Source organism: Oreochromis niloticus, linkage group LG16 (genome assembly GCF_001858045.2).
Source record: "Oreochromis niloticus isolate F11D_XX linkage group LG16, O_niloticus_UMD_NMBU, whole genome shotgun sequence".
NCBI classification, from domain to species: domain Eukaryota; kingdom Metazoa; phylum Chordata; class Actinopteri; order Cichliformes; family Cichlidae; genus Oreochromis; species Oreochromis niloticus.
The window spans coordinates 35,512,703-35,584,359 of NC_031987.2; the positions used below are offsets into that span (position 1 = coordinate 35,512,703).

The window sequence follows — 71,657 nt, forward strand, 5'->3', positions numbered from 1 at the left end:
TTTTTTTTTTTCCCCCTTGGAATCCATACCAGCAATGGTAAGAGAACAGACATTTCAGAGCACACTAACACCATCATTGATTATACTGTGACCAGACCAACTGTTTGTAGAGAAATTTAAATCTATGAATATTTTTGCATTGTTTCAGTTGTAAACTCAGACTGTTCCAGATTTTCACACCACATACAGACACACAAAAACCTTTACGGGTTGTTCGAGTTCTGGGTAATTTGAATTGTCCAAAGCCTCTCACATTATAAGCCCTTTCTCGAATTTCAAATATAGATTGTAAATTTGCAGGTAGAAGTTTATTAAAGGCTTTGTATAAGATTATGGATGTATTGTAATTAACCAGATCCTGGAATTTAAGTAACTTTGCCTGAAGAAAGAGTTTGTGAGTATGATCTAGATAACCAGCCTTGTGAATAATACGCAGTGCTCGTTTCTGTACTGTGACTAATGGATTAGTTGTGTTTTTATATGTGTTTCCCCACACTTCCACACAATATGTAAAATATGGAAGAACCAGAGTACAGTACAGAGTACGAAGTGCATCTTTATCAAGGTATGGTTTCACTTTATTCAAAACTGCGAGGCTTCTGGAAATTTTGGTTTTTATGTGTCTGACGTGGGGTTTCCATGAAATTTTGTTATCAATTATGACTCCCAAAAATTTGTTTTCACTCACATTATCAATGGGTACACCTTCTATAGTAATTGGTAATTCTATATTATATTTTAAATTACCAAAAAACATTGCCTTAGTTTTATTTATATTTAATGATAATTTATTTATATCCATCCATTTTTTAATTAATTTTAGCTCCCTGTTTACGGTCATTACAAGATCGGTATAATCATCGCTACTGAAAAATATGTTAGTATTATCTGCGAACAGTATGAGTTTAAGTACTTGAGAAACATCAAAAATATCATTTATGTAAACATTGAAAAGTTTTGGTCCGAACACTGACCCTTGGGGAACACCACATGTAATACCAAGTTTCTCTGAATGGTAATGCCCTATACTAACATATTGTTCCCGACCCGTTAGGTAACTTTTTAACCAGTTTCCAGCTTTCCCTCGAACACCATATCTTTCCAATTTATCCAATAAAATTGAGTGATTGATTGTGTCGAAGGCCTTCTTGAGATCAACAAAAATACCGACTGCATATTTATTTTTATCCAGTGCATTGGTAATTTCTTCTACTGCCTCAATTATCGCCATAGAAGTGGTTCTTTGCGTTCTGAAACCATACTGACCAACATTTATTATTTTATGTTTTTCAAGGAATTTTTCTAATCTTGAATTAAAAAGTTTTTCTAAAATTTTTGAGAATTGAGGCAGTAGTGAAATAGGCCTATAATTGGTAAAACTGTGTTTGTCATTACTTTTGTATAGTGGTATTACTTTTGCAATTTTCATTTTTTTCGGAAAACAACCAGACTGAAATGATAAATTACAAATATATGTTAAGGGACTAGCAATGTTCAGAATAACCTGTTTAACTACAGACATATTTATGTCATGATAATCCATTGAAGACTTACTTTTACATTTTAATGTGACCTTGATCACATGATTTCCTGTGTTGCCATTTTCGTTCCTGTTCATACAATGCCATGTGCCATAGAAACTAATGTTCCCGAAGTCGAATTGCTAGGAGTTAAAAGCAAGTCTGCTGCAGTTGTTTTTGGTTGTTCAGAGTTTCACCCGGTCAACGGTGAGTACGAAAAGTGGGGAAAACCTAATTTATTAAGGATAAAAGGGCAGACTTAACAGGACGGAAAGTCCGCTAGCCGCTAAGCTAACAGCTAGCGCTTGCGCTAGCAGAATTGAATGTGTTTCTGTGTGTGAAATGGCTAGCGACTGCGACCGTATTACGTTTATGAAAAAAAAAGAAAAGAAATGAAAACAAAAGAAATGGTCTTAATCAGTTTTATGTGTAACAATTTAATTCAATTGTAAGCTGATTCTTGTATTTTCAGTTGTGTTCTTTGAGTTGTTTATAATGTACAAGTCTGGTGAGCTACTGTGAGTTGCTGACTGCAGCTACAGTGTTAACTCTAGCAGCGGTGTTTTTGTGAACATTGTCAACCCTTCAGGTTGATAAAATTATAGCTCACCTAAGAGGATATGATGCTGCAGTGATATAATTTTGTTGTACAACAGAGCTAGCTGAATTAAGATATAGAGTTACACTGATTCTTATTGTTCATGCTGAATGTTCTAAGTAAGTGTGGCTGTTTCACAACGGTGTATGTGACTATATGGACCTGTGACCTGTTTATAGGTCAGGTTTTTTTGTTATCTGGTAAAAGGATAACTCGACAGACGGACCCAGTCTGAAGCAAGCCTCATTGAGGAGCAGCGATTCCACAGTTCCAGTTAACTGGATGGCGAGTCAACCCAAAAGTGAACAGGATTTGCAGAGGTTTTATTGAAGCCAAAGTTTCATTCCCATTGAAGCTTCCGATACCTGCAGGACTACGAACTTTCTTCCTTCATCGGAGTGTGGTAGGACAAATGTTAAACAAACTGAACGGGCCCCAACGATCCAACAGTTACCAGACATTATTCACTCATACAATTGACTCAGAGGAAGCTGTAAGTGCGCACTTTTATTTAGTTTGTTATTTTGGGGGAAATATTTTGTATTTTTTTTCTATTGCTTTCATTACATTGTTTGCAGCTGCTGTGTGTCAAATATAACAAAATTGTTAACAGTTTACTGTGGTGTGGCCCCTCCTTATTGATGTTTATATCTTGGGCTCCTGCCGATCCTGGATTTTCTGATACTGGCTAGTGGAGTTCAGTCATTCATAATAATAATTTGTAAGTTGGGTTACAATTAGGCTTCAAACTTTCCTTTTTGCTAAAGCATATAGTTAGGGCTGGACCAGGTGACCCTGAATCCTCCCTTAGTTATGCTGTAATAGACGTAGGCTGCCGGGGATTCCCATGATGCATTGAGTTTTTCCTTTCCACTCACCTTTCTCACTCACTATGTGTTAATAGACCTCTCTGCATTGAATCATATCTGTTATTAATCTCCGTTTCTCTTCCACAGCATGTCTTTATCCTGTCTTCCTTCTCTCACCCCAACCGGTCGCAGCAGATGGCCCCGCCCCTCCGTGAGCCTGGTTCTGCCGGAGGTTTCTTCCTGTTAAAAGGGAGTATTGACTTCCAACTGTTGCCAAAGTGCTTGCTCACAGGGGGTCATATGATTGTAGGGTTTTTCTATGTACCTATGAAGCGCCTTGAGGCAACTTTTGTTGTGATTTGGCGCTATATAAATAAAATTGAATTGAATTGAATTGAATTATATTCATGTAGTTGGAAAAAGCTTGATAATACAGGGTGGGCCATTTATATAGATACACCGTAATAACATGGGAATGGTTGGTGATATTAAAATCCTGTTTGTGGCACATTAGTACATGTGAGGGGGCAAACTCCTCAAGAGGGGTGGTGACCATGATGGCTATTTAGAAGTCGGCCTTCTTGGATACAACTTTTGTTTTTTCAATAGGAAGAGGGCCAAGAGGGATGTGACACATCAAACTTACTGGTAATGTCACAAGAAAAACAATGGTGTGCTTGGTTTCAACGTAACTTTATATACTTTATAGTGACATATCAATGGCCCACCCTGTATATTAAGTAATCCAAAGTATTCAGAATACGTTACTCTCACTGAGTATCGGAACGGAATACATTACGAAATACATTTTGGGGCATGTATTCTGTAATCTGTAGTGGAATACTATGATCGAATACCTTCCCAACACTGTGCATGAGTGGTTCTTTCTTTTGCCCCAGTCTTGTTTGCTCCTCGTGTAGTTCCTCCACATTAGCAGGGCTTTCTGTAATGTATCTAACTTTGCTTTTCAGTGTCATAAAGCTGTTGAATTTTACTTGAAATACAGCACGGCAGTTGGAAAGTTGGATCACCTGATTCTAACTTGCACATTTTCTAACCCCCTATCTTCTACCACTGATAGTGGTCTACAGTGCAGAGCAATCCATTTTGGGAGAGAATTTGTGAGTTTGTCTGATGTTGACTTACTAATTTTGATCCTGAAATCAGTCATTTCCTCAAGTTTGGGCTGCCAAACTGGGACTGCTAGCTCTAACAGCTCCCACAGTTTGCTGTGCTCGCTGCAACATGTTTTGCATTTAGATGGTACCGTAAGGTTGAACTGCTTCAGTGGTATGCAAACTCCTTTTTGCACAGTTTGCACAAAACCATGCTTTTATCAAGGCTTCCGTCGGGTTGTCTTTTAAAATAAAATTTTCCTCAAATCAGTCCTAGCAACGTGCTGTCATCTGATTCTTCTAGCTCTATACTTCAAAAACTCAATAACGTCTGGTGCCCCTTGTGTGTAGCAGCCGGTTACAGCAGCTCTGCTCATTTCTGAGCTTCTTCCTTATTATCCTCTTTACTTCTCTTAACCTTTAGTTTAGTATTAGCAATTAGATTCTGCCATCATGCACTACCGTTTCATGCTAGTTCTGGTCATTTTCTCTTTATCTTTTTCCCCTTTTTTCACCGCTTTTGGAAACCCGGCGCACAGCTCCTTTGTTTATGTTAGGGATCTGCTGTTAGCGCTGTGCCCTGCAGCTGCAGCTGTGCTAACGGCAGACAGACCCGACATATTCAGTGAGCTGAGGTGGATGAGACGGGGGAGTCGTGCTGAGAGGGAGCATTGTCGCCCAAGAAGGAGACGCTACAAACCATCTCTCCCTTCTGTGATCATGGGAAATGTGAGATCGTTAGGTAATAAGATGGAAGAGCTATCGATGCTAACCCAGTCACAGATGCTACACTGCCAGGAGTACCGGCAGTGTAGCATCATGATGCTAACAGAGTCCTGGCTAACACTGCTAACTGCGGAGACGAGTGTGGAGCTCCAGCTGCTGCAGGCGGACAAGACAAGAGAGAGTGGTAAGAGGAAAGGAGGGGGACTGGCAGTGTTTGTGAATGGCAGATGGTGTAACTCTGGGCACATCACTGTGAAAGGACAAGTCTGCAGCACAGACATTGAGCTGTTAGTTGTAGCATGCACCCATAAACCTGCCCAGGGAAATCTAGCATGTTATCGCAGTCAGCAGACTGCAAATGCCATCTCTGAGAGCCCATTTTTAAATATCAGGGGACTATAATCATGTATCACTGGACTCCGCACTGCCCACCTTCACCCAGAATGTGCCATGCCCCACCAGAGACAGTGAAACATTGCACTTACTGTATGAGAATGCAAAAGAGACATACAGTTCATCACCTCTCCCGCCCCTGGGAAGATATGATCACAACTTGGTGCACCTTGTTCCTGAGCCATTAGTGCACAGGGAGGCACCAATCACATGAGGTGGTCGGAGGAGAGCTCTTAAGTACTGTTTTGAGTCTGCTGTGTGGGAGGTGCTTTGTGACGACCAAAGAGAGGACATCGACAGCCTTTTGACCTGCGTCATGGGCTACATCAACTTCTGTGTGGATAACACCGTACCCACCAGGACCGTGCAGTGTTTCTCCAACAACAAACCTTGGATTGCCCCAGAAATTAAAGCTCTCCTCAAGTAGAAGAGGAGGGCCTTCAAAGCTGGAGATAAGGAGGAGCTGAAAAGGGTTCAGAGAGAGCTGAAAGCTCAAATCAGGAACGGGAAGCTACAGGGACAGCTACAGGCAGAAAATGGAAAACCAGCTTCAGCAGAATAATGTTAAGTCTGGAGAGGCTTAGAACCATCTCAAGCCACAAAGATCAGAACTCTCTGCCCAGGGGGATGTGAGGTGGGCAAATAAACTGAATCACTTCTTTAACAGGTTTGACTCATTCAGGATGCAGTCTTCAATATCGGTTGCAGACACATCCACCCCCACTGCTGCTTTTCCACCTCTGACACCTCAGATACTTTACACCTCCTCCACTCATTTTGCTCACTACTCCCCACCCCCAGTCACAGCATCCAGTACACATCCGACACATGGCTCCAGCCTGTCTTTCTCAACCATCCAGGTTAGGAGGGAACGGAGGACAATTAAAGAAGGAAGCGGGTCCTAATGGCATCAGCTCAAGGGTTGTCAGGTCCTCTGCAGATCAACTGTGTGGGGTGATGGAGTGCATCTTTAGCCTGAGCCTGAGGCTGGGGAGAGTCCCACAGCTCTCAAAAAACTCTTGTGTGCTACCAGTGCCAAAGATTCCACGTCCCAAGGACCTCAACAGCTACAGGCCGGTGGCTCTGCCATCCCACCTGATGAAGACCCTGGAGCGGTTGGTCCTGGTTCAGCTTCGGCCCCCGGTGAGCTCATCACTGGACCCACTTCCTACCAGCCTGCAATTGGAGTGGATAATGCCGTCATTCACCTCGTGCATCGTTCCCTCTCTCACCTGGAGACCGCCGGGAGCACTGTGAGAATCATGTTTTTTGATTTCTCCAGTGCCTTTAACACTATTCTTCCCACAGTCCTGAAGGACAAGCTGGAGAACTCAGGAGTGGACCATCACCTCACAGCATGGATACTGGACCACCTCAACAACCAACCACAGTATGTGAGAACTCAGGGCTGTGTGTCACACAGGGTCGTCTGCAGTACAGGGGCCTCACAGGGAACGGTTCTGGCTCCATTCCTTTTCACCATCTATACTGCAGACTTCTCCCACAATTCCACCCAGTGCTTCCTGCAGAAGTTCTCTGACGACTCTGCAATAGTCGGCTTCATCATTGATGGGGACGATCAGGAGTATCAGGATAATTTTTGAGCTATCACTGTCTTTTGATGCTCATGTCAAGTCAGTGACCCGCTCCGGCTTTTTTCCTCTAAGAAACATTACCAAGCTCAGTACTATTGTATCCACAGGTGTAATGGAGATGCTTGTCCATGCCTTTATCTCCTCTCGTTTAGATTACTGTAACGCACTCTTTTCTTTTCTGTCTAAGGCTTCCCTAAATCGCCTCGAAGCGATCCACAATGCCGCAGCAAAGGTTTTATCCCACAGTCATAAATTCTCTCACCCCTGTGTTAAAATCCTTGCACTGGCTTCTGGTTGAGTATAGATATCAGTTTAAAATCCTCACTTTTACATTCATGTCCCTACAAGGTCTCAAATCTGGTTCTTTTATTCTTTTACTGGACAGAGAAAACACGACTCAGTTGGGCAAAATATTTATAATTATTTTATTTAAGCATTACTTTCCAGAAAGGGATGTGCAGAAGGCTAAACCCTCCACAGATCTGAATCATTACAAGCCGAATGCATATGATATAGTTCTGTTATACGTCACACACAGTTTTGATAAAAACAACTCCTGCGCTTCACCCTGCCAAGTTTCACTTCCTGTCTACATCCTGTACTCTGCAGCTCTCAACAAAACGTCTCATTCTGAACAGTTTCCTGTGTTGCTCAGTGATCTATGACCTCTCACCCACCTTATGACTTTTCTAATATACTGACCTAACTAAAACAATATAAACAGCAAATAAGCACTGAGAATATATATATATTTATTCTTTAACAAAGGTGAGGCCCCCACTTATATCACTGAGCTTCTTCTACCCTACTCTCCAAACCAGATCATTAGACACACTGATAGTGGTCTTCTAACCATTCCACAGACCCGTTTGAAAATTGAGGGATCGCGCTTTTCAAACCTTGGCTCCAATATTGTGGAACAGTTTACCTCCACCACTACTTACCATCAACTCTGTAGCTTCTTTAAAAACCCCCAGCTCAAAACACATCTGTTTAGACAGGCATTTAGGTAATATTCATGTGTAGTGTACTGTTTTATTGGATATGCTATTATACCCTCTTTATAGTGTTTTATTGTTTTGATAGATATGCTTTTATTCCCATGTGAAGCACTTTAAAAAGTGCTATATAAATACATTGTACTTACTATTTCTTTTTTTAAATATTACTGTCAGAGTTTTACCCCTGATACTGCTGGATAAAAAGAAGCTCACTCAGGAACGAGGTCACACAGAACTCAAGTTTTCACTCGCGAGAGGGAAGCAGTTGTCTCCAACCCACTTCAACTTGCTTTCCCCCTGCAGGTTGTTTTTATTGGTTACACACATGAATATTCATAAAGCTTGTCGCTGTATTACCTATGAGAAATTACTATAACTGGTTACAAAGTGTGATTGTGCTGTGCAAGTGTGACTGTGCTGTGCAAGCGTGATTATACATTGTGTGTGGTTATATGATGGGAGTGCAGCTCTCCCAGATTGTTGTTGGTAGAATCTGTTCTTCTCAAGGCTGCTTGTTCCCCTTATCAATGTCATGCACGTAGCCATATGCCTAGGTTACCTATATAGCAAACAGAAGCATTCTAGCTTTCTAAATGGCATTGTGTAGCTTTTTAAATGGCAACCTACAACCCCTACATTAAACCTAACAATTACCAAGTGCAATTTTTTTCCTGCTATAACAGAGCATTTTATTCTATTTTTGTATAACACTTTATTCTATTGTATATAGTATTTTATTCTTGTTGTATAGTGTGCTGCCACACAGCAAGAAGGTCCTGAGTTCAATTTCACCATCAGGCCGGGGTCTTTCTGTGTGGAGTTTGCATGTTCTCCCCGTGTTTGTGTGGGTTCTCCCCAGGTACTTTGGTTTCCTCCCACCGTCCAAAGACATCCAATTAGTGGAGATATGGAGTGAATGTGAGCGCGAATGGTTGTCCGTCTCTGTGTGTTAGCCCTGCGACAGACTGACGACCTGTCCAGGTTGTACCCCGCGTCTCACCCTATGACAGCTGGGATATTCTCCAGCGCCCCCCGCAACCCTGAAAAGGATGGATGGATGACTGTATAGTATGTTACTCTATTTGATCCCATTCTACTGTGTTTTTCTTAACTTTTACTGCTCTTAAGTCTTAGGTCTCAGTTGCAGCACCCCATCCATGTCTGATCTTGCTCCGGAACATTCAGCAAAAACTACCACGGTCTTCCACTCTAAGAAATGACACACTGATGTTGTTAGCATTATGTAAATGTTTTATGTTAAAACTAATGCCACCAATTGATTTTTAACTTTAAACACAAGTATGTTGTTTTGAATTTAATTAACAACACAATATTTCAATACAACAAAATTCAGTAAATTAAATCCAACGTAAAAAGTTCATTTAAAATGAAGAGCACTTTAATTTAAAGAGGATTGTCCTAATAGGCTCTCCGTACTTCTGAGTTTGCACATGTGCAGTGTGGAAGTTTGATCATCCGCCATTTTCAACTGAGACTTGCATGTGCTTAGTATCCTGGATAGAATCCATCACCATCTGAGGATTATTTGGTAAGTACAACAATTTAAGGATGACAAATTTGTTTAATGTATACTAACTGATAAACATCTGACAATTTCGGAAATACTTTTGCATTTTCTTTTTTTAAACAAATGATGCCTGGTAAATTTTTTAACACTCTAGCTTAGCGGTCCCCAACCCCCGTGCCTCGGACCGGTACCGGTCCGTGAGTCGTTTGGTACCGGACCGTTAGAGTTGAGGCTCAGGTGTGAAATGTATGGTTTTCAGGGTTTTTATCGGTTTTCAGTGTTATTTTGTTATCGTTTTTATCGTTAACTTGGTTTTCCTGGGTCTTTTCACGTGTGTTATGAATAAATCTTCTTTTTTCGGTACCGGTACTAGTTTTATTTTGTTGTATTTATCCGCGACACCTTAAAGGCCGGTCCGTGAAAATATTGTCAGCAATAAACCGGTCCGAAAATTATAGCAATATCCTCATTCAAGAAAAAAAATAGGAATAGGAAATTAGAGGACCTAAAAAACAAACTAAAGGAACTAGAAAGAAAACATAAAATAGATTCTACACAGGATACATTAAGAGAAATTAAAAATATTAGGAATGAAATTAATAATCTAGCCACACAAGAAATTAAGAAAAATTTAATGTTTCTGAAACAGAGATACTATGAAAGCGGCTCTAAATCTACGAAAATACTGGCGTGGAAACTGAAAAAAAAGATAGCGGAAAATACAATTCATAAAATTAGGGACCCAAGAACAAAAGTGATAAAAAATAAATTAAATGAAATTCAGGAAGCTTTTGAAATATTCTATACAACCCTATATTCTGAAGTCCCCGGTGGGACGGTAACTCAGATTGACAGCTTCCTGAACTCTCTAGATCTACCCACTCTTGATGAAGAACAAAATCAAACCATGACAGCGGACATAACTGAAGAAGAATTAAAAGCTGCAATCAGTAGGCTTAAATTAAGCAAGTCACCAGGATCTGATGGTTACACCGCAGAGTGGTATAAAGAATTTAAAAAAGAATTAATACCTGTTTTACTTCCCACATTGAACTGGGCTTTGAAAAAGGCACAAACGCCACCCAGTTGGAAGGAGGCAATAATTTCAGCCATACCAAAAGAAGGCAAGGATAAAATGGAATGTGGATCTTATAGGCCAATTTCCGTTCTTAACGTGGACTATAAACTCTATACGTCTATTATGGCCAAACGATTAGAAGAGTTTCTACCAACATTGATACACAACGACCAGACAGGTTTCATACATCAACGCCAAACACAAGACAATATACGAAAGACACTACATATTATGGACCATATACAAAAAAACAAAATTAAAGCAATTGTGATAAGCGTAGACGCTGAAAAAGCCTTTGATTCCGTTAATTGGAATTTTCTCTACAGGGTGTTATATAAATTTGGCTTCCATGATACAACTATAAAAACTATACAGGCACTATATGACAACCCTACCGCTAGGATTAAAATCAATGGATATTTATCTAACAGCTTTACCCTAGAAAGAGGCACCAGACAGGGTTGTGCATGGTCACCACTACTCTTCGCATTATATTTAGAACCACTAGCTCAATTCATTAGACAAAACGAAGACATCAAGGGAATCATTATTAAAGGGACGGAATATAAATTGGCCTGTTACGCGGATGATATTCTGGTCTATCTTGGACACCCAACGTACTCTTTACCTAAACTGATGCACTCATTTGAACAATATGGCCAATTATCTGGGTACAAAATCAATATAGGTAAAACCCAGCTACTCTCATATAATTATAGCCCATCAGACGAAATAAGAAGTAGTTACCCCTTGGCATGGCAAACAGAGTCGTTTAAATACCTAGGCATCAACCTATCAAAAGATCTTACAAAATTATTTGAACAGAATTATTTACCGATACATAAAAAAATAAAGGACGACATAGCAAGATGGAATTTAATTCCTTTCTTTAACCTTAGCTCAAGAATTGACTCTATTAAAATGAATATATTGCCAAGATTCTTATATTTATTTCAAACCCTACCAATAGAGATTAACCAAAATCAGGTTAACGAGTGGGACAAAATGTTATCTAGGTATATATGGCAAGGTAAAAGACCAAGGGTTCGCCTCAAAACTTTACAGCTGGCTAAGCAAAAGGGAGGATGGGGCTTGCCTTATTTCAGATATTACTATTTTGCAGTGCAGATGAGAGCAGTGATATGCTGGTGTAACCCGTCATACACTGCCCAATGGAAAAACCTTGAGGAAAAAATGCTGCCCATTCCCATCCAGGCAATTCTAGCTGATAATAATTTACAAACTTACATAAATAACATGGATAACCCATGGGTGAAACGGACCCTTAAAACATGGAAAACTGTTATAAAGGAACATAAACTAGAAGCCAACATTATAGCTCTTAAATGGTGTGCTTATGACTCAGAGTTCATACCTAATAAATTGGACTCTAGATTCAAGGATTGGATAGCTAAGGGTATAACAGACCTATGTAGTATAATGAAAGATGGAAAATTGCTCAGTTTTGAAACGCTTAAAAGGACATATTTATTAGAAAAACAAGATTTCTACCGATATTTGCAGCTACGGCATTATGTTGATACGAAGACGAAAAATGCGACAAAGACAGGCACACGTTTGATCGATTTGTTTATAAAAAGCTATAATTCAGAAACTATTGATAGAATTGTTTCATGTCTGTATAAGGGTCTTTTGGACTTGACATCACATCCAACTTCATATATTAAAATAAAATGGGAGAAGGAAGGAGGGATAAGTATATCTGAGGAAGAATGGACGGCAATATGGAGGTATCAATGGATGTGTACAAGCTCCCAAAAATGGAGGGAATTCGGCTGGAAGAGCCTAATTAGGTACTTTATAACACCCTCCCAGAAGTCTCACTATGATAATAATTCCCCTTTCTGCTGGAGAAACTGTGGAAACCAAAGTGCAAACCACTACCATATTTTCTGGGATTGCTCTGTTTTGAGGGACTATTGGAGAGAAATACACAACGCTCTACAGTATATCTTCAAATGTGAAATACCCTTTGAGAGTAAGACTATGTTTTTTGGACATGTACCTCAGGAATGGCCGAAAAGTGATAAACATTTAGTAAATATTTTGCTGATGGCCGGTAAAAAGGGTATTACCAGAAAATGGTTATCACCGGAGAGCCCAACTATAAATATATGGATGGACATCACAATGGACATCTATAAAATGGAAAAGATAACAGCTTTTGTTAATCACAAATTGGATAAATTTACATCATATTGGGAAAACTGGGTCAAATATGTCACGCCTCATAGGCCAGATTTTATTTTCACAAACTAGTAGTTATGATGTATGAGAGTATGCAAGAGTAAGATCACTCCCTATCAGTACATAGTTTTTTTGTTTTTTTTTTGTTTTGTCTTTTTTGTTTGTTTTTTTTTTTTTTTGTTCTTTTGTTTTCTTTTCTTTTTTGCCTGTTTATTTCAATTGTTGCTATGGCTGTAAGTTTTTCTCTCTTCTTATAACCTGGATATAAATTAAAATACTATTTTGGCAACAAGGGCAGACAACAAATGCAAGAAGTATTCTCATGTGATGTAAATGCTGTGAATGTCCGTTTCTGAATGTCAATGGAAAAATGAAAAATTATAAAAAAAAAAATTAAAAAAAATAAACCGGTCCGTGGCGCAAAAAAAGTTGGGGACCACTGCTCTAGCTTGTATACCTCTCTCACATGTTAGAAGTATGAAGACATTTAACAAATATTGCTGAACCCGCTTTGGTGTAATTTTCCAAAATCTTTTGCGATTCCTGTTAAGGTGAGACTTGCCTACTACGACTGATAGTTTTAAAATTACTCCCAACATCTACCGCACCTGCTGCCTGACATCAGTAATGACCGCCGGGAGCGCCAGCGATCCTGTAGTTTGAAGAATGAAATGTATGTATAGTGTGTTTTAGAAACATGGATCAATTAAGTTGCTACATTGTTTGAAAGAATTCGACTCCATGTTGATTTCTGGTTTAGTGTCAAACTCAGGGATTTAAGCGATTAATACTTTGATTTGTAAAGTATAAGACATGCGTTCATCTGTTGTCATTGAAGTGTAGAATAATGTGTAATACTGTTATATATAATGCATTTAACTCCTTGTATCAGTTTCCATTGCTCATCAAAGTAACAATTTGTGTGTTCCCTTTTCATTTTAGGTTGGTTAGCTAGTTCTGTCTCTCAATAGATGCAACAAAAGTGGCTCAGATGTGGTTCTAAGTATTTGAGGTATCAATGGAACATGTACAAAATAGATAAACAAATCTATGCTCTTTAAAAAAAATCAGTTATTGATGATGACTAACAAACTTCATTTTTTTCATTTTTTTCTAGGTTTTAAATGTGGAAGTGCAGACAGTGTGCTGAAAGTGTTTTGACAAGGTACCAATTACTAAAGCATTACAGATTAAAGCATGGCCATTATGGTCAAAGACACTCATATCCATGCACATACTATGAATGCCCTTGTTCATTTAAAACATGGAATGCTCTCAAAACACATTTGAGTCGATGTCATATTGATTCTTCAAGTAGATCAGGAGAAACAGTTATCTTTACATGCTCCTTGTGTCCTGGAAGCGAACTGATATCAGTTAAAGAGTATTTCTCCCATATAAACAACCATCTTAAGTGTTTTGAGACAGTCACTTGTATCTTTCAAAACTGTTCATTTCAAACTAATATATATGGTACTTTCAAATCGCATAAGAATAGAAAACATGGAAATTGCACAGAAAAAGACTTTAAACCTGAAGTTTTGAAAGGGTTTGTAAATGAAGATCAGCTATCTGAGGAACACTTAACAGATGATAGAGAAAATCACTCTAACTCCAGTGGTCCTAGTTTTGTTGAAGCTGAAAATGAGAACTTGCAGGAAACCATAATTAGGAAATTTGCTGCAGTCTTGCTCAAATTAGAGATTTTTTCACATGTACCCAGCTCTGCCATTGATGAATTGTTGGAAGAATTACACTTCATTTTTACTTCCGCTGTAGTGCCCATTTCAAACACAACCGCTGTTGAGGTATTCAGGAGGCACGAAGTTCAGGCTGACTTTCAAATAATTAATGAAGTTAACCTTGCCATTAATGCAAATAATCCTGTGGTGAAAGCTATAGCGAAGGGTGGTCCGCTTTCCACCTCATTTAAACGTAAACAATATTATAAAGAATATTTTGAAGTTGTGGAACCTGTTGAGTATAAACTTGAAGCATATTCCAATAAGACTTTTCAGTATGTTCCCCTGCTGAAGTGTTTACATCAGTTACTTTGCCGTAAAGATATAATTGATAAGCTTGTTGACAACTACACAACCTGCCTTGAAAGTAATAACCAATACACTTGTTTTCAAGATGGTGAATATTACAAAATAAATCCTTTTTTTTTTCTAGTGAAGTTTTGCGGATCTCTCTGTGTTTATATGTAGATGATTTTGAAGTTTGCAATCCATTGGGAACATCACGCAAGAAACACAATCTTTGTGCTGTATACTGGACTTTTGGTAACTTGCCCCCTGGTAGCAGCTCAGCCCTTTCATCAATCTATTTAGCACTGCTGTGCAAAGTGGATTTTGTCAAAGAATACGGCTATCAAAAACTTTTTGAGCCACTGTTGCATGACCTAGTAACTTTAGAGCAGGAAGGTGTTTTTATTCCACAGCTTGGGTCATTCATTAAAGGGACAGTTCAGTGCGTTATAGCTGATAATCTTGGGGCTCATGGCCTAGCTGGATTTATTGAGAGTTTCTCAGGAAAATATTTTTGCCGCTTTTGTACAGCTCAGCTTTCAGACATCCAGAAGCTCGAAGTGAAATCAGGAGCCTTTGACCGCAGGACCAAGGAGGTTCATCAGTTGCACATTAAAACCTGTGAGGAAAAAGGGGTAAGCTGCTTTGGTGTAAGGACAGGATGTGTTTTAACTAAGAGCTTATCTCACTTTAATGTGATAAGTGGATACCCACCTGACATTGTCCACGATCTATTCGAAGGCATAGTTCCTGTTGAACTGGCAAAGTGCATTGCAGTGCTAATATCTAAAAAGTTATTTACTCTTCAACATCTGAATAATCTCATACTGTCTTTTCCCTACAAATGTGGGGATAAAACTAACCGTCCTCATGTGTTACCCAAAAACCTGCAGCAGAAGCACACAATTGGTGGGAATGCACATGAAAATTGGTGCCTTCTTCGATTACTTCCACTAATTGTTGGAAAACTTGTTCCTATTGATGAACCTGCATGGCAGGTGATATTGTATTTGAAAGATATTGCAGATTTGGTTGTGGCAAATGTTTATACTTTAGGATCTATTGCATATCTGGAATGCACAATCTCAGATCATCGTAAATGCTACCAAGCACTCTTTCCTGATCAAAAGTTGTTGCCAAAGCATCATTTTCTGGAGCACTATCCTGAAATGATTAAATGTTTTGGTCCTCTTGTATCATTATGGACTATGCGGTTCGAGGCCAAACATAGCTTTTTTAAGCAGGTTGTTAGGCACATACATAATTTCAGAAATGTAACATTTACACTGGCAAACAAGCATCAGCTAATGGTTGCTTATAATTTGCTTCGCCCTGACAATGAGAAGTCTTCATTGGAAGTTTTGCAAACCTCAAGAGTCTCAATTGATATCCTTCATGATGATGTTGTACTCGCTTGTACAGAAGCACCCAGAAATCTCTGAAATAAACCTGGCCCAAAGTGTCACTGTCAATGGTATCAGATATAAAAAGGGTATGATAGTTGTACATGGATCCTGTGGTGGTCTTCCAGGATTTTCAGAAATAATGCAGTTGTGCATTATTAAAGACGAGTTGACTTTTATTGTTAAAAAACTCAACTCCTATTATAGAGAACATTATCGAGCCTTTGAGTTGCATCCAACAAGAGAGTTCGCAGCAGTTGATCAGAAGGAACTTGCTGACCACTATCCATTGGCTGAATACAAAGTTGGATCACTACGAATGGTAACCTTAAAAAGATTTGTACATGTTGCTGGTAAGTTTAATTTTTTCTTAGTAGTGACTTCAGATCTTTGACACATTTAGAGTAACACAAGGCCTAGTTTATACTTCTCTACCAGGAGACCAATACATACACTCAGGCAGACTGATGGAGCTTTGAACCTTTCAAACTTCTCCGCTGCTTTGTGACTGTTTCAAAGCAATTTGCCAGGACAGCAAGGTGGTGCATTGCTTCTTGAGACTGGCATAACTCATGTGACTCGCTATCTTTTAATCCTTCCGGGACCAATTGTTTAAAGCTTGTATCATCAGACTTCATCAGCTAGATGTTCTTCAATGTGCTCCATGGTAGAACTCTGCTATTTACTCTCTCTTTACCTCTTAAATCACTGTTTTTGTGAGAAAACCGGAAGAGTGACTTTCCTGAATTGAAGTAGTTTGCTGACCAATCACAGGCTTGCACTGTCCATGGCGTTTGACATTTATCTAAAAACTTGGGCATGTCTCTGTCCGTCCTTGCGTGTCTGCTACAGGGTGCTTGCCTTGCGCAAAATGACACGGCATGTCTCCTTGCCCACACTGACGAAGAAGTATAAACTAGGCTTAAAAATTAAATTTTAGATTGGTTTTCATTAAGAAACATTAACATATAATAAAGTTGCAAAACAATTCCACCAAAATGAAAAGAAAAGTTGTTTGTTTTTTTGTTTTGTTTTCCAGAATGAAAACAAGATGGCTGCAACTTTAAGAATCATTCTTGGAGAGGACAACGCATCGAAATTATCTCTTCCCAATGGGATACCCAGTTCACTAGAGTACCTCAAGGAAGAAATTAGAAGGCAGTTTGGTTTGACTGGAAACTTCAGGCTTCAGTACAGAGACATTGAATTTGACAACGAGTTTGTGAACTTGACACTGCCTTCAGAAATCAAGTCCACAGTTAAAGTTGTTTACTTGCCAGTTGAGTCGGATGAAGTCTCTCTCAATGCCACACCCCCGGGATGACTGTTCCACCCCATGTTCACTAGCTGATACAGACATTCTTTCTTCTGCTGAATCTACCTCCTCAGATTCTTCACTGAGATCACAACCATGGCCCTTGAAATTCCAAATACCTGAGTTTAGTTATGAGGTGCAGTTTCAGTTAGAACAAGGAAACCAAGCCTTCCTTAACAATGGTACTCTTCTGCATCCAAGTACCAAACTCAAATCTGATATATTGCAAAGTTTGGCATCAGAAATGGCCAAATACAAAATCTATCCTTCCAGCGCAGAATTTGATAATGTAGCGGAGGCCCTGATAACAAAATATCCATGCTTAAAGGAGAAAGGTTCAGTCACTGGCTATTATGGATGGAAAATCAGCCTGAAATACAAAATGGCAAACTATCGAACCAGACTAAGGAACATCGGCTGCCAAGAGCTGACCATTAATTCAGTGAAAGAAAAGCGAAGTGGCATGGGTCCAGGTCCCAACCAGGTGAAGAAGCCACGGAAGGCAGAAGTCAACTTCTGTCCGGATTATCCACCAGGTGAAACTAAAGAGAGCCTTGAGGAAGAAAGGAAAGCTCTTCTACTAGAGGTCAAAAAGAAGAATAACGATCAACTAATAAAAAGAAAAATGGAAAAAACCTTTGCCTACCGAAGACAGGAAATCATCAAAGGCATGCCATTCATTGCAGAGGTCAAAAACAGATGGCCTGCCCTGTTTTCAGAGACTGAGGTAATTCTTACCAACTTTGTTATTGCAAGTCATTTTCATAAGAACTTGTATTTGAAGAAGAACAAAGTACTGTAAATTGTTAATTTTAAAAGATACAAAATGTTTGACTGAAAGTTGTAACATTCTTGCATGTGGCCTCTAATAAAATTAATAGAGAATGCTCTCTAGTTGTAATTTTTAATATGTTTCAGGTTGTTGCAGAGTTCACCCGCATCACCATGGTCCCTTTGTTGTCGACTTTCATGGCCAAGCTGGACCGCTATGCTGACCACCTTCTTAGAGTGTTCAAAAAGAAGGGGGGGACAGCTAAACGCAATATCAACTTAATCATGGCAGCCATGGATGGGGTATGTATTTTGGATGATCTGATATCGTCGTGTTGGTGTTGTTCCAAGATCATCATGAAAATGTTGTTCCAGGTTTAACATTGCAAGTGACCAATCACATTGTTGTGACGTTATTCTTTTGCACGCCAAGCCATTCCTGCATTTATGAAATTCCAATGTTGCAAGGACATAGAACAACATTTAGTATGATGATCTGGGAACAACACCAACACGACGATATCAAATCGTGCATGTATCGTGGAAGGTTTTAGTTGACCTTGATTGAGCTCTGAAATTATTTGAATGCTTCTTCAACTTCTGTGTCTGTCATTAATCAGAAATTCTAGAATTGATTAAAGCAAAAATGAAAGCTTTCACGTAATGTCAAAAATGCTTAATGCTTAATCACGTATCTGGATTATGTGTTAATATTTTTGACTTTGTTTTGTAAAGAGGTTGAAAGGAACCAAAATAGGAAACTTCCCTCATATTGAGTTCTTATCTCCACCAGAATCCCAGCGTTGATGTTCGACGGGAATGCATTCTGAAAGCTGTCTGTGTCTACTTAAATGAAAAGCCAGATGACCTGTTCAAGGAATTCTTGGTAAGTTAAAAAAGGAAAACGATCAGTTATTTTCCTTTTGTTTTTTAAATTTGGGATAGGAAATGGAAGGTGGACTTACTTGTCCATATGTATATGTATGCAGTTAACTTATATTTTTCTTTTCTTTTTATTTAAAGGATGTGGATCTTGGTGCAAGCAGAGAAACGGAGCAGCTGACTTTGGGAGTCTATGTTGTCAGACATGAAGGAGCAGACTCTGCAGATACACCTGAGGACATTGGTGTCATCATAGAAGGATGCACTGTGCTGCAAGCTCTTAGTGATATGGCAAAGGGGTGTGCCCTCCTGCTTGGACTAATCTACAGTCTAAATCTGAGCTACCCAAAGCACCTGAAATACACATTTGAATTTCTTCAGAAGGTGCTGATGGAGTTGGATGGGAACAACCTATCCATGAAGGTGCAGGTTCTGAAAAACAAACTGCTTGAGTGAAACAGCCTGCACTGAACTATAGAGGACACTGAACTTTAAGGTTCTCGAACCCTTTTCCTTGCACTTCATAAACTGTTCAGTTTGAATTGCTGCAAGAACTTCTGCAAGCCTTTCACTTTTCTGCGTTCTTTGTTCTTGAACCTTTACCAACATCCAACTACACTGAAAAAGACTGCTGCTAACTTTGGACTTCAGTTTAAGTTTTGAAGCAAAGGTTATTTTTCTAAATATGGACAAAAATGACACTAAAGTCATTTCTACCCGCTGTTTGTAGGGCTGTATTGTGGGATTTTCATTGTAGCCCAGTCAAGTTTAAAATAAGTCATGTTAATGTTAAAAATGTTGGAATCACAACACTTCCCAGTTTTAATCATTTATGTATCTTGTCTTTCTGCACTTATAATGCACTTAAATATATGTAAAGATTGTTTATGAAAAAAGATCTAAAAGCATTTGAATTATTCAAAGTGTTTACACACACGTTTTACACAAAGTGTTATTAAAGTTAGGTTAACTGAACAAACTTGTGTTCAATTTATTTAATTTACAAACTTAAATAGAGTAAGTTGCAATTCTGTTAAAGTGATTTAATCCTATAGTTTCAGTACAGCATGTTTTGGGTGAGTAGATTTATCAGATGTACTTAAAATTTCTTGTTCAAATTAAATGTATCATACATTTTACATTTCACTAACCCAGTTGTGTGGAACCGGGTGACATAACTGGGTGGAGTAAATACAACATGTTATTTCTTAAAGAAAGTAGACCTTGTTTTGGTTGAGTAGGTTTTATTTAGTCCTCTCAATTTAAGTCAACAAGGTTAGTTAGATCAACATTATGATATTCAGCTAATACAACATGATTCTTTTGATTTGCATTTAATTATCCAAATGTTATCAGATATACTTAAAATTTCTTGTTCAAATTAAATGTATCATACATTTTATATTTCACTAACCCAGTTGTGTGGAACCGGTTGACATAACTGGGTGGAGTAAATACAACATTTTATTTCTTAGAGTGTGTAGTCTATTACAGCTGTTAAAGAAACAGTCCAGGAACAGGTCACTCAGGTTAATCCTGTGTGAACAACTGTAAATATTTTTTTCCCTTCTTTAAATATTGTTGGTGTATTGGAAATATTCTTGTTCTATTGTTATTGTTATTTACTTTATTGTCATTAAATAAATATCCATGTAAATTTGTTCAAAGTTAGCATTGTTCATACGTTTCAAATACCTGTAAATAAAATGAGTTCAGTGACAATTACTGTTTTTAATCAATTTATTCATAACATAAAACTTTAAAACTAATGCAACACATATAACAACATAACAAATATATTCAAATAAATACATTTCTTAATGCGTAACTCCTTTTGGAACTAATCTTTCAAGGATTGAAAACAGTCTGTCCATCCTCTCCCTGCTCCCCTGCGCTCTTCTCTCCTCAGCCTCTTTTTGCTGCCTCATGTCCTCTCTGATGAGGAGTCTAGCAGCTCATCATCCCTGTCTCTTTTCCTCTTTCTCCCTGTTGTGGGTTTCTCTCTCTTCCTCATCACTTTCGTTTTGGTCATCCACTGCTGCACTTGGCCCTGGAGTGTCCTCAGGGAGAGAGGAAATTAGGACAGGAGGCCTAATGGAAGGCCTCTGTCCTATCCTATCAAATAAAGGACGCATTTGTCACCACATTTGGAGGGCTCTTCAAATTTGCCTTCCCCTGAATTTGAACATTGGCCGTATCCAAATTCAGGGGAAGGATGCTTTAAACGCCGTATTTGTAGGCAATGATGTCACAGCGACCAGACAAAGGCTTTCCAAATTTGAAGAGTTCTCCAAATGTATATATAAAATATCTGCTCGATGTAAAAAGACATCACATATTTGTAAAAGTGCTCAGATGTTTTCGGAGACGACTGTTACCCACCAGCTCGATTCAAGGGTCACTAGAGGCGGCGAGAACTCCCAGCAAATCGTTTTCAGATTCTCTTAGATAGCTTAAAAATGTTATTGTTTGAGGGGTTTTTTTGTTTTATTTGTTCCTGAGTAAATCAGTTTGGCTGAGATTAAAGTTACAGTTTTCACACAGCTGACTAAACATCAAACAGAAAACTGATTAAACAGAAGTGTGAGATGATCGATAATTTACTCCAGTGTCCTGTTATATTTTAGATAGCAAGGAGCAGACGGCTGAGTTTATTAAACTCCACCGAGACACAGCTTGTGACGCAAATCTAAAGGCTAGATCATCCAATTTCACAGCCACTCACTTTCGCTTTCTCTGTCTTCGGAGGACCCGGCCCATGTAGACCGCGAAGGCTGGGTCCTCAGGAGGATACAGGCTATGAATATGAACACCTAATGTTCATATGAACTCCAAATTCAAGGTCTGCAGCCTTAAAGGCCACATTTTAAGGCCGATTATGTCACAGCAACGTGACAAAGGCTGTCTCAATTTGAAGAGTCCTCCAAACGCGCCCTTCATTTCCCCAGATTTGAAGGCTGGGTCCAGTGTAGACTTCGTGTTAGGGTTCAATGTTGAGAGAGGAATTCATAAATAACCACAGATCCGGTCCAGTGTGCAATTAGACGACATTTTAATGAACACATGTGTGAGTTCAACAACCCAATCAGTATTGAACTGTCTTTACGATATTCAGACAACAGTTTTATAGGGTTAAGATAGTACAGCCCCCTTTTCTGTTGCTAGGCAGATTTAAACAAAGCATACGTCAACTCAAAACCACAAATGTTCTGTCAACAACCTTTAACATAGTTTTAAAGAACATTGTCTTCGGGTCGGTGCTTCCCCTCAGCTCGTCTTCGCTGTCGCTTATCTCCTAGGACATCTGTTGCACTTCCTCTAAGTACGTCGGCACAATTCTGCATTTGCAGCAAAAATACATCTTCACTTCTGCCCTACCAAAATAGATCTACTATGGTGTGTATGTGTGTGTGTGAGTGTGTGTGTATGTGGGTGCCTGCTGTGTAGGCTATGTATGTGTCATGACCTCGTCTGCACCCCAGCTCACCTCACACCTCTTGTCTTAACCAGACATAAGGCCTGTGCACATACACAGCTGAACTCTGTGTGATTTCTAGGCTAAATGTCACACTCAAACCATGAAGGAAACTTACTCAAACTGAACATAACTGAAACTTAAAACTTACTCAAAAGGATATAAGGTGTAAATGATAAAAACTTAAATCTTAACTTCTAAAGGATATAAGTAATAAAAGATAAAAAATCACTCCAGGCGTATGGCATGTAAGCAGGTGTGTTGCAATTCCTTTCAGAGCTCCTGTTCCCCCTCAGCTTGTATTGGCTGATCATTAACGCCCGCCAAGAGTTTCTGACCTTCACTTGACCAGGAGCCACAGCTCTTCAATAAGCTCAAATGCAATCATGTATAAAAGATTAAAATCATTTTCATAACACAGGTTTTTCCTTTTCAGATCTGCTAATATGTTTGCTCCTCCTAATATAGTCTAAAAGCCACCCCAAGCAAAACAATTTGAACTTTCCCCTATCAGTGATCCCTCTAACTAAGTGTGTGTGTTAATCAACGATACATGCATAATAACACCCTGCTCTTAACTTGCAGTTAAACTCTGGTTTCAGTTTCACTTCTGCAGAAGCCTGCAACTTCAAACACATGTAACTTCCTGTCCCTGCAGTCTACACAGAAACCTTTAAGATTATCGAAGCATTAGAAAAGCATTTAAAATTATAGATTCAACTCAACAGTTCGAAGTGGTTATAACTGGACTTGTAATAAAGACTGATATAATACCAATATATTTGAACATCTGAATGCATCTGCGAAAGCAACATCACCCTCAATCATGAAATGGTAATGATGATTATAAAAGTAGCAGCAAATAATAGCAGCAAAATATTTCTCCTCTCGATACAACCTATCCCACAATTCCTAGCGCGCTGGTGGGTGTGGATATTTTTTGGGAAAAAAACAGCGGATGGCTGAAGCAGGGTGGCCGAAGACTAAACTCTTGAAGGTAAGTACTGAATATTATGTCACTCATTTACGTGCGAATGTTTAATAACATTAAAACATTACTGTTGGCCACATGTCGGCAAAGTTATGTGACATTAGTGACGTCTGTACTTTAAAACCTTTACTTTAAAATATACGCCGTTCAATAGTTGACCTTAATCTTACAGAGAAGGTGGTGATTTTATGGATAATTAAAGTCAGTCATATATCCACAAACACTGAAAGTCAGTGAATGCTGCTCGGTTTGCAGTCCTGAATATCACGGCACAAGCAGGATTCACTGCACTGTTAATGTTAGCTATGTTATATTGCTGTCTCTGTTCGGTGGTGTCGAGCCAAACTGACTTTAACGTGTGTTTGAACAAGCTGACGGTTCACTCGTTAAGCTGAAAGAAAAATTGCATAAAAAGTACTTGCAGCAACAAAAACATAATATTCCAGAAACACATTTTCCCGATCCAATCGGCTGTTTATAAAACTTCCTATGTTGAATAGACGTCAGCGCGAACTATCGCATGTCCACCATTACCTGCCCGAAACCGCAAGTGATGTCATTTTCGCGGAAACTGTAGGTTTTTTTTATCTTCAGGGCCTCATAAGCTTATACTGGTGTTTTTAAAAGGCATGTTTGACTTTATACTTGTCTGTATAGTTTCTGGGATGCTTAGAACTCAAATTGCACTGCTGGAAATAGTTTATTTTGATACAAATGCTGTTTTTTTTAATGCAAATTTGCATTACAATATTTATTTTCGTTTTTCCTGCAGTATATCTAAAAATTGGTGCATCTCAAAAATCAAACTATGAAGACACTCAAAATAAATTTCCTGTGGTTGGAAACTATTTTGTGCAACATTTTTGTATGTACAGTTTTGAGGGAAAAATTTCTCTTAAATTTCTCTGACATGAAATATATGTAAAACAAAAAAAACAAAAACGATTTTTAATTTTCTTGTAGTTTATTGCACTTTTTTGCAATTTATGTAGTCACTATGGACTCAATGCATACATATTATTAACATTTGGTTGCATTGATGTATAGCAACTTGAAATGCTCCCAAAAATGGCACTACAGCATGTAAAAATATACAGATAAGCTCTGGCGGACTTAGTTTTATGGTAGGTCTTAAAGGGTTAATCACAGGAGTCACACATGTGTCCACTGGACCATCTGGGAACTCTTCTTGTTTAGCACTCGTAATAACACAAACACTAAATCCTCCTTCTCTTGTGCTGTTTTGTATCAGTGTCACCTGTCTGTCTGTCCTGCACTCTCTCTCTTTTTCTTTCTCTCTGATTGTGTAATAAAAGTATGAACATGTATTTATAAGTTACACTTGTGTTTGAATCCTGCAGCTTATCACACATTTGATTTCCATGTGTGACAACTGCAAGTGTCCAGAGTGAGGACAGACTGAGGGACCCACTGCTGCACATCATCTGTGAGGCTTTGCACCCCTGATGATCCACCAGGACAAACTCAGCAGTGTGTGAGGAAGAGGAGGAGGAAGAGCCAGCAGCAGCTGACAGATGGAGAGAATAGACAGACTGTTCCCTGTTTGTGAAGGACTGCTAGGAAAGTTTAAAATAACTAGTTGTCTGTCCTGAATCAGTCTTATTAGGTAATGTTCAAATAATGTTATCATTCCAGTGTTTTCAGTGTGGGAGAAAGTACTCAGGGCCTTCAAGTTACACACTATGAAAGGCAGCAACAAGTTTAATATTCAGAAACCTAAAGTATGTATCAGCAGCAGAATGGAGCTAAAAATAAATGTTTGTTTCAGTTCTATGAAGCTTTGAGTATTTTGGATTAGTAGCACTGCTGTGTTTGTTGCATCATATTGCTGTAATTGTTTATATGCTTTATATATTCTGAGGTAAGTTGATCTATAGTGTTACATCATATTCTATAAGGATGTTATGTGTTTGTATACTTTCTGCCGAGTTTGACCCATTTAGCAGAAGTCAGCCTGTTTAAGGCTCTGATATCTATTCTGTATGACTTAAAGCAGTTATGACATGGTATGATTTTCTCACCTAACAAAGGAATATTTAATATATCAGTTGTTGGAGTCAAATTGTTAAATGTTGTCATTGTGTTACTTAAATTTGTAAGTCTTAGTTCAAGCAGCATGATCAAAGACATTCCTTTGTCTCTGACCACCTCCCCAGCCAGTTTGTTGGTGGGGGAGGCTGTAGTGTTTTATTGTAGGGACATCTATGTGAGGGTTCTGTTTTCTTGGTTAGTAAGCTTCCTGCTTTTATTACCCTTTTGTGGGCAGGAGGTCACACAACGCACTCCCAAACACAAACACACACACACTCTCTCGCACATGCATACACACAGACACACAGACACACCAGTGCTTACACGTGCTGGTCTCAACCTCAGATACTTATTAAATCAAACAAAGCTCATGTTAAAACAAACAAACAAATGATTACAAGATTTTCTCCTTCATTTTTGTCAAACAATGCTGTATGAAACATTTCCAGCGGTTAGTATCATGGTTGCTAGTCAACCTGGGCAGCGCGACAGAAGCTAAACCGTCCCATTTTACAAGCCTCGCACTTCCGGCTTAGGCCGCGTCCTCCAAGGCTGCAGACCCTGAATTGGGATACAGCCATCATCTTATCTCTGATGTGAGCATCAGTGTAATCGGTATACCAGGAAATTGTGCATTGACAAAAGTTCCCCTTTGGTTGGAATCTAAAGTGCGATTAAATGAGGAGCACTAGGGACTCCTCTGCTTGTAATCTAATTGTTTTTTTCTCTTATTTGATTATATATATTAGTATTTGAGTGAATAACAATTTGTGAGAAATACCAATTTAACATAAACCAGGTACACAATCAACCCTGGCAGGGCCTCCTTGGATGAGGTTGTCTAGTGATAATGGCCGAAACACCTGACGAATCCAAGGTCCACTACTGACAATGTGTCCCAAATTTTAATATGATAATCTAGATCAGATCTCTAATCCCTAAACCTAACCAAGGAAAAATGGCAGATTAGCTTGGGTAAAAGACCAAAAGTTGAGGCACACAAGGATGTGTGCCGCTGATTGCCTGTTTCTTGGTTGCCTGTCCTCATAACAGCCATCCCTCAAGATTTTCTCCATTTAAATCAATGCATTATCAAGGATTGTAACATCTAAGGCTACGTCCACATGTACACGGGTATTTTTGAAAACGGAGATTTTCCGTTTTCGTTTAAAAAAATAATCCCGTCCACACATAAACGCAGAAATGAAGGAAAACGCTGCTAGGAACATGCCAAAACAACAGGTGGCGATATATTCCTAACCGTGTAGAAATGTTGGCCAATCAGAAGTCTAGAAACCTCGGTAGGAAATAGTAAACAAAGATGGGGCATAGAAGCAGAACCGAGTCGTATGTGTGGAGGGACAGTAACTGTGTGTGTATATGTAAGCATTTAAACACTGCAGAGAGTACAATTAACAGTAACAGTATTGTAGAAATTCATTTCACCGAAACAATAATGTGGCGCACAGTGTGACGTCAAAAAAGGCGCACACCTTTGACGCTGCGTTTTCTCCGTTTTTCTCGTCCACACGTAAATGCAAAAACGGAGTTTTCGAAAATATCCACCCTGGCAGGAGTTTTTAGAAATCTCCGTTTTCAGTGACTGAAAACGCCGTTTACGTGTGGACGAAAGGTGCAAACGCATAGAAAAATCTGCGTTTTCAAAAATACCCGGGTACATGTGGACGTAGCCTAATACTTTTACTGAATCAGAACTCTGGAGTGATCCAGTGACCGACAGAGCAGCTGACAATCAGGGAAAGGCCAGATGACAGCCTGGAAAGACTGCTGACAGCAGGGAATAGGCCCTAATGGGGCTGGTGTGGGTTAGCGCCTCATACCAGCTGGACCCAGCGCTTTTCGAGCGATCGTGGCTCAAGAGTTGGCAGTTCGTCTTGCAATCGGAAGGTTGCCGGTTCGAGCCCCGGCTCGGTTGTTGTGTCCTTGGGCAAGACACTTCACCCGTTGCCTACTGGTGGTGGTCAGAGGGCCCGGTGGCGCCAGTGTCCGGCAGCCTCGCCTCTGTCAGTGCGCCCCAGGGCAGCTGTGGTTACAATGTAGCTTGCCATCACTGTATGGGGTCCTTAGGGACCCCAAAGCGCTTTACTTAGTCCTTAGGGACTAAGTAAAGCGCTATACAAATACAGGCCATTTACCATTTTTAGCGTACTTGAGTACACACAATATTACTACGGAAATCTCAAAGGAGAAGTTACCCCTAGGGTCTGCGAGAGCAGGGGTGGAAGAAGACCCTTTTTGGATGGATTTAATGGCAACGAACCACAGAAAGGTACTGTTAAAAGAAAATTGTACATAATGTGATCAGCTACATGAAATGTGCTCTTTTATGGATCACTAAGCAAACCACGTCTACGTGACTTTTCACCTAATAACTTTTGTGATGATAAACTTATTTACCAATTAGCAGCTTCCTCTTTTCTGGAACATACAGATTTAGAAAAAGGGGAACCTCAGCTCTGAGTTCTTAGAATAACTCTGTTTTATATGTACACACACACACACACACACACACACACTTAGAAAAGTATAAATAAAGCACGCAGACAGTGATGAGACGCAGGTCTTGCGTCCATGACTGCCCTCGCGAGTGAAAGACAGCTGCAGTGTTTGTGTTTTCTAACTCAGGTGTCTTAGCTGAAGAACTGCGGGGTGATTTTTAGAAATCCCCTGTCGATGAATAGCTCAACCAGCATTGCAAATAATGGACCATCAATGACAGTAGGAAAGAACCTTTAGAACTGCATTTGTGGCTGGTCAAAACTAACAACTGACATGGGCCTTAAAATCCACCAAGGCAAGAAGAAGTGCCTCAGCAAGGTGAGAAAGGGGCCCCGCATTGACACTTTTTAAGAAGTAAGTCAAATCAGTTGATTGAAGCCCAGCGGCAGAACCCCCTCGGTCCTCAGGGTATCAGCACCCCGATCAAAGTTCATTGTCTTACAGACCCTCTCATAGTCTCCAGATTGGAACTCAGTCAAATCCATACGGAAGAGGATTAGGGCCACTGGAAAGAAAAAAAAAAGAATTCTGACTTTAATCTCAGAATTCTGACTTTTTTCTCAGAATTCTGACTTTAATCTCAGAATTCTGACTTTTTTCTCAGAATTCTGACTTTATTCTCAGAATTCTGAGATTAAAGTCAGAATTCTGACTTTTTTCTCAGAATTCTGACTTTAATCTCAGAATTCTGACTTTATTCTCAGAATTCTGAGATTAAAGTCAGAATTCTGACTTTTTTCTCAGAATTCTGACTTTAATCTCAGAATTCTGACTTTTTTCTCAGAATTCTGACTTTAATCTCAGAATTCTGACTTTTTTCTCAGAATTCTGACTTTATTCTCAGAATTCTGAGAAAAAAGTCAGAATTCTGACTTTAATCTCAGAATTCTGACTTTTTTCTCAGAATTCTGACTTTAATCTCAGAATTTTGAGGTGGGCACCTGCAGGCATCCATCTTCAGTGACAGGGATGTGTCCAGGTGTGCAGGTGGAGACCTAATTCACTAAACATGGTGGATATAAGTGATTTTTTGCGTGGCCGAGGGGTCCCCGAAGATGCTGTTTTATTAATGGAAGAGCAGAAGGTGAGTGAAAAAAGAGAGATACTTTGGTGTCTCTTATTTTTACAGGAAAACAGTTACGGTACAGTTACGGTTAGCTGTTAGCATGCTTGTTAGCTTATAATGTTATATAGGAATGAACGTGTTTCACGATGTTACAGTATACTCGGTGAATTGACGTTTTAACTGTTGCAGGATCATCCCAGATGGGTTCGTTGCATTTTATTTTATTGTTCTACTATTTCAGTTTTTCAAGGCAGTTAAGCGGAGCTGTGTTACAGATGCTAGCCGCCTGCCAATAACACTGGTATATTTGATATTGGCAGTAAGTTACACTTAGTACAGCGGAGGAGAGAAACTGTAATGAATGTTTATGTGGATATTTCACTCAGAAAAATGGGTGGCGTTCATACACAGCCACCGACACACAGCCCCGGTTGTTGTTCTGACGGTGGCCGACTGACGATCCCCTCACAACATGCTAACACAAACTAATGTTGTGCATGTAACTGTGTATACGTTAGTGGTACAGCGTCGGAAGAAATGAGCAAACTGTTAACTGTTTATAATGTCAGAATGACGTCATCGTTCTCCTGCACTGTGTAATGTATGTCAGCTCAAGAAGGAAATCATATCTTATACTCTGAGCTGCCCAGTGCACTTAACGCCTGCGTGTGGAAATGGTAGGCTGCACTACAGTTCACTACCGGTAAAAAATAAATTTAATACAGTATTTGGGTTTTTTTTTTTTTATAGAACAATAAAATAAAAAGTGCTGGCTGAGGAGCGCTGCCGCGTTGAACTTTGACCTCGGAGTGACGTGACGTTTGTTTGAACAACCAATAGAAGTGCAGAAAGTCGCAAATCAGGCATATTGTTCGCATAAACACAAAAATAAATAAATAAATAAATAACGAAATAATCCCGATGTTGTGCCAAAGAGTGATTTGTAATGTTACTTTGTGTTCTATGTGTAATACCTTTGCTTAAATGACTAAATGGACTGTATTTATGACACTGTGTTATAGTCCTACATACATAAGTAACATTCATATGTACAGATAAAAATGTACAGAGATATGTACACAAGCGTGTACACAAAAGTCTACTGCTGATCGAGCTGCTCAGTGTTCGTACAGTCTCATGCAGAGGGCGTGGAGGTGTTGTCCATGGTGGATGTTAGCTTAGACAACATCCTCTCCTCCCCAGTCTGCTCAGTGGATTTTAGCGGACCGCTAAAGCTGGCCCTCCCGACCAGTTTGTTAAGTTTCCCCCTGTCCCTCTCTGCCATTCCACCACTCCAGCAGACCACAACATAAAAGACAGCAGACACCACCACAGTGTCGTAGAACATCCTTAGAAGACGTACTACCTACATCATAACCAATCAAGTCCTGCCTTTTTTTAAATACAGATTAGGATTTACTATTTACTGAAAGGCTATGCATTAGTTTGCTTCTTTCATTATTGTGTTTCGCCCTGCATAAAATAGATAGCTTTCCTGATAACTACAGTCAGTACTCTCCTGCTGCCATTAGCGGTGACCTAAGAGGCTTAACCATAATATTGCTTTGCAGTGTAAATGTTGCAGAAAATGACTGTCTTTTCTTTCTTCTTGTGTGCAGATTGACTGTGACGTCATAGCACTGATGGATGACGCAACTTTGGCAAACTACATTCCCTCGTACGGAGACCGAATTGCCCTCTTCAATTTCTGCAAAAGCAAGCAACCACTGTCAAAAAGAAAACTAGGACTTCTGCAAAAACTTCACCTCTCGAAGTGAGAGAAACAGTCGCTGACATGTCAGATTTGGATGACTTTATAAGACTGTATTTCAGACTTTCCTTCAGTAACAAAGAAATACTTTCAATTTTAGCACATAGTCATCAGACAATTATAAGTGTTCGAACTCTAAAGAGAATTTGTAAAAGACTTGGGCTCTTTAGAAGGAAGAATCAATCAAACTTGGAGGAAGTGCTAGCCTTTGTCCAACAAGAGATCATGACAAATGGACAGATGCAAGGTTATCGTTGGCTACATCTTCGTGCAATTCAACATGGATTTGTGGTGTCACAAGATACTGTAAGATGCATAATCAAATTGGTAGACCCTCAAGGTGTGGAACTGAGACGAGCTCGACGGTTGAGAAGACGTCAGTACAGCTGCAGAGGGCCAAATGCTCTCTGGCACATGGATGGCTATGACAAGTTGAAACCATATGGTATTGCTATCAGTGGCTGCATAGATGGTTTTAGCCGCTATGTTGTATGGATGGAGGCTTATACCACAAACAATGACCCTAAATTGATTGCAAGTTATTTTCTGAAAACAGTTTCATGCATCAATGGATGTCCAGAGAGGTTACGTGCTGACCGAGGTACAGAAAATGGTTGTGTCGAACAAATGCAGATGTTTTTACGGAGAAACCACACAGACAGTTTTGCAGGTGAGAAAAGTTTCCTTTACGGAAGAAGTACAGCCAACCAACGTATAGAAGGATGGTGGGCTACCCTACGCAAACAGAGTGCACAATTTTGGATGAACTTATTTCAAAGTTTTCAGGATGATGGCCACTTCACAGGGGATTTTTTGGACAAAAGTCTTATCCAGTTCTGCTTTCTCAATCTTATTCAGGTAAAAGCATGTGCTCATGCTATGTAATGTCTTAGCTGCAAAAATAGAAAATATAAATATGGTTAGAACATTTTTTTCTTTAAATAAAATATGAATTTTATTTCCATTTTAATATGTCTTGATGCATGCTCAATCAGCCAGGTAAAGAATGATTTTTGACAAAACATTTCTCACACTGAAAACAATACATCCACATGAACAGAATCAACTTTTTGGGATTCCATTTTAATACTTTGATGGAATTGTACTCATGTTATCAGTGGAACTAACTGCCCCTTTCTCAGTACAGGTGCATTGAGCATTAAAATTTTTTTATTGCCACATGGTTTTAATTATTATGGAGTCTGTTACCTAGCGGTCCTTTGGGCACGGTTTCAGAAAGCAATCTTATCATTTGGTTAATTCTCTATTGAAAATATATTGTAGAATCATTGCACACTGAGTATAAAGTGTTGGGCTATCTATTCAACAGTAGAATCATGTAGCACCATTCTGTGTCCATGTGCTTTTTAGTGACAGTGCTATTTTGTTTTTGCTGCTTGGTTTTACATTAATTAGAGGTCACTTTCTATGTCTGTTGATTAATGAGTTAATAAGCCTCAACTTTGGCTAAATCTACTGGTACATGGTCTGTTTCATACACTTGTATTGTGCTGTTTTTCATGTAGGATGAACTTGAAGTTGTGAACACATGGAACTCGCACAAAATCCGGCCAAGTGGTAGTGCAGCATCGGGTCGACCAGTAGTAATGTACTCATTTCCAGAGCTGCACAGTGCTGAGGACAGACTGAAACCTATTTCTATGGAGGATATCACTTTGTGTATGGAAGAGTGTAGCCCAAAAGGTCAATACCCCTGTGATGAAACAGTCTTTGAACTGTGTTGTCTGCTTATGGTAGAAAATGAATGGGATGCCCCAGGAGATCCACTTGGTGCTGCAGATCTGTATATTAGGTTAAGAGAAGAAATACTGCAAAGTATTTAAGAAACTTCAGTGTGTAAATGTACAAATAAATACAAAATATTTCTCTTTATCTTGATAACGTGATTTGATAGTAGGTGCCATGTCTTACAGGTACCTTTTATGCAGGTATTTCTGCACTGCATTAAATGAAAGACATCTTTTAGGTGTGACCGAACATGCCATTTTCAGGTCATTCTGTCAGAATATTGCTGTTTATTACTGCTGTAATGTAAATTCAGAGTGCTGATAGGAGATCGACACCAACTAGTATCATTTTATGTTGATCATAGTAATAAATACAGTTTGGTTGGTATCTTTTCCCCCCAAGTAAGATTTATTTCTACATTCACACTACCAATAAACAGAACTGGTTATATATTGCTTGAAAAAGCTGAACATTGTGATATTATCAATCAGTTATGAAACACATGTTAATCCTTTTAAAAGGCCATACATTAAACTGCATTTACAAATGTTATATTTTTGATTGAATCATAAGTGTTGTAAATCTGCCTACCCGTCAATTGCAATATAAATTTCTGTGTTTTGTTGCCAGATATGTGCATAGTATATAAAATATAAACTGACCAGCTCCCTGTTCATTGTTTTCTGTATCAACCTTTATTCTTAATATTCATGGCTGGAAACCCAGGCACCAGCATGTGATATGCTAGGTGCCCAGGTTATCTGTGGTATGTTTCAGCAAACCATAGTAGCATTAACATTTCTAGGTCTTGACAACAGAACGTTTCTATAAACGTATCATTGTTAATATTTCAAGTGGTTATGCCTTTTGGGGAACTTTTAGTGCAATTATATTAAAGCAAAGCTATTATAATCATTTACACATATGAAGATCCATCACCTAATTATTATTTTATTTCACTTCTGTTAGTTGTAAGATATTTTAGCTGGTTTTCATGTAAAATGACCATGAGTCATTGCTATACTGATGCAGTGTGAGGTGTCGTATACAAGGCTCCTTTATGATATGAATCCTAAAATTATAAGAAACATACCAAAAATATTTTGACTTATATTTGTAGTATCCCTGCCCTGCAACAATGCAACAAAACAGTTCCTGCAAGTGGAACCAAGTTATTGTCCCATTAAGTGCAACATGTTTTACATTTATATTTGTGTATCTTTATGAAATGTTTGAAATTAAAAATAAATGGTATTCTTCCATGTTACTGAGCTCATGTGTGGCAGTCTCTTGAAATCTGGCATGTTCAAATAGATAAGGAGCTTGATGAACATATTCAAAACAACAATACAAATGTACTGTGTACAGTAACATTTTATTGGAAAAAGTTTACAAGAAACCTGTTCTTGCCAATGCCAATAACATGGCTAAAACTCATAACCGTATAAGCTGCCCTGTAACAAGAATGACTCAACTTTTAAAACAAACTTATAGATCTCATACAGTCTTGTTACGCATCAGTATACATCAGTGACTTACTGTAAAGATCATGAACACTGGCTATTGTGGTATCACATAAAAACAAGTGTGAATGGTTGAGAACATACATGCATACAAATAAAAATGCATAATTTCTGGCAGTAAAAAGACATTTTTTCAGGTGTTAAGATTAATACTTTATCTGAGAACATGACAATTTGGCATTACAAAAGGATGCCTGAATAATCACAGCACTTGACCACTGCACTGAACTGTACAGTGTTTATTTATGATCTTAGTAATCAATAACTGTCTTCAAAACAGACTGAATCCTTTAAGCAGCTTGAATCAGTTTGATGGATGAATAACAGGTATGCTTAGAAACAATATGACAATAAGAAAATACTGGAATTTTAAAAAATATTTTCACCAACTTTAAATAGAACCTTTGTAATCAACAACAAATGCCAAACTTTGATACCTTAACCTACCTTAACTAAAAATTGCATATACTGTAAAGCAAAATATTTTCAGACATGACAAATGCAAATGCAAAAGTATAAAATTGTACATATTCCTTTTACAATACAGTGTTGAATAACAGCATTACTTTTACATTATAACTATGTTCAGTTTTAGCCCTGACCTAATAAGAAAATACCATCTGAATGAATTAGTCTTACTACTAATTACTTAAAAAAGTATTTGACTGTGCTGAATTCTCACACCACACATGGTGCATTAAAGAAAGTTTAAGAGCAGTTTAATTATAGTTTATAGATCTTTAGTATTCTTTCTTCATGCTTTTGCTGAAGGTTTCTGTATTACAGCTGTAAAGCTTGGATTTGGTGAAGACAGCTCTGGATATGGTAGTAAACAGTGTACCTGTTTGTTTTGTTTTGTGACTGTATCATGTAAAACTCAAAATGATAAAAGAAACTGAAATATTAGCCAAAACTGGACTTCTAACAGAGATGGGAAACTTCTCTCTAATTAAAAAAAGTATACTGTATAAGTTCAAAATACATAAAAATACATATTCCTAACATCTCTTTACAGTTATGCTCTAGTGTGAATGAGCAGTTCAAATGTAGCGCATTGCTGTGAGAGTCTAAACAATGTCCATCACCCAGACATTACTTTCAAGAACTGCATTAAATTCAGAACGGAAATCTGGGAAGTTTTCATAGCTGTTAGCTAGCTGCAGAACATTCCCACACGTGTGTCCGACTGGTCTTCTTGTAAACTCTGTCATATCTTGAAATTCCACATAAATACTGTTTGTTACTATAAGGTCAGATCCGGTGCAGAAACGCATAAATTTCTGAAGTTTAATGTTATCCAACTCTCTGATGAATCTTTTGAGATGATTTTTCACTTCTTTTTGTTGTGGAGTCAAATCCACAGCAAATTTCAGGAGCTGGCACACTTTTTTTGAAGTTGGTTGCAGTTCAGAGAATAACTTGGTCAGTGCCTCCGGACTGAGGGAGATATGGGGGTTGATGATCTCCCTCCAGCAGTCAATAACAAACATTGGTTTTTGGACAAGTTCTTTGTGTGCTATTTCATCAAGGATTGTAGGAAGAGTCTCAGCAGTGATTCTTTTTCTACAGCCATAGCTGTCAAGAACTTCCACAAGATCATCCAAGTCAACTGCAGAGAAATTTTTTACTGCTTCCATCAAAACATCACATTCTTGGCTGCTGACAAACTGTAGAAAGTGTGCTTTAAGATCACTGTAAACACCATTGAAAAGCACTTGCTCCAGAAAAGGGATTGCAAGTTTATTTGGAAAATACTGACATTCTTCATAACCTTTCAAGAGTATTCGCCCAACTGCCTTCCATTTTCAGCAGGAAAATCATGGCGAATGAATGGCACTTTAACTGTTGCACCTAGGGTGCATCGCTCATAAAATTCATGCCAGAAGCATGTGAGTACATCTCTTAGTATTCCTGATCCAGTGCCTGGTTCTTCTGTGTTGTCTGGAAGTATGCGCTTCACATTCAGTGTTTTTCTCAAAATCTCTGCATCAGAGAAAGCAGTAATCATGTCACGTAAAGTGTCAGTATGACGTATGGTGATTGTTATTACGTTCTCTGAATTAGGTGGACTGAGGGGTACAAGAAAACCCTCATAGACTAATGTGTCTTCTGTATCTTCTTCAGCATCAAAAATTGGCCCAAAAGTTATTTCTGGATCATCTGAAATTTCTGAACCAGTGATGACTTCATCAAAATTACCCCTGACTTCCCCCACTTGCAATGGATTACTATCACTGCCACTGCTTTCTGAGACAAACACCACTTCAGATGTCTCGCTGGCATCTTCTTCAGGATCTTTTGGTTTTGTTGCGATGTAGAAGCGTAACATTGTCAGTCTCGCTGCCTCATACATATTGCCAATAGACTGGCAGGTATCATCAGTAAGGTGGTTCTGTTTAAAGTCCCAAACCTCAAACTCAAAATCTGTTTCACATCTCTTAGGAGATATGCCATCAGGAAAAAAAAGTTTCTTTCCTTCTTGAAGAATATCTTTTAATCCAGCATCAGTGGCCATTTGAATTTTTCTAGTGCCACCTCCCTGCTTCGCTCTCACCTGTTTGGCTACTTTTCCATCACTATGTATCCATCCTATCTCAACATTTCGTGTTGCTTTTTGCTTCTTTGTCTGTCTTATTCCTGCATCTGTATGTGAGGTGTTCTCCTTTGGACTTTCTTTTCTGGTTTTCATTTTCTCACGAAGTTTTTGCAGAAGTCCTAGTTTTCTTTTTGACAGTGGTTGCTTGCTTTTGCAGAAATTGAAGAGGGCAATTCGGTCTCCGTACGAGGGAATGTAGTTTGCCAAAGTTGCGTCATCCATCAGTGCTATGACGTCACAGTCAATCTGCACACAAGAAGAAAGAAAAGACAGTCATTTTCTGCAACATTTACACTGCAAAGCAATATTATGGTTAAGCCTCTTAGGTCACCGCTAATGGCAGCAGGAGAGTACTGACTGTAGTTATCAGGAAAGCTATCTATTTTATGCAGGGCGAAACACAATAATGAAAGAAGCAAACTAATGCATAGCCTTTCAGTAAATAGTAAATCCTAATCTGTATTTAAAAAAAGGCAGGACTTGATTGGTTATGATGTAGGTAGTACGTCTTCTAAGGATGTTCTACGACACTGTGGTGGCGTCTGCTGTCTTTTATGTTGTGGTCTGCTGGAGTGGTGGAATGGCAGAGAGGGACAGGGGGAAACTTAACAAACTGGTCGGGAGGGCCAGCTTTAGCGGTCCGCTAAAATCCACTGAGCAGACTGGGGAGGAGAGGATGTTGTCTAAGCTAACATCCACCATGGACAACACCTCCACGCCCTCTGCATGAGACTGTACGAACACTGAGCAGCTCGATCAGCAGTAGACTTTTGTGTACACGCTTGTGTACATATCTCTGTACATTTTTATCTGTACATATGAATGTTACTTATGTATGTAGGACTATAACACAGTGTCATAAATACAGTCCATTTAGTCATTTAAGCAAAGGTATTACACATAGAACACAAAGTAACATTACAAATCACTCTTTGGCACAACATCGGGATTATTTCGTTATTTATTTATTTATTTATTTTTGTGTTTATGCGAACAATATGCCTGATTTGCGACTTTCTGCACTTCTATTGGTTGTTCAAACAAACGTCACGTCACTCCGAGGTCAAAGTTCAACGCGGCAGCGCTCCTCAGCCAGCACTTTTTATTTTATTGTTCTATAAAAAAAAAAAAAACCCAAATACTGTATTAAATTTATTTTTTACCGGTAGTGAACTGTAGTGCAGCCTACCATTTCCACACGCAGGCGTTAAGTGCACTGGGCAGCTCAGAGTATAAGATATGATTTCCTTCTTGAGCTGACATACATTACACAGTGCAGGAGAACGATGACGTCATTCTGACATTATAAACAGTTAACAGTTTGCTCATTTCTTCCGACGCTGTACCACTAACGTATACACAGTTACATGCACAACATTAGTTTGTGTTAGCATGTTGTGAGGGGATCGTCAGTCGGCCACCGTCAGAACAACAACCGGGGCTGTGTGTCGGTGGCTGTGTATGAACGCCACCCATTTTTCTGAGTGAAATATCCACATAAACATTCATTACAGTTTCTCTCCTCCGCTGTACTAAGTGTAACTTACTGCCAATATCAAATATACCAGTGTTATTGGCAGGCGGCTAGCATCTGTAACACAGCTCCGCTTAACTGCCTTGAAAAACTGAAATAGTAGAACAATAAAATAAAATGCAACGAACCCATCTGGGATGATCCTGCAACAGTTAAAACGTCAATTCACCGAGTATACTGTAACATCGTGAAACACGTTCATTCCTATATAACATTATAAGCTAACAAGCATGCTAACAGCTAACCGTAACTGTACCGTAACTGTTTTCCTGTAAAAATAAGAGACACCAAAGTATCTCTCTTTTTTCACTCACCTTCTGCTCTTCCATTAATAAAACAGCATCTTCGGGGACCCCTCGGCCACGCAAAAAATCACTTATATCCACCATGTTTAGTGAATTAGGTCTCCACCTGCACACCTGGACACATCCCTGTCACTGAAGATGGATGCCTGCAGGTGCCCACCTCAAAATTCTGAGATTAAAGTCAGAATTCTGAGAAAAAAGTCAGAATTCTGAGATTAAAGTCAGAATTCTGACTTTTTTCTCAGAATTCTGAGAAAAAAGTCAGAATTCTGAGATTAAAGTCAGAATTCTGAGAAAAAGTCAGAATTCTGACTTTAATCTCAGAATTCTGAGAATAAAGTCAGAATTCTGAGAAAAAAGTCAGAATTCTGAGATTAAAGTCAGAATTCTGAGAAAAAAGTCAGAATTCTGAGATTAAAGTCAGAATTCTTTTTTTTTCTTTCCAGTGGCCCTAATCCTCTTCCGTAAATCCAGCCAGTAGCAGTTCTCAGTCTAGAGATTACCCAGCCACACCCAATATTAGATTCTAGCTCAGGGCACAGCCGTTTAATATCAGCCCCTAGCTTGGAGCTTAGCCACCAACAGCTAGCAACACATTTGTGTATAGATGTAAGCCAGCCACAATCAACACCATGTTCCAACCCAGAGCCCATCCAGAAACAACCAACAGAATCTTCCAACACTGAGTCTAGCCAACCATTACCAGCAAGGGAAAGGAAGATGGAAGGTGGGAAAGTTCAGATTGTGTGGCCCAGATCTAGTGAGAAAAGAGAGTGAGAAACTATTGACTCTGAACTGGCTTTTATACTAGATCAACAAAAGTCCAGTTGAAAGGAAGTTGGAGAACCTGGGGACCGTCATCTACAGCTATGGGGCTGTGCAGTTTGGGGTAAAGAACAAGACTCAGAGACAACAAAAAGGCAGTTTAAACCAGGAAAAAGAAATGAAGCAACAACTTACTAAGCTGCTAAGAGCAGAACACCTCAGACGACAACGTAAGAAGAAAAACGGGACTGTTTTCTACATCAAGCCATACAACTTTGTTAAGAGCCTTTTTGTTGAAGAGAAGAGCGGGTGCCTCAAAATGCCCATAAAAGACCTGGAAGATCATCTAAGGATAACTTACTCTGAGCATTGGAGGCATGAACCAGTTACCATTCTGAGTGATATGCCACCTATCCAGGCACCTGAACACCAAATGGACAGAAGACCATCTACATGGAGTGAAGTGTAGCAGGCAAGAGCAGCATCGGCCCCAGAACCTAGTGGCATTTCATAAAGGTTCTATAAAAACACCCCATCAGTCCTCAAATACCCGTGGAAGCTGATGAAGATAGTGTGGCAGAAAGCGGTGATTCCAAAGGCTTGGTGAAGAGCAGGAGGTATTCTGATCCCTAAGGAGAAGAACTCCTTAGGCCATTTTCTCCAGAACTGTCTGCTGAACGTAGAGGGAAAGATCTTCTTCAGTGTCTTGGCCCAAAGACTACTACTTTCTACTTTCCTGCAAAGACAACACGTTCTCACTCCCAACTCGTCAAATGTGTGACGCATGGTCAGGCTCCCTCTGCTTCACTTATCGACGCGCAGGGTACCCCCCTCGCGTCGAGAATTGACGTGCAGGGTCCTCCTATTGAATACTATAGAGCTCCCTAAACGTTGTTTATTGACGACAAGAGATTGCCGCGGAAGAGCCTGTTGTCCGTATATTTATACATTTCCGAAATCACATTGTAGTGACGTGTACTGAACACAATATATTATATAATGTAAGCAACTACCTGAGAAACATCAGATACAGCAGCTAAATTAATTATAGGCTATTACTTTTGTATCGTTTATTGCATTTATGGAGGGAGAGGTGTATGCTGGGTAATGGCACAGCTAGCGACACGGTGACTTTATTCACCCGCTTCGGCTGTTATCAGTCCATACAATGGGCGTTATTAGCAGAAATCAGTCCCATAGATATGGGCCATCCACCTGCTAGATTGTTCAGAAGGTTGTTATCATCCATCCAGATGGAGGATCACTAACTGGAGCGTGGGAAGACTCCAGAATCCACTCTGGCTGGAATCCGGTGGATACAGCAGTGTTACAGGTAAGACCATTTAAACGGACAGCATTTATAGAATGACTATTAAAAGTCAGCGAGTGTCAATAATGTTAATGTGGTTATGTTAGTAATACACCCAGTGCTAATATAACAGCTTTAAGATGCATTTGTAGATATTATTACGTGTTTTACCGTCTTTATGGTGCTAGCTTAAAGTTACGGTGTAAACGTTAGCTTATATTGTAGTAAAGCTGTTACTGTTTAAACGATGTTAGCACAGAAATATTAGCTTCTGTCATGACTGATGAAGTTACTAGTTAATAAAGTTTCCAGTAAAGTGATTAATCGCAGCCACAGATTAACAGTAAATATCTCGATTAGCTTCAATGCATCTGTAATAAATATGTGCACGTTTCAATGCTTCGTTTAAACTGTATGATACTTATACTGACCCAGGGTCAGTGTAAAATACAATCCTAGCTGTGTGAACAAAGCCTGGCTCCTTTAATCCTGCATGACAAACCTCAGGATGCAGGTTATTATTACTCTTTCCTGCTGGCACACCTGTCACACCTGAGAGTCAGCTAGAAACTTACAGTGACGTGGACATCATGCAAAGACTGCCAGACTCTGTAATACTGTAAATGATCAGTGACTCAGGTTAACACTAAACTTTAAACAGTCCCTCTGTGTCTCTGTGTGTGCTGAACATTTAGGATTTCATTCAGGCTGCATTGACTGTGGTACTTTTCTGTGTTAAAAACAGGTTGAAGACGGCTCAGAAACATTTGAAGATTAAAATTTAGCGTTATGGCTGCTCGTGGTGTGTAAAGCTTCTACTCAGCTGTATTTTTGTTACTAATTTATGTTTGTTGTTGCTTAACACAGACTTCAGAAGAGCAAATATGAGCACTGTTGCTTAATCCTTAATAGTTTAAAGCAGGACTGGATTGGAAATAAAAAAAAAATCCAGATTCTTCTTCCACAGAAGTTTCATTTGTCAGTGTGGGACTGCTGAGTCACCTGAAGAACTTATTTCATTCTCCATGATGTTCATTTACAGAAATGTTTCACAGGAACTGATTCCTCCCAAAGGGTGAACTAGTGTGTTTCCATAATTATATGTTTTTCATATCTCGTTATGAATGTACTTCTTAAATCAAGGCAAGTGTTTGTCCTGTTTTGTTCCTCAGGTACAGTACGTGATATTAAGGGCAGGCGGTCATCACTGGGGGAAGACAAGAAGCAGACGTACTTCCAAGAGGGAGCTGCAGTGAGGACACAGCCTGGTCACTGAGGTCAGAGGTCAGAATCTGAAACAGCCCAGGTTTATATTCTAGGGGTTATAAAAAATTCTAAATGTATTTATAAAGAAACCTTTAAATAATATTTTAAATAATAATTATAATTATGATTTTTATTAGAAATATCAAACATTTAAGTGGATTTTCTGTCACACGTATTGTTTTTGCCCTGCGATAAACTGGCAGCCTGTCCTGTCTTTGTCCTGTATCAGCTGGGATAGGCTTCATCCTCCCGCGACCTTGAATTGGATACATTGTATCCCAATTATGTAATCTGATCATTTACAAACTCAAGGTATCCAATCAAAATGTAAGCATTAATGGTAAAAATGGGAAAGCAGAAATAAGTGTGACATGAATGTAAATGTGTGAGCTGACATAGAGGACAGCTACATGTAGTCTGAAAAACCTTTGTTGTCAAGTTTGCAGGTCTATCACGAGACATTCTTACATAGAAGAGACTGTTAAAGTCTCTAACTCAGTGAAGCATTATTGGTCCAGTCTGTTTGGATAAATATAGTAAGCTGATGTATGTGCATTTATTGACACATTTTCTTAAGTGCTTATCCAGTTCAGGATCACAGTGGAGCTGCAGCTGGATGTGTTCAGTAAAGAAACCTTACAAAAGTTAACATAAACCTGCATCTCTGTACGTTGTTGTCCACAGGATGAGAAAATCAAACTAGAAGACTGTGGAACATGTTAATAAATGTTTGTGTGTTTATGCCTGTGTCTTTCACAGGAGGCGCTGGAAGGTTTCCCTAATAGTTCCTGGTGAATCAAAGCAGAACCATAAAGGTTGCTGGACTGCATCATGGCCTTACCCCTGAGCAGTCATCCTGTTAAAGGAGGAACCAGTTAGAAGCTGTTTTCAAAGTAGCTGAGCAGATTTCACCTCAAGTAAGCGATTAACTGTTTGTTCATCTGTTCTGCCACTTAAAGAACATTTAAGGACGTCTTTTGAGTGTTTAGTTGAATTAATTCTACTGGCTCTCATGGTCATTTGTGATTATGGACATATTTTTCATGTTTTCAACCATTTAGTAAATTCTATCTATTTAGTAATATCTGTCAGCTATAAAATATAATATAAATATAAAAATATCTAAATATCTCCTGCCCGTTATATTTTAATGATGTAAGACCAGACGTCTGTTATCCTGTTACATTAGCATTCCTCACATATCAATGAGATGCTGTACAGTACAATCCTACTGACACAGCAGAGGGATAACAGCGGCTATTCAACATCGTTACACGACACATTCGAGCTGCATGATGCAGACAAAGTGACTAAATCATCTTTTTGTGGTCTATTGTCTTCAAACCAGCAGACAAAGTCGATGGCAGAAGATGTTTGGAGAAGAACTTCAGGCCGTGTACTGACAAGGTATTTTTTCTTGTTATCAAAAGACATTTGGAGTGACGGCTTCTACAACTGGTTGTGCTGAAGTAAAGCTTACAGGCTAAGAAGTCACAGTGTTGATATTCAGCACAAAGAGAAAAGCTCACTAGTTTGAATTTATTTACAATCTTAGTTTTTATAAATTCTGTCTGTAAACAGCTTTTACAGCTTTGATATTGTTTGACACTCAATGTCAGGTGATGGTATTTAATTTAAAGGTTTCTTTGTCCCAATGAGCCATTTACACTGACCAGTTCACTTTAACTGTAACACATTCATTATTTAGATCCAACATTTCTAAGAGAAATAACTGAATGTAAAAAATGGCAGCACTCAGACCAGGTTTAATTGATAGAGATATATGCATGCATTATGAAATGTATGTATCCCAGATCATTTTTAGTCATCTAGTCATGGCAGACCCACCCCCCTCCTCCCAAGTTAACTGCAACCCAAAAGAACTAGTGGGGCTATTTACACACTCACAACCAGTGTGGGGTAAAAAGAGCCACCAAAAACCTGTCAGCCTGCACAGCTACAGATGTGCTAAAAGCTATAAGAGTTAGAAGCTCTGCTTATGGAGAAACCTTCTAAGCCTAACAGGGGACAGGTACTCCTGCCCAAATAACATGATATAACCCCACATACAGCCCAGCCATAAAGTGAACCAAGTCATTTGGTTAAAGACAGCATGGGACCAAATGCCAGCCTGCACCAACCTGACATTTCTTCCTCCTGAATTAAATGAATGAATGGATGAAAGTTAAATGACTACAAACCTAAAGCCACTAGTTCCCACATTGGAGTTCCCCGACACTGTGTTAACTGTACTGAGCTTGTATCAACAGTTGCAGCAGGCTAAGCTACCTGAGACACTGCATTGAACGATTGTTTCTGTCTTAATGGTTTCAGCTCAGATGTTCTGCTTTTTCCTTTCAGTAGATCAAAGCAGCTCGTGCTCTGTCTGCTTCCATTCTGATGGCAAGAAGAAGAAGAAGAAGGAGACTTCAGCGAAGTAGCATTCATGGTCTCAGTGGACAGTCATGGTCACACACTGCATGTGGTTATAAAAGCAACATTGTTCACCACAACAATGGAGATGTGTAATATTAGTGCAGCTACAGTTTGTTCTTGAACATCAGTTCTGTTTTCTACTTTGACCACTTAGACCAAAAAAAGTGTTGTTTTCAGATTCTTTCTTTTTAAATCTATAAAGCACCTGTTCATTTTTTATTACAATTAGTTTCACATGAATGTTAGTGTTTCCTTTATGATCTTTTAATGCTTACACTACACTGTACACGTCTACATTAGAGACATTTCTGTTACCTGTGTATGAGACTGGGCTGCTTGACTGCGATTTGGAAATGGATGCAAAATCACACGGATCATGCTATTGTTTGTTTTTTAATATGATGGACTGAACACAGGACGTATCTGACTAAGCAAAGATTAGTCCGATCCCATTTCTACCTGTCTCTACTGTTTCAACATTTCACTGAAGTTTGCTCAACTGTAACTGTCAGGATATATATTTATTCCAGCTCTCATAGGGCAAAGAAATGACTCAGACTTGTCAAATGTTCTTTGACTTGATACACAATATGAAGTTCACAATTTTCTTACAAATAAAACTACAATGACAAACATGAACAGCTGTGCTTATTTCTGAGACATGTTTTTTTTTAATGTGTTCATATTTAGACATCTGTATGTTGAAACTGTAATAGTGAACCTGAGGTGATGGTCAGCAGAAGGCAAATATATATAAATATAAAACAATATTGAAGTAATGTCTTTACCCTCTGCAGCGTGTGGACGCTGTGCACACAATCACCTTATTCACTGTAGTAAACGTGCACCGCTAGCTCACGTGACTGTCTCCATGGTTACATCGTATATTATTAGCTATGTAAACAGCTTCCAAAGATGCTGCCATAGCTCTCTGCAGCTGCAACACTTTCACACTTTACAAATCATTTCACGTTTTTGATAGTTATGGATAAAGAATGTGTTTTAAAGACATGCTAGGCGGTTGCTATGGTGGTTGCTGTGGCCTCGGGTGGACCGCGTCCGATTCCTGTTATTAGCTGTCCGCCGTAGGAAGGCTGCGTTCCATTTAGAAGTAGCGCCAGTCTGCCGTAACTCGAACTCAAACCCCGCTTTGTTCTGTAATTAAAGGGCTTTTACAGCCGTTCATGACACACACGCACACACACATAAAACACTTTGCCTCACCATGAGAATGCAACTTTACTAAAACTTTTAAAGTATCTGAGATAGGATAGAAAAATGAAGCAACCACAGATTTAATGATGAAGACTCTGGGTTCTGTAGTTCACGTTTTACAGTCCTGAATGACTCACTGCACATCCATATAATTTATTGAAGAGGAGTTTAGAATGCACTTTACATTTAGACTGTTGCTGTTTAATTTTTTACATTGTTACCATGTCATGAATAAGGTTCACCTGCTGGGGGTTTGATGGATCAGCTGGACAATACAGTCAAAGACAGACTTCACCCATCATATGCAAGAATCCTAGTTGGATTTTTGTTTTCACTCATATTTTAGAACCAAATATTGAAAACAATTCTGACAGACTGGATACCTGGTCAGGGTGTACATTACCTTTCACTCAAGCATCCCAGGACAGAGCCCTGCCCCACCATGAGCCTGGGTGGATACATGGTTATAATATAAAATGACTGATACTGAATTTGAATATTTCATGAAAATCAAATTATAATATGAATTCCTAGGTGTTTGTTATATCCAGCAAGAGATTGATTGCATATGTCTGAATTGCTAACCCTAACCCTAGCTCAACAGACCACAATGCCCTGGACTGTCAGTATTATTACATGCTGTGAACATAAGTAGCTTTGATCACAGTTTATGTTGTAAAAGAGAAGGAATATTGAAAAAAAGATCAACATTGTGATTATTTCTTCCAAACTGACCAGAAACATGCTTGTCAGACTCTCACAGCAAAGGATCAGACTCACTGTGCATGACGGCTCAGGCCAATAATGTTTGTTAGATTGTCAGTTGTTTAGTGCTTCTGTACAGTTATGGTCACCGTCTCTATTTCAGTATAATTAATATGCAGAAAACACTAAAAGCTGATTGTCTTCCAATATTCTAGCATAATTAAAAAACTTTGACTTTGTAAGTACATATTGTTACAGTCCTAATGCCAGTATGACTCTTCATAACGCCTGCTTTGAAATACTGAGCTTTAAAATTGACCTGATGAAAGATAATTTACAGTGGGAGTCTGTCAGGATAATTCTGACTATAAGATCACTGTATTGATCTGAATCCTTCTGAAATGTGCTGTGAATGAATGCTGATGCAACTCACTGTGGGAAAGCTGTTAATAAATGAATCTGTGACACATGCAACACATTCACAGAGGAAGAGGACACAAAGGGAGGACACGCAGAGGCTGTGTTAAAGTCAGAAATCCAAATCTTTAGTCAAAAACAGGTATCGGTTACAAACAGGAAGACAAGCAGTCCATTAAACAGTCTACAGGGTCAAACATACAGAGAATTCAAACAACAGTAAAAAAATAACTGGACACTGAAAAACTTAAAGCAATGTGAGACGCAATTAAAGGAAGCGGCGCAGTATATTCACTGAATTATCATCAATTACAAAAGAGAAAAACGACGATTTCTAAGGATTATTTTCTTAATTGCAGTTAAGAGTGTGGCTGGTAAAGATGGAAACATACAGAATGTAAACTGTGTGAGTTTGGTGAACTTTGTTAGTAACAAATGAGGTAAAAAACAAAACAAAACAGAGAAAACACAGAAAGAGGCTCTCAGTATTCATTAATAATTAGAAAGCATCTAAACATTCTGGTCGTGGATTTTTACAGTTTTAGTTCCGCTCGCTGTCATTATTATAATCATCATGATCAATGGCGAGGTCATGAGGTGGGCGGGGCTGTCTCTGGTGATGAAACCATGAAGGAACAGCATCTGGCACGTGTTGCTGAAACATCCCAGTACACTGGTGTAGTTTCCTCTCCAGCTGTTTGACATTTGACACTTCAACATTAAGGGGAAGAAGAAGAAACAGTGTTAGGTCAGGTGACCACATGGTTTCTAAAGTAACTGACAGGAAGTAACCAGGCCGTTAGAAATGGATGGCATGTGTTTAGAGTTACTGTAGTTAGGTAACTCTACTTACCAAAAGCAGAGCTGCTGAATGTTGCAGGAACATGCTCATGTGTGGTGGTCATTCAGTGCTGCTCCTGCAGGTTAGACAGTCCAATAGTGATATCCTGCCCATCTGAGAGTTTGAAAACACACATGCAAAGATTTAATTGTATTACAGTCAAAGTGGGATGTTCGATTTTGTCCTTTAAAAATGTTTGTGTATTTGAAAGCACTAACATTTTATGATGACTCGGATCGTCTCTCTCTAAGAGTATCTCCTTTAAAGGGGAGACAAGTGTATCCACTGATCCACGTCACTTTACCTGGATGATGACTCCTCTCTCCCTCACTCAGAAACTGGAGATTTACCTACATCATTACAAAAACATCAAAAACTTCTCCCTTTGATTCCATTCCTCCATTCCTGCTGAACATCAGGCAACAAATATCTCAATAAATCACAGTAAAATGTAAAGCACATATTTTCTCTGCTTTGTCTAACCTCTGCAGAGCCTCTGTCAAGAAAAACATATCTGTAAGCATAAAACAAATATACATTTCATAACACTGCACTGGACAAACCTCGGTTAGTTGATTTCCTCTGTGCAGTGCAGACGAGCATCAGTCAGTAAGTCAAGGTGGTGAGAAGGACTTGTGCCCTTTGTGACTCTGCTAGTTCTTCTGAGGAAACACCACCGTCTCTCCACACCGTCACCATCTGTGAGCACAAACGGCCGCTCTGCTCTGTCAGCATAGATCAGTAGCATAGATCAGAATATATATATCTATATATACATTTCATTTAACAATTGCAACTGAAAGAAATTAAATATTGAACAAAAATATATTGTCACATTCTGCATTCTCAAATACAAATTTCACAAAGTAAATTTTTGATTAACAGAAAAAATATGAATTACAAAAAATAATTGTATATTATTAAAATATTATGCAACCGTGACCAAACTCAGAATCATCATTACAGTATTGTGGACTTAATGCTTGCCTAATAGTGATAAACTTCAGGGGAGATCATGATGACAGAAAACTGTAAACAACACTCTGAAGTCTGAAGCTGCTTTTCTTGTTTCTGTGACCTCAGCACACTGACAGACCTGAAGTTGCTACAGATTTTAAAAAGTGATAATTATAGGGAAGAAACTTCTCTTTTTCATCGCTTTAATCAAACATTTGATGCCTCAGCTGTCTCAGTCCTAAAGCATTCTGCAACTACAACTAACCTGAGGAGGCTTGGATTTGGCTGCAGGTGCCCCTGTACATCCTTCTCAGCAGCACACATGTGGGTACCATTTAATCACACTTCTTCCTGAGCTTTGCTTCATCACAAGACTAAAGGTGGCATCCCGTGTCACAGTCTTATCATCATCCAATTGGAGAAGAAACATTTATGGTCATCCTGGTTTTGTTTTCTGATCCTGCAAAAAGACTGAGGACAACAAAGTCCAGAGAACACGAGACACACAACATCCAACATTCAGACTCAACAGCCTCCATAAATGAAGAGCACCAGGTTGGTCCCGTTATACTAGATATAAGCATACTTCACATTACTGTGTATGAATAATAATCAAGAGACAAACTTTGAAGATGCAGAGCATGAGGTCCCATCATCAGACTGCAAACAAACATCCACCAGGCTTCTTTGTTGGCAGAGGTGATGATTCTCCCATCAGGGATCAGTAGAGTGTATTAACCTGTGATATAAGCAGCAGTCAGTGAAATGTTACTGTTTCAGATAAGAAATCTGCCACATAAAAGCCAGGGTGGGAGGGATCTCTGCAAACTGACTTACCTCTGCGAGTGTGAGGCTGTTCCTCCAGCCTCAACAAAAATCTGACTCTCCAGTCACAGACAAACAAAAAAACTCCAGCTGGGAGATAGAAAACGCTGCCTGGGTCTTGCTGGATGTTGCTGGTCAGAGTCTCACATTAGCAGAGTGCTTCTTGGTCCCACTGACCCATGTGGACAGCGACTGTGGAGAACTGTTCTAGCAAACAGAAAAGAGAATTAAAATGACAAAAAGCCAAATTTCCACAAAGACTCTCTTAGAATCAGCAATCAGAAAATCATTGGTTCATATTACAATTAAATATGACCAGGCTCCTTAAATGTAAGCAGTTAAGATCTGATTTGATTTACATCCTTCACACAGCACATTTGTCCAGGCTGTCAGGTAAACATAGAATTAATCTCAGGTAACATGACCCATAGTAGAGATTCAGTAAGAAAGATTGCCAGCTCTAATATTATTACCACACAATCCAAGGACACAGTAACAGCTCAGATTTCTAGAAGTATTTAAACAAATGTCTTCTGAATATTCAATTCAGGTTCACAGTGGGGTGGGGGGGGGGGGGGTATCATGGAATTTTGTAAATAAAGTCTGCAACACAGAAAGAGCTGTGATCAAGCTATTCATTACTGCGCGCAGGAGAGCCAACACACATCAAACATCTAAGTTCACAGTCATGCCAGCTCTGCCACAGAAGTGGTGCTCCCACTCCTTTATGCATTCCAAGGAAGAGGGAGGAAGTTACAAACTGATCGTACCACACTTCACGCGTCTCGCTATGAAACCTAACAGATCAATGGTTATGCTGTTTTGTGCCCTTGGCCTAATCAGCACCTGTAAAGGGAGTTGTTTTCTCAAACTGCTGATGCTGAAGTAAGTTCATCTAGTTTTAGAAACTTTCACTGAACAGTCTATAACAGTGTCACAACTAAGCATATGCATAAGCACTTAAATACTTTAAATGAGAATAATAGAAAATTTCTATTACAGGAGCCAGAGCCTGTCCCAGTAGTCATAGGTAGAGCACACCTGGACAGGTACCAGTCTGTCAGAGGACTAACAGAGAGACAGACATCAGAGTAACAAATCGATTTAAAATTAATGTAAGCTTGCTGCAGCTGTATGTATGAACATGTGTTCCTGTGCTCTCAGTCCACCTCTCAGGAACCTGCAGTTCATTTTAAGTCTACTTTAAACAGACCTCACAAAAGGCTGATGTGGCTGGATCAGTAGTCTGATTTAAGTACGATGCCTTTGGCCAGGGATTAATCTGGCGCATCGCTTCACTGCAGTCTTACATATTATCCCCACACCTGAATAAAAAATACTGATATTTACAAATAACAAATTCAGCTGATGCAGCCTGACTCAATCTGATTCTAGATGTTCAGCACACACAGAGACACAGAGGTACTGTTTAAAGTTGAGTGTTAACCTATATCTTGCTGACTCTCAGGTGTGACAGGTGTGCCAGCAGGAAAGAGTAATAATAACCTGCATCCTGAGGTTTGTCATGCAGGATTAAAGGAGCCAGGCTTTGTTCACACAGCTAGGATTGTATTTTACACTGACCCTGGGTCAGTATAAGTATCATACAGTTTAAACGAAGCACTGAAACGTGCACATATTTATTACAGATGCATTGAAGCTAATCGAGATATTTACTGTTAATCTGTGGCTGCGATTAATCACTTTACTGGAAACTTTATTAACTAGTAACTTCATCACTCATGACAGAAGCTAATATTTCTGTCCCAACATCGTTTAAACAGTAACAGCTTTACTACAATATAAGCTAACGTTTACACCGTAACTTTAAGCTAGCACCATAAAGACGGTAAAACACGTAATAATATCTACAAATGCATCTTAAAGCTGTTATATTAGCACTGGGTGTATTACTAACATAACCACATTAACATTATTGACACTCGCTGACTTTTAATAGTCATTCTATAAATGCTGTCCGTTTAAATCAGGGGTCCCCAATCTCAGTCCACGAGGGCCGGTGTCCCTGCAGGTTTTAGATGTGTCCTTGATCCATCACAGCTGATTTAAATGGATAAATTACCTTCTCAACATGTCTTGAAGTTCTCCAGAGGCCTGGTAATGAGCTAATCATGTGATTCAGGTGTGTTGACCCAGGGTGAGATCTAAAACCTGCAGGGACACCGGCCCTCGTGGACTGAGATTGGGGACCCCTGGTTTAAATGGTCTTACCTGTAACACTGCTGTATCCACCGGATTCCAGCCAGAGTGGATTCTGGAGTCTTCCCACGCTCCAGTTAGTGATCCTCCATCTGGATGGATGATAACAACCTTCTGAACAATCTAGCAGGTGGATGGCCCACATCTATGGGACTGATTTCTGCTAATAAAGCCCATTGTATGGACTGATAACAGCCGAAGCGGGTGAATAAAGTCACCGTGTCGCTAGCTGTTCCATTACCCAGCATACACCTCTCCCTCCATAAATGCAATAAACGATACAAAAGTAATAGCCTATAATTAATTTAGCTGCTGTATCTGATGTTTCTCAGGTAGTTGCTTACATTATATAATATATTGTGTTCAGTACACGTCACTACAATGTGATTTCGGAAATGTATAAATATACGGACAACAGGCTCTTCCGCGGCAATCTCTTGTCGTCAATAAACAACGTTTAGGGAGCTCTATAGTATTCAATAGGAGGACCCTGCACGTCAATTCTCGACGCGAGGGGGGTACCCTGCGCGTCGATAAGTGAAGCAGAGGGAGCCTGACCATGCGTCACACATTTGACGAGTTGGGAGTGAGAACGTGTTGGCAAAGAAACAACTATATTGACACAAAGTGCAGAAAGCCAGCATCCAGGGCTTCTCAGGATGTCTGTAGCATGCCAGCGTCATTTGGCACCAACTGCCAAGAAAGAACAAAGAGACCGCCTTTGGGTCTTTTTAGACCTTGCCTTTGGGTCAGTTACACATGAGATCTTGTGGATGGCCTTCAACTATTTCAGCGTACTAAACTACATCACAGGACTGGTCAAGATCTACTCTCAGGATTTACAGTTTTGTGTGACAGCTGAGAACACCACCACAGTCTGGCTGCACCTGGGAATTGGACTTATGGCAGGCTGCATGATATCCCCTCTGGCATTTATCATGGCAATGGAGTTGGTCATGCAGGCATCTCGGTGGGTAGTGGGAGGTGAGAGACTCAAGAGTGGCCTTTGTCTTCCTCCCATTAGAACCTATAAGGATGACATTACCATCATTACAACAACAAAACCATGTAGTAGGCGATTGCTACAGAAGCTCCAAGAAAACATCAAATGGGCAAGAATGGAGTTTAAGCCAAGTAAATCTCGCAGAATGTCCATCATTAAAGGAAAACTGACAGCCGAGCAATTCTATATCAGTGGAGAACCAATTCCAACAGTCTTAGGCTACGTTCACACTGCAGGTCTTAATGCTCAATTCCGATTTCTTGATCAAATCCGATTTTGTGTCTGCTTGTTCACACTACAAATAAAATGTGACAACAAACATGCTCTAGTGTGAACGCTCAAAGCGGCCCGCATGCGCAAAACAAGACGTCACACACAACGTGCTCTGTTTAGACCCAGACCGAACAGTATTGTTTGACTGATGGCCGTTAATATAAAGACTTGTTACGGACTTTACGTTTCCCAATTTTGCTTTAAGTTGTAAAGATATTTTGTTATTTACATATGGCCTAATAATTATCCTTATTGCTGTTTTAGAGTGGAGCGGTGCTTCAAAGGATAGTTGCAGATTTCTGTCAGAATCTGCAGATTATACAGTACAAATACAATGTTCACGTTTTTCCAACGTTGTCTTTCCAAAAGTTTCACCGGATGGCCAGTGTGGCAGGATGAATGTTATTCCTTGGTTTAACCCACTTTCAGCCTGGCGCATTAGGGGGCGCTAGTATAAATAGTGGCCATTTGAGCGTCCCTGGATCGCTTACCTGTGATCTCCCCTTTGGTCACCTGACTTCCCTTTGGTGTTGCCGAGATTATTTGCAGGTTACACTTCTGAAGCCTCCATCGTGGCTGGTAGGTGTTGTGGGAAAAGAGGAAATTGCTTTACTGCTACAATATATTAGATAGCATATTAATCAGCATTAATATTATCTCGTATAGCTTTAAACTGGTCAGATGACAGTTAATACACGAACACCAGAGTAATCATTTAACACGCTGACACCATATTAATCCTTATTACAGGTGCAGCATAACCACTTTTAGTATTATTATGTCTTTATACACACATTGCAGTCCTGTGCTCATAAGGAGTTGAAGCTTTCCCAGGGAATTAAAGGTCTCAAGCTTCATTCAGCGTGACTGTCTGGGTGACACATTGGTTAAAAGCCGGGAGCTTAGGAAAGATGGCACACATGCTTACAAAACACACATATATCACATATAACCTAGAACTAGATTTAACCATAGGCCTGAATGTACTGAGCAAACATGTTGCACTTGAGCTTTCTTGACAACAGATGACGCGTGGAGAGGACCAGCCCCCGGAGACTGCAGAGGCCAGAGTCCATTGCCTTTTTTGGAAGAAGATGCCAAAAAGAGGAACCGCGATATTGCACTTTATGCTTAAAATACATGAATGTTCTGTACATGCAAATTATGTGCTTGTAAACGCTAGAAGGGGCGTTATAATACCCTGATGCTATAAAAGCAGTCTGAAGTATAATTTTGGTGAAGACCCTTGCTGACTTGTGCAGTGACTGTCTTCCCGCGCGAATACTTCAATAAAGATCGCTTTAACCCAAATCTTCTGGACTGTCTTGCCTTTGTACTCTCCACCAATTCTGAACTCGTAACAATTGGTGCATTGGCCGCGATTGGAAGGGAGAGACGCTGTTGGCATTGTGGACGTCCAAGAGGGTCCATAGACGGGATCCAGTTATCGAAGTGAGTGGACAAACGGGCAGCCCATCTCAAAAGGTAGGCACTACCTGTTGAATTGTTCCGAAGTGTGCCGAATTGGATGTTTAAATTAATGTCTACTCATTAGATTACTGGTGACTGTTTGTGTGGTTATGATCTTATGTTTTGTAGTGTGCACATTGAATAGGAAAAGGTAAAAGTAACGGAAATAGGAAATAGATAAGTTAAAGTAGTTGGACTACTGAATTTAGGACATAGGTCATTTGAAATCTGTATATGGTCATGCAGTTATAATTGAATACAAAGCTGGGCTTGGACATCATTAAAGTTGGTTTGGTGGTCGTTTAGGATGTCTTTAAAATAGTAGTAAAATTCTGTAGAACGGAACTGTGGGATGTTCCAGGAAGTGCATTGTCGGAAGGTAACGCTTCCAATTTGTCGGTGACGATCGACATCTTCCTCTGGGAGGGATAGTTCACTTGGCAAGTGTGGAGAACAACGACGCTCCTAAATAGCCAGTGGTTGGACCACTTCACCGTTTGGAACGGTTTATGCACTTTTTTGGGTAGCAAAGCTTGGAGCTTGGGCGTTGGACGCTTTTAAAATTCACTTAGTACATTTAGGGATTAGAGCAGATACAGTTTAGAACTGAGACTGTCATTGATGATCAAAAACTTGGAGTTTCTCCCTTGGAGGGTTAATTAAATTTTGTCTAAATTATGTAGGTTGTGTTAAGGCCTTGTAAATATTGTTTCATTTATCAGACGTCTCTGTGTTATAATTTCTTTGTTTGTGTGTAAGCCCTGTCTGTGACAGGCACTGCAGCAGCCTGGTTATTTTAAGGAGGTGTCTGTGTCTATGTAAATGAGGTGCCTGACTGATTTAGACTGATATTTCCTGTTTACTAATGAGCGAGTAATGACTGACTGCAGAACCTGGGTTAAGCAAGACGTGTGTTGGGGTTATCAGGGAAGATTTGCGTTGATTTCCATTTTGTTACAAATAATGAATGATCTATCCTGTGTGTTTTGTTTTACTCATTCTTGAGTGATAGAACACTTGCTGAAGTTCATATGACTTCTGTTTTTGATTGTCTATACTGACACTCTTTTAATATTGCGGTAAAGCTTCTGCACATACACATGTCAGATTCGGGATATTGTTTACTTGAATACACACGGACAGGGGATTTTTATGTCGTAACCAGTCGATGTCGCGTTGTGACTTTAGGGATTCCGTATGCCTTTTCAGTTACTGCAGTAACAGGGTCGTCGGAGGAAACTCTGGTTGATTTTGCATGTAGTAGTCTTGTTATCTTTCGGGCGTTGGCATTATACTGTAGACAGCAGAGAAACTTAAACCCCACGGACGCCGAGCAGGACTTTTCGGCCTTCTGTGGAATTGCCTTCAGGGATTTTGACATTCTGTTCGAGTGGCAAGGATAATTGCTTGTCTCCTTTTGCTCGCATGTTCGATAACGGTTCTTGTGTGGTTGAGTGTACCAGGGCAGGAGACGTTGTTAACGTCACTTGTCGCTGTAACGCTGAGTTTTCTAACACTGAGTATGGCTTCACAGTAACTGCGGCAGTAAGGCCTTCGCCACAATTGTTATTAGACTTTACCGCTCGTAGTCTTATTATATTTCGGGTGCTGGATTTATACTGTCATCCCGACAGAGGTCCCACTCCCACTGACGCCGAACGGGACTTTCCCGCCTTTTGTGCTTCCGCCTTTCGGGGTTTTGATTAGAGATGGCACGATACCACTTTTTTATGTCCGATACCGATACCGATATTATAAATTTGGATATCTGCCGATACCGATATTAATCCGATATAATGTGTTTTTTAATCAATAAAACTGTTTTTTTAATATCTTGCTGCATTTTGTATAAGTTCATACTCAAGTTTAAATAAACAACAACACTAAAGCTATTCTGTTATACCTGTATGTAAAAAATACACTGCACCCAAAATATTTCATAGTTCAGCAATACTGATCAATCCAATAAACTTAAACCTACTCCATCCTCCCTATTCTGGTATTTTAAAGAGTACTTAGCAGAAATATTAAGCAACCTAACTAATAGGGTTGCAAACTCCCAGCAAAAAAAATAGGGAACCACCGCCCACCCTCCATTTCATGATGCTTAATCGACATAATCAACTTTAATTTGATGCAGTGTGGAAAAAAAAGGCACAGAAATAAAATATTTTTCAAGAATAATTAAATAGATTCAACATCTTTCTACTACAGAATTGCAGAATTCACAGATGGTATCTTCCCAAAGGAAAAAGTACTATAGCTTACTGGGGTATATTAGACATTTAACAGTTACTATATACAGTAATGGACTTCTATACATTTTACATCAGATTAAAACTTTGGGTGTAAGATTCAGATAATTATTTATTACAAGCTAGACATTTTAAATGAGAATAAGAAAGAAAAGTATGTCTTTGTGCCCCCTTTTCCCTTTTAATGCCCTATCGGCCCCCCTGGCTAAACTTTGCTAGATCCGCCCCTGCACAGTTACCAGCCGTCAGCTACGTAGAAAACGATCCTGGTGTAGAAAGTAATATTAAATAAATTCTAACAACAGCTTATCAAGGTTAAACTCGCTGCTGTTGTTCAGCTGCTGTTTTCCTCCTTGTGGTGCAAAGTGGGCCAAAAACAAACAAGAGAGACGGACTCGCGACAGAAAAGCCGATCAGCTGATCATTAAGGAGTTTCATGAAGTAGCGGCAGGAGAGGGAGAGAGCGAGAGGCAGTCGCTCCATATATCGGTTGTTAAGCTTAACGCAGGTACGCTTTACAAACATTCAGAGATGAACTTACACACGTGCTTTACTTCTCTCTGGGATAACTTCCTCGGAGATGAAATGCTGGTTTGCTAGTGAGGCTACAAATACACACAGCCGCTCTATCACGTGAGGCATACTGCTCCGACCTGCTACGGTTATGAGCCGAGTTACACCGTGTCGCAAGTTTTGAGAGGTGCTTTTTTGATATTTAATGGATCGGATTACATTTTTTATTTCTCGCCGATATCCGATCCAGTAATTTACGTCAGTATCGGACCGATACCGATACCTAATATCGGATCGGTCCATCTCTAGTTTTGATATTGATTTTCAGTGGACCAGATAGATTGCTTTGTATTTCGGCTTGATTTTGTTCGAGTCAACTTTGTTTTGTAAATACACTAATGTGCACTGCCGTGTAGATTTAATGGCTGAAAGATACCACACAGTTTTGGGGGAAGGGCGCAGGGATGTCACCGGCTTTACTTTCAGTCTTGTGTTGACTCCAGTAACGGACGGACAAACATGGTGGGTGGAAACAGAAGTGCGTGTTTGCTGCGAAGTAGGGCTCACGGAGCGTGACTACACTTTAATTGTGAACTTGACGGAAACAGAATTCCCCCTGTTATTACATGAGTGTTTGCGCTTGGTAACCACACTACGGGAGATTGTGGAAGAGAATAGTGAGGAGGCCGCAGAACTATAAACTGAAACATTTTCTCTTATACGGTTGTGCAACATTTCCCATTTCCTGTTTTGTATTTTATTGTATTTGCTTTTGGTGTGCCACATAGCTGTCGTGTGCATACCTAAATTTGCTCTTGTGTTTCATACACGTTTGTGTTATTGCTTTACACAATTCAGCTTGACTGTTAGACAGTGGTGGATATTAGATGACATTTGCTGGAGAAATGCTTGGTCCCTGGAGAGCTAGGGTGGGGTTCCTGTTTGCTCACTAAAGCGTGAAGGGCAGCAGCTCTGCTTCCTGACAGGCGCACAAGGGTCCCTTGAGGGCTGTGAAGGTTTGTGACTATTGTTAAACATGTAACTAGAGGCAAGACACTAAAATAATAAGTTTATTGGTGGGGATCATTTTCAGGTTTATGTCATGCACGGGATCTGGGTTGTTGCTCAGGGGTTGACTGAGCAGATAATATTGTGTGGTGAGGCCTGAGTTCACTGTTCTCTGTGTCACCAAGCAGAATTAAAAAAAAGGGGAAGTGACTGCTAGAGCTGAGAGACAAGCTCTGAGGCGGAAAAGGGAAGTGCCGGAGGGTGACTGGCAGGGAGGAGCCGACAGCAGCCATTTTGAAGAGGTACGTGCTGTCTTGCAGGAAATCACAAAATGGCGGACACCTCGGCCAACGGACAGAGACGTTACAAGACATTGAAGGATCAGGTAGTGGAGCTGAAAAAGGCCATAAGGATGGCCTGCACAGGTACGTCTAAAGCAGCCGAAAAGGAGTGCCGAGCCATGGAAGCAGAGGTAAGCAAAATTTTTGACTTACAACACAAAGGGACAGATGAAAGGACAGCTCTGGAGGCTGTGCTTAGAACAGAGGGAGAGAGATGTGAGAAGAAACTAAAAAACTTACAGGATGAATCAGGAGGCCGCTCAGCCAACCGGAAGATAAAAAAGGAAATGACTGCTTTGAAGGCAATGCATGGCAACTGCTGCAAGTGGATGATGATGTGCAATGCAGTGTCGTCCTGGATGAAAGACAAAGTGGAACAGCTTGAGCCAGTAAAGGAAGAGGACACGGTGAGTATAATGAAATTACTGCAGAAATTACAGGAAGACAATGAAAAGCTGGAGGACAAAATGGCAAAACTCACGTTGAAGGGAGAAGAAGTGAACAACACTCGTACACCAGCTATATACCCGTGGATCCCACAACTTCCCAGCGCCCCGCCACAGCTTGGTGGAGCAGAGACTCCTCCCCCTTATGTGATGCCAGTGATGTCCTTAGACGGAGGACAGGTGCAGGGCCCTGATGGACAGACGGGCATTGTGATAGGAGGACTCGTAAATGTCGAGTACCCAGGCACGACCGGGCCAAACCAACCTGGAGAAATGACGGTGGTGGAACCACACAACAGGGAGAACGCAGGGACGCAGACGGCCTGTGCCACAGGTCCCGGTGTGACATCGTGTAGCCGGGCCTGGACGAGGAGAGACTCACTAGGAGAAGCAGCAGGGCCGGGGGTGTCTCCCACCGAAGCCTCACCCGCGGTTGCGACTGAAGAGGTGCCCTCGCAGGATGAGGAAGACGGAAGGTCAGAATTGGTCGAGCCGCGGCACCAGGAAAGACAGAGACACTACCAAGCAAGCAAGCAGAGCACGAAGAAGCAGGATAGGTGGGACGGGCAAGTTCATGGGCGAATGCATGAGGACCGAGACGCTCTACTGGCAGTGGTGGAAACGCTGACCGAGGTGAAGCAGAAAGCCTTGAAGGAACTTATGGAAGAGGAACTGAAGGAACAGAAGACCTCACGCACAAAGCATAAGCCCTTGACGAAAGTTGTGGAGGAGGACATGACAGAGTGCAAGACTTCATCGGAAGATGATAGGGATGAAGAAGAGGAGGAAAGTAAAGGAAAAGACGGCTGTGACCCGGACAAAAACTTGAACTTGCGCAGTAGAACGGTGCACAGACATCAAACTAAAAAATTGAAGTCCGACGCCAGAGCGGAACGCAAGTCAGTGTTTGACGCCCCAACGACCGGGGGGAAGACCAGGAAGAGCAGGGAAGCGGACGCTGAGGATGCAGTTGAGAGAGCAGGCTGGAGCATGCCGCTAATAGTGGGCCCCAAACATGAACCGATCTACCGGGCATACAAGGTAAGGGATCTGGAAGCACTGGCCAGACAACTGCCACCTGTCACAGAGGGAGGAGCAAGATGGCTGAGGAAGCTGGATGCGTTAACGGAAGGAGAAGAGATCGCCATTGGGGACTTCCGCGCCCTAGCGGGGAGAGCAATGATTGCATGTGGGCTGGCGGACGTGGAGGAAATGGCAGGAACCACCAGCTACGCCAACAACAGGCCATACCGCGAAGTGCGAAATGCCCTAGCGAACGCAGTGCGTGAGAAGTACCCGACCCCAAATACTGGAGCCATTCCTAAAATAGTTTGGGATCCGCAACACACACCTCTAGAGTTTCTAGCGAGAGCAAAAGAGCAGTGGCTGTCAGAGACAGGGATACACCCTGGCCAAGAAGGAGAATCACGAGCTTGGTTTAGAGCTGCGGTGCTGGCAGGGCTGCCTAAGCAGGTGAGAACTGATTTAGAGAAGAATCCAGACTTTGCTGTCGCTGACTCCACCCAGTGGGAGCGGCATTTAACCCATCGGCTGACGTTGGAGCAGGATGAGGTGAACAAACAGAAGAGGGAGCTAGAGGAAGCGCAGGCGCTGCTCTTGAAACTGCAGTTGATAGAGGCGAGAGATAAAGCCAGCGAAAAGAAGAAGGAAAATAAGGAAGCCACAAAGAAAATGATGGTGGCAAAGCCACAGCCTGATCCCGTGCCTGAGTGGCCAGATCTGGACCCCAACCTGTATCCTGATGACCGTTGGCCCGTCAATGCACCAAGGCAGAGACAACCCGCGGGAAATTGGGGGGCGGCGAGACCATACAGAGGGCGTGGTGGTTACGCCGGGAGAGGACAAAGGGCGCGGGGTACGGGGAATCCCAGCTCCACGTCATGGAATGCCTGTCTGAGATGCGGAGCAGAAGGACATTGGGCGAGAGACTGCCCAGAACCACCCCTGAACTACCGTGGGCGAGGTTACCAACCCCAGGCACGTGGAGCTCCCAGAGGAAGAGGTGCATACAGAGGCGGACACCAAGCTCCCAACCCAGGCGCGGCGCCAGTCGCCCAGTATCCAGTGGCAGACTGGGGCTGGGAGGGTGAGCAATATTGACGGGGCCCTGAGAAACCGGACGGTGTGGGACTGGCAGATCCCATGCTGTCTATGACTGTGGAAGGAACACCACTGACCTTCCTGGTGGACACTGGAGCGACCTACTCAACGCTTATATCCACACCAAACAGTGCAACACTCTCAGACCACACTGTGAGCGTGGTTGGTTTCTCTGGGGTTCCCATGACTCTGCCACTAACTGATCCAGCACTGACCAAGCTGGGGAAACAGGCTTTGAAACACAGATATGTAGTGTCACCACAAGTACCTGTAAATCTCATGGGCAGGGACCTGCTCGTGAAACTGGGAGCCACCATAATGTGTTCTACAGATGGACTCACAGTTACTCTTCCGGGAGGCAGACAGTTCCCGTGCCTGGGGACACATTCAAAGACTCAATATCTGATCCAAGACTCTGAACAAGCTACCGCTGACATTTACTGGGGAAGGCTGGTGGAAGACGGCATTCTCAGACAATATGAGCTGTGGAGACCCTGGATCATGAGCCTGGCCGTCTACACCCCGCCGCGTGACCCTTACCACGTAACTCTGTTTTATGATAGGGACGACGATGACACATACCGAGAACAATTTGAATCTGACCTCGAAGGTCGAATTTGGAACGTGCGTTGCCACAACATTTATGTTGGGCCGGAAGGAGTAGCAGCTGCGGTGAAATTAACGGAAGAACAACTGCCTTGGTACGAGATGGGTTCCGATTCAGCTCCCCATGTCACATTGGCGGTCCACATAGGTCATCAGGCTAGAGAAATGGGACCGATGGTCAAGCGGGCCCTGGAGAACGGCTCGTGGCAAAGTACTCAAATTCCAAACGTTTGGTACGCACCCAAGTGCAAAACCTATCGCATCACCTGTTTGTCTAATGACGCGGTGGTTGTAGAACACAAAGAAATTTCAAGAACACACGGCAGGGAAAAAACAGACCACCCTGACGCAGTCGCAGCGCTTTCACAGCTCCCTGACAGTTTGTGGTCAACAGGGCCCACGGACGTTGGCCTGGCTAATTGTTCGCCCGTCCTGTTTCGGCTGAAGTCGGAGGCACCAATCAACAGACCACAGTACAGACACAGACCAGAAGCGGAAGAAGGAATTGCAGAAACTATTGAAGGGCTGTTGGAAGTAGGTGTGCTTGAGCCTTCACAGTCATTTTGGAACACACCTATCTTGCCGGTGGAGAAGCAAGGGACAGGGAAATACAGGATGGCGCATGATCTGAGGGCCATTAACGCCATACTGCGCACTGACACTGTGCCTGTGCCAAACCCATACACGGCTTTAACCGCCATCTCATGGGACCAAAAGTGGTTTACATGCATTGATCTGGCTAATGCTTTCTTTTGTCTCCCTTTGCATGAGTCACTGAGGGATGTTTTTTCATTCACATACAGAGGCCAGAAATACAGATACACACGCCTGCCACAAGGCTTTGCACTGTCCCCAGGCATTTTCAATCAGGTGCTGAAAGATGCATTGTCACCATGCCACCTGCCTGAAGGTTGTACATTAATTCAGTATGTTGATGACCTTCTCATTGCAGCCCCGTCAGCATCGGCCTGTACAGCAGCCTCGCTTGTGGTTCTGAACCGATTGGCAGAATGTGGGTTCAAAGTAAGTAAAGAAAAACTGCAGTTGGTCCGACCGGAAGTAACGTTTCTGGGCCGAGTCATCGCGCACAGGTCAGTGGGTTTGATGAACACACACAGAGACCAGATTCTGACACACCCAAAACCACGAACTGTAAAGGAGCTCCTCTCCTTTCTGGGCCTGACAGGTTACAGCAGACAGTTCATTCCTAACTATGCAGGCAAAACGGCCCCTTTAAGGGACCTGATAAAAAAGGTGGGTGTTCGAAACCTTAAGGCTGAATTGCCCTGGACGCCAGCCACAGAAACAGCGTTCATTTCACTAAAACAAGACCTGTCAAGGGCCACAGACCTGGCCACGCCCAACTATGATGAACCATTTTATCTTGATGTTTCTGAAACAAGTGGGGTGGTGAATGGGGTGTTGTTTCAGAAAAAAGGAGGAGGTAGAGATGTGCTTATGTATGTTAGCATAAGACTAAACCCAACAGAGGCCAGGCATCCCACGTGCACACAACACGCAGCTGGGGTAGCAAAAATCATCCAGAAAACAGCACATGTAGTGAGAGAACATCCACTTAAAGTGCTCACCACACATAGTGTAGTAGCATACGTGAACTCACAAGCCTTCACTATGACACCACTGACACAACAGAGGTTGAGCAAAGTCCTAGACGCTCCAAATCTGACATTTACACATGAGGGAATAAACATGGCGGACTTGATGGGGTCAGGGGAACCACACGACTGCGCCAAAAGAGCTGAAGCTGAAGAGAAAGTTAGAGAAGATCTGAAAGCGGAACCCATCCCCGGAGCTGAAGACTGGTTTACAGATGGCTGCTGTCACCGTGATGAAGAAGGACTGAAAGCAGGCTACGCTGTGGTTTGCAGAAGAGGACAAGACTATGAAGTGAAAGAAGCTGGAAGAATTGAGGGCCAACAGTCGGCACAGAGAGCTGAAGTAATAGCTCTGACTCGAGCCCTCAGACTGGCCAAGGACATGAAGGTGAACATTTACACTGATTCAGCTTATGCGTTTGGAGCAGCTCACGTGGAACTTGCTCAATGGAAGAGAGCAGGTTTCAGAACAGCAACCAATGCCCCAATATGTCATAAGAGGGAAATGGAAGAACTGGAAGAAGCTTTGAACGACCCAGGCGAGGTAAGTATCATAAAATGCAAAGGACACTCTCAAGAAAACACAATGGTGGCCAAAGGGAACCAGAAAGCAGATGAAGCCGCAAAAGAAGCTGCAGGCTACAGAGGACGAAGGCAAATGGTGGAGGTTACTGCAGACGAGGAACCAAACATTGATGTCTTAGAGGAAGCCAGACAGGCTCAAGAAGAAGCCACCCAGGAGGAAAAGGAGGTGTGGGAGAGCCGAGGAGCCCGAAAAGAAAGAGGTCTGTGGCGAGGACCCCACGGGCGACCGGTTCTGACAGCTAAGCTGGCTGAAAAGAAAGTATGCGAGGCGCATGGACTTGGCCACGTAGGAGTGACACAGATGGAGAGAAACTTGTGTCACTGGTGGCACCCAGATCTGAGAAATATGATAAAAGAGAGAGCCCGAACCTGTTTAATTTGTGGGGCACACAATCCAAAGCCAGCGGTAAAGCCAGAAACAGGTAAGTTTCTCATGCCAGAGAGACCAGGAGAAGAAATTGTGATTGATTTCACCGATATGGTAGATCCAGGTCCGGGGGGAGTCAGATATTTGTTGGTATGTGTGGATGCTCTGACCGGCTGGCCAGAGGCATGGGCGACTAAAAGAGAGGATGCAAAGAGTGTGATTAAATGTTTAATTAACCACTACATTCCAAGGCATGGGTTTCCTAAGAGAATTAGATCAGATAGCGGTACCCATTTTAGAAATCAGGATTTAGCAGAGGTAGAGAGAATGTTGGGGGTTCAGCATAAATTCGGGACAGTGTACCACCCTCAATCGCAAGGGAAAGTAGAGAGAATGAACCTAAACTTGAAGAACAAACTGGCTAAAATATGTGCACAGACAGGGTTGAATTGGCTGGCAGCCCTGCCCATTGCTTTGATGACCATAAGATGCTCTGTTAACCAATCCACAGGTTTCACGCCTTACGAGCTGCTGACAGGACGGCCGTTTCCGGCGCCCTGGACAATGGTCCCGGTGGAGCAGCCCAGAAAAAGTAACAGGTCTCATGCTGAATATTTTAATGAGTTGAAAGTTCTTGTGTCCAGTTTCACAAAACAGGTTACCTCTGGAAGACCCACAGCTGGAGGGGAGGTCCCAGACGCAAAAGCAGTGTGGCTGAAAGTCATCAAGCGGAAGTGGAAAGAGCCGCGCTGGACAGGTCCGTATGAGGTAACCGCCAGGACGAACACAGCGGTCCGACTGAAAGGGAAAGGCGACACCTGGTTCCATTGGACGCAGTGTGCTGTAGCGGACGAGAGCTTGGTAGACGACGACCCAGCTCCACCGAACACGGGTGCTGACGACAGCCAGAGGCAAAATAAATCCTCTCACCCGTGCAACGGGCCGACCAGCAGTCTACCTGGGAGGCCGAAGCAAGAAGAACAGCCAAAGAGGAGATCCCCACGCCAACGCAAAGGAGTGGTAACAAAGTAGAAAAAAGGAGAAAACAAAAGAATTTGTATGTCAGCAATACATATTTCACATGACACCATGCACAGATTTGACTTACAGGTACGCAGAAAGAAGCGTGAGGAGAGGAGATTGGTAAAAATGCTTCTCACAACCACATGGCTTTTATATAAGATAGTAGTAGTTTTGGGTATTTGTCTTTTTCTGTATTTTTGGCAGATATCCCGGCGTAGCCCACCTGAGCACGGAGGTCAGCCCAGCCCAACACTGACTGAAAAACCAAACACCGAAATGTGGCCGCTGAAAAGACCCAAGCGTGAGGTGTCAGGTAAAAGGGATGATTGTCTCAGCGCATATAATGGCATTGAACTGGACTACGTTAAAGGGTCCGCGAGTTCATACACGTTTGATCTATGTGAAGTGATTGACTGTGAAGGAGCAAACAGCAGCTGGAGGGGATATGACGTCTGGGTGTGCAGCCACCCTTACGTTTGCACAAGGGGAGGGAATCCTCATTCCAGCCGGGGAATCCGCCCTGTGCTGGCGTCATATACTGCGGCACAGTGGTGCGCCCCTGGCTGGGGGAACGTGGTAAGTTGGACAGGAGTAGGGTGGCAGCCACAGGTGCCGGAGGGGTTGAAGGGAATAGCCATTCAGAGGGATTTTTCTACTGCCCAAAACCCTATCACACTTTCTCTGGGTCCCTGGGACACCCTGCCCCGGTCACAGAGCCCAGGAAACGTGTTCTACTTGGTGATCGGTGCAGATGTCTCGGGGACAGATCCGATCGGATTAATTAGGATAAACTTAGTGAATCCTACGTCTAATAATGTCACAAATTCTGTTACGAACATTACAGGAAAAGGAGGGGACGGGTTCCCAACCGCTACACCAGAGGAACATGAACCAAAAGGTAGACGAGTGTTGACGGTCGATTACACTAGGCTAAGGCCGCAGGATTTAATCGAGCGTGCCACCGGGTTCAGTGACAGTAACCTCTGGCTGGACTGGGTGGCCCAAAATGCTAAAGAACAACGAGTGTCTAACTGTGTTGCTTGTGCCTCAGCTAGGCCGCGTTTGTTTACAGAGCCCGCTCCACTGTATCCAGAGGACAAATGGGGGTACGAGTGTATGCTACGACTTACGAGAGGAGCGGTGAGTACGGGCAATTGTTCAATTCTGGCCAGCCTCTTCCCACCAATTGACAAGCAGACACAGGTAGGACCATTCAGACCCAAAAAGGATAACTATACGTGCTTTAAGTTCTCTACAGATAAACCGAGATACACGCTGGGAGATATTGACCCCACTTGGTGCTCTGTGACAATCACAGGGAGAACCACCAATATGAAAAATCATTCAACTACATTAATTGGCAACTGGGCAAGAAGTGGGCTATATTATTATTGTGGGCAGAGGACTCTCTTGGTCCGTGTTCCTCTGGGAAGTGTTGGGACGTGTGCAATGGTAAGGTTGGGAGCTCCACTGACATTAATCGGCAACAAAGTGAAAGTCATGCCCGAAAGAAACACACGCACGTTGGCAGCCAGACGTAAGAGACACATATTGAGTAAAAGAAGCACTCAGGGAACACACGTATACGATCCCAGAATGGATTCACCCACATGGATTGACTGCATAGGGGTGCCCAGGGGAGTCCCAAACGAGTATAAACTGGTAGACCCAATAGCAGCCGGTTTTGAAAACTTACCAATAATCTCTGCTCTTTTTCCAGTGACTCCAAACAAGAATGTGGACAGGATAAACTACGTTCATTATAATGTGCTGAGACTCTCAAACCTAACCCGGGACGCCTTTGTGGGAGTAGTAGAACAGTTAGGTCCGACCTCATTAATGGGGGTCCAAAACAGACTAGCTCTCGACATGGTTCTTGCAGAAAGGGGCGGAGTCTGTGCTATGTTTGGCGACATGTGCTGTACCTTCATCCCAAACAACACTGCCCCAGATGGCTCGGTTACTCGAGCTCTGGAGGGCCTTAAAACTTTGTCCAGAACCATGCATGAAGACTCAGGGATTGAGAATCCCTTTGAGGGTTGGCTGACATCCGTGTTCGGGCAGTGGAAAGGGTTAGTGATGTCTGCAATGCTTTCTATATCTGCTTTTTTAGGGATTTTGGTCACCTGTGGATGCTGTCTCATTCCTTGTGTCAGAGGATTGTTGGAAAAGGTAATTACGAGGGCAGTGGATCCTGGGGCAGTGACCCCAGTGTCCATGATGCCATTGATGGAGATGGAAACGACTGAGTGGGCCGAGGAGTGACACAGCACACGGTGTAAGTGACCTCTTGTGGTCAAGAGGTCAAAAGGAGGATTGTGGGAAAAGAGGAAATTGCTTTACTGCTACAATATATTAGATAGCATATTAATCAGCATTAATATTATCTCGTATAGCTTTAAACTGGTCAGATGACAGTTAATACACGAACACCAGAGTAATCATTTAACACGCTGACACCATATTAATCCTTATTACAGGTGCAGCATAACCACTTTTAGTATTATTATGTCTTTATACACACATTGCAGTCCTGTGCTCATAAGGAGTTGAAGCTTTCCCAGGGAATTAAAGGTCTCAAGCTTCATTCAGCGTGACTGTCTGGGTGACACATTGGTTAAAAGCCGGGAGCTTAGGAAAGATGGCACACATGCTTACAAAACACACATATATCACATATAACCTAGAACTAGATTTAACCATAGGCCTGAATGTACTGAGCAAACATGTTGCACTTGAGCTTTCTTGACAACAGATGACGCGTGGAGAGGACCAGCCCCCGGAGACTGCAGAGGCCAGAGTCCATTGCCTTTTTTGGAAGAAGATGCCAAAAAGAGGAACCGCGATATTGCACTTTATGCTTAAAATACATGAATGTTCTGTACATGCAAATTATGTGCTTGTAAACGCTAGAAGGGGCGTTATAATACCCTGATGCTATAAAAGCAGTCTGAAGTATAATTTTGGTGAAGACCCTTGCTGACTTGTGCAGTGACTGTCTTCCCGCGCGAATACTTCAATAAAGATCGCTTTAACCCAAATCTTCTGGACTGTCTTGCCTTTGTACTCTCCACCAATTCTGAACTCGTAACAGTGTTTACTCATTGTAGTGTGTACATTACCTTACTTGGTGGTAAACGGCTATTGTTTGTAGGTCGTAGCTGTAGAAGCCTCCTCTGAGCCATTCTGCTCATGCTTTATGACGCGGCTTACTCAGTACGTAATCAACTTTTGTTACGATCTCTGCCTTCTATTGTTCTTTTATAGTAATTACTTATTATTCTTTGCAGGAAGTGTGGGCCTTAGTTTTACGCCACGCTACGCGAACTGAAGTGCTGCTGTTTTGCTTTGCTTTGTTTTGCTTTGTTTTTACTGTCTGTTCCGGCTGCGAGGTTTCTTTCCTACTGCTGCCAGCCTTTAAAGTGGACATCGGCGTGGGCAACGGCCATATGCATGCCATGCGAGTCGGCTGGCGTGCATACTGATTGACTGACTGGAAGATTAACTTATAGCCGTGCAGACGGCCAGTTGGAGGAATACGGCAACTCCATCTGCTCAAGATTTTAAAGTTTTATCCAGATTGTATGTTGTTTCGATTTTTGTTACGCCACTGGTGGGAGGCCCCCCAGATAGCAAGGAAACATTGAAACAATGTTGACTCAATATCAGGCGACGTCATTGAATCAACGTTGAAGTTGACGTTGACCCAACGTCACTCTTGCACCCATTTTTAACGTTGAAACAACGTCAGGTTTTGATGTTGAATCAATGTTGAAACCTGACATTGATTCGACGTTATATTTTCTAACACTGTTGACATTGAAACAATGTCAGATTCTGATATTGAAACACTGTTGAGCTACGGTATTGATTTTCCACCTCTTTCGCACAGTTGCTTTTTATTGAAAAAAACAAATAAACAAAAAAGGTCAATAGACATGTATCATTTGCAAAATACTTTATTAAAAGACAAAGTTTCCTATTTACATTTCTATGTTTCACGTCACTTTTTATTATTTACTCCGGGATGGGGATGGATGATGTGCGTCCTGCACGCCACCCGTATGATCTGGAGCATATCTGAGCCATTTCTGGACTGCGCCAGGCCATCTAGGACAAAAATAGACACACACACAAAAAAACAAAGACAAAAAAAGGGAATTAGAGCACATGAATAAGCTCTTGTTAATTGTCTTCAGCAGGGAGAAAGTATGTAAACTCCTAGGCTGATGAACATGAAAGTCACCAGGCGGAAATCAGCAAACTGCCGCATTTGATTCCCAAAGAGCTATAAGCTGAAAATGTGATATGTCTTAGCATGGTGTGCCGTGTATCCTTTAAAAAAAAAAAGAAAAGAAAACATGGGGTCCTCGGGCTGTACAAAGTGTACAACCCGAGGACAAAACAAGCCGAAGACCAAAGACTCCATCTCCAGATTAACCGGACATGAAAGTCTTGTTATTAAGAAAGACAAAGTAATATAGCAAAAAACAGACATAGGAAATGTGAAACGCACCCAGCACATCAATTGTAAGTAAGTAAGTAAAATTTATTTATATAGCACATTTCACAGATAAAAATCACAAAGTGCTTCACAATAAGATCAGACATACAAGTTAAAATTAATTAAAAGCCCGTTTGTATAAAAATGTCTTCAGCTGCTTTTTAAAGGAGTCAGAAGAGTCTAGACAATGTAAAGACAGCGGCAGGGAGTTCCACAGCCTCGGTGCCTGAAAAGCCCGATCCCCACGTGTTTTAAACCTAGTACGTGGGACCACCAGTAGCCTCTGACCTGAAGACCTAAGTGCTCGGGATGAAGCATGAGGTTTCAACAGGTCAGAGATATACTGGGGAGCTTCACCGTGCAGAGCTCTAAAAGTTACAACTAAAATTTTAAAATGAACCCTAAAATTTACTGGCAACCAATGAAGAGAAGCCAAAACTGGAGTAATGTGAGACCTCTTGTTTGTACCAGTTAAAAGTCTTGCCGCTGCATTCTGTACAGACTGAAGGCGATCCAGAGCTGATTTGTTGAGACACGTAAAAAGACCGTTACAATAATCCAAACGAGAAGAGATAAAAGCATGAATAATCATCTCAAGTTCTGCCTTTGACACCAGTAGTCTGAGTTTAGAAATGTTTCTTAAATGATAAAAACAGTTCCGGACAAGTTGTTTAGAGTGTTTCTCAAGAGACATTGAACTGTCAAATATAACACCTAAGTTTCTGAGACTCGACTGAAATGAAGGGTCTAAAAAACTGATATGCTGCTGAATTTCTGAGAGCATGTGATCAGGTGCAATAATCAAGGTTTCTGTTTTATCTGCATTTAACTGGAGGAAATTGTCATTTAACCATTGTTTGATTTCTGACAGACAATTATTTAAACAAGACAATTTATAAAACTCAGAAGCTTTGAAAGAACAGTATAACTGAATGTCATCAGCATAGAGATGATAAGAAATATTACTGTAACGTTTGGTAATTTGGCCTAGAGGGAGTATATACAGCAAAAAGAGAATAGGACCTAAAACAGATCCTTGAGGTACCCCAGAAGGCAGAACTGACGTTTCAGACAACACATGATTGATACAGACAGTAAAGGATCTCTCAGACAGATACGACATAAACCATTTCAAAACAACACCAGTAATCCCGAACAAATCCTTCAGCCTATTTATCATGATGCTGTGATCAACAGTATCAAAAGCAGAGCTGAGATCCAACAGAACCAGAACGGTGTACTCTCCAGAGTCTGCTGCCATCAACATGTCACTAGACACTTTTAGCAAAGCGGTTTCAGTGGAGTGCAATTTGCGGAAACCAGACTGGAAAATGTCCAGAACATTGTTCTTCTCTAAAAAGTTGTTAAGTTGTTCTGCAACTGTTTTTTCCAAGATCTTTGACACCAATGGTAATTTTGATATTGGCCTGTAACTGCTTGGAAGAGATGGGTCCAAATTTGATTTCTTTAATATTGGTTCAACAATAGCTTGTTTAAAATAGCTGGGAACTGAGCCAGTATAAAGAGAAGTATTAATTATTTCCAGAATACAGGGGCCAATAGAGTCAAACACACTAATGAAAAATGATGGAGGAAGTACATCAAGGTGGCTTGAAGTCAGTTTCATCTGACCAAGCAGAGCACTGATGTCCTGTAAGGTAACAGGAGTAAAAGAGGACCAGGTGTCAGAGGTAAGCAACGTGTCAGTGTGATACTGAGAGGATGATGGAGAAATATTAGACCTGATGGCAGTGACCTTATTAACAAAATGGTTTAAAAACTCATTACAATCAGATCTAGTATAGACTGGTACATGAGGAACATCAGGAGAGACAATGTTCTTAATTGTATCAAACAATACTCTGGGATTTTTCTTTTTTGAAGCTATTAGATTAGCAAAATATTCAGTTCTGGCATTTTTTATCATGTCATTAAGTAAGAAAATTGATTCCTTGAGATGTAAACGTACTAATTTGCGACAATATCTCCTAAAATTTCGAATATTTTCATTTATCC

The 71,657-nt window shown here is 40.9% G+C and overlaps 3 protein-coding genes and 4 long non-coding RNA genes across 17 annotated transcripts; 5 read left to right on the forward strand and 2 right to left on the reverse strand.

The window, feature by feature from the left end:
- The first annotated feature begins 1,575 nt into the window (after positions 1-1,575).
- Positions 1,576-3,108, forward strand: LOC112844072 (uncharacterized). The gene is made up of 3 exons (XR_003216643.1): positions 1,576-1,727; positions 2,298-2,611; positions 3,075-3,108. It is a non-coding gene; the product is annotated as an uncharacterized LOC112844072 (long non-coding RNA).
- A 284-nt stretch (positions 3,109-3,392) lies between these two features.
- On the forward strand, positions 3,393-20,682 carry LOC106097302 (uncharacterized). Of its 6 annotated transcripts, none has more exons than XM_025904085.1 (10): positions 3,393-8,060; positions 8,886-9,306; positions 13,123-13,244; positions 13,514-13,583; positions 13,689-13,736; positions 15,133-16,357; positions 17,044-18,046; positions 18,238-18,393; positions 18,884-18,976; positions 19,114-20,682. In XM_025904085.1, the coding sequence occupies exons 7-10, from the start codon at positions 17,294-17,296 to the stop codon at positions 19,426-19,428; spliced, it is 1,317 nt and encodes a 438-aa protein (XP_025759870.1). In that variant the 5' UTR covers positions 3,393-8,060; positions 8,886-9,306; positions 13,123-13,244; positions 13,514-13,583; positions 13,689-13,736; positions 15,133-16,357; positions 17,044-17,293; the 3' UTR covers positions 19,429-20,682. The 6 variants fall into 6 exon arrangements, with proteins under 6 accessions (XP_025759870.1, XP_019208992.1, XP_025759871.1 ...); XM_019353447.2 differs by lacking the exon at positions 3,393-8,060 and having other exon boundaries at positions 8,635-9,306; positions 15,133-15,236; positions 16,212-16,357; XM_025904086.1 differs by lacking the exon at positions 3,393-8,060 and having other exon boundaries at positions 8,635-9,000; positions 9,184-9,306.
- Positions 20,683-28,878: 8,196 nt separating this feature from the next.
- LOC109197698 (uncharacterized) lies at positions 28,879-32,740 on the forward strand. The gene is made up of 3 exons (XM_019353435.2): positions 28,879-29,094; positions 30,696-31,705; positions 32,374-32,740. The coding sequence occupies exons 2-3, from the start codon at positions 30,872-30,874 to the stop codon at positions 32,689-32,691; spliced, it is 1,152 nt and encodes a 383-aa protein (XP_019208980.1). The 5' UTR covers positions 28,879-29,094; positions 30,696-30,871; the 3' UTR covers positions 32,692-32,740.
- A 3,837-nt stretch (positions 32,741-36,577) lies between these two features.
- Positions 36,578-38,776, reverse strand: LOC106098329 (uncharacterized). Its single transcript, XR_003216942.1, has 2 exons — positions 38,564-38,776; positions 36,578-36,961 (listed from the first exon to the last, which is right to left on the reverse strand). It is a non-coding gene; the product is annotated as an uncharacterized LOC106098329 (long non-coding RNA).
- Positions 38,777-40,589: 1,813 nt separating this feature from the next.
- Positions 40,590-43,431, forward strand: LOC109197517 (uncharacterized). Its single transcript, XR_002058569.2, has 4 exons — positions 40,590-40,652; positions 41,801-41,912; positions 42,654-42,811; positions 43,243-43,431. It is a non-coding gene; the product is annotated as an uncharacterized LOC109197517 (long non-coding RNA).
- Positions 43,432-46,799: 3,368 nt separating this feature from the next.
- On the reverse strand, positions 46,800-51,583 carry LOC109197366 (uncharacterized). 6 transcript variants are annotated; one of them, XR_002058477.2, is made up of 7 exons: positions 51,523-51,583; positions 49,303-49,497; positions 48,731-49,204; positions 48,072-48,233; positions 47,727-47,858; positions 47,521-47,622; positions 46,800-47,378 (listed from the first exon to the last, which is right to left on the reverse strand). It is a non-coding gene; the product is annotated as an uncharacterized LOC109197366 (long non-coding RNA). The 6 variants fall into 6 exon arrangements; XR_003216610.1 differs by lacking the exon at positions 47,727-47,858 and adding an exon at positions 47,863-47,916; XR_003216608.1 differs by having other exon boundaries at positions 47,727-47,916.
- Positions 51,584-60,955: 9,372 nt separating this feature from the next.
- On the forward strand, positions 60,956-65,152 carry LOC112844167 (uncharacterized). The gene has a single exon (XM_025903938.1). It carries the CDS (start codon positions 60,983-60,985, stop codon positions 65,144-65,146), a length of 4,164 nt encoding a protein of 1,387 aa, XP_025759723.1. The 5' UTR covers positions 60,956-60,982; the 3' UTR covers positions 65,147-65,152.
- Positions 65,153-71,657: the final 6,505 nt, after the last annotated feature.

What these genes read in the sequence shown, in the direction of transcription:
- LOC109197698 (XM_019353435.2), top strand. Translation starts at nt 30,872, where the DNA reads ATGTCAGATTTGGATGACTTTATAAGACTGTATTTCAGACTTTCCTTC. An exon ending in GCTTTCTCAATCTTATTCAG is followed by an intron (nt 31,706 to 32,373) that starts GTAAAAGCATGT and finishes TTTTTCATGTAG; the next exon opens with GATGAACTTGAAGTTGTGAA.
- LOC106097302 (XM_025904085.1), top strand. Translation starts at nt 17,294, where the DNA reads ATGAAGTCTCTCTCAATGCCACACCCCCGGGATGACTGTTCCACCCCA. An exon ending in CCCTGTTTTCAGAGACTGAG is followed by an intron (nt 18,047 to 18,237) that starts GTAATTCTTACC and finishes AATATGTTTCAG; the next exon opens with GTTGTTGCAGAGTTCACCCG. An exon ending in TCATGGCAGCCATGGATGGG is followed by an intron (nt 18,394 to 18,883) that starts GTATGTATTTTG and finishes TATCTCCACCAG; the next exon opens with AATCCCAGCGTTGATGTTCG.
- LOC112844167 (XM_025903938.1), top strand. Translation starts at nt 60,983, where the DNA reads ATGCTGTCTATGACTGTGGAAGGAACACCACTGACCTTCCTGGTGGAC.